Here is a 60,948-nt window from a genome sequence, read left to right as displayed (position 1 = left end):
ATCTTGGATGATGAATCGGCTACAAAGTATACAACACTTGGTCAACACCTCATAAGGAACATTCATGCCATGTTTGGTTTCATTCCATTCAGTGGTTCTCTAAAAGAAGTCATTTGTATGCATTTCCCATAGGGTCCTATGTTAAACTAAGTCCCCCGCTGGCGGCCATCTTGGATGATGGATCAGCTACAAAGTAACAACACTTGGTCAGCACGTCATAAGGAACATTCATGCCATTTTTGGTTTTATTCCATTCAGTGGTTCTCTAAAAGAAGTCATTTGTATGCATTTCCCATAGGGTCCTATGTTAAACTAAGTCCCCCGCTGGCGGCCATCTTGGATGATGTGATTCTCTAGAAGAAGTTCAGTGGTTCTCTAGAAGAAGTTCAAAATGTTAAAAATTAACGACGACGAGGCCGGGTGAGCTAAAAAGGAGATGGGTGATTGCGATGAAACTATTCGCCATAGAATAGAACAAAACAAGGACCTTAACATGTTGACTGCCTTCAACAATAACCAACAATAACAAAAATCTAAACAATAACATAAATAACATAAGTCTTTTAATTATTACAATGTACAAAATATGTATGTACATGTATAAGTAACATGAATAAAATGGCATTAAACTAACAAAATAACTTCCATTAAAAATTCAAAAATTTTCTTTTGCAAAATCAAAAGAAAACTTTTCACATGCTACTTTTATGGTTTTTCCTAATTGAGGAGCTCCACAGAAAAACACTTTGACTTTTCCTTTCTGTTTTGAAGATATCTCCTTGAAAACCTGAAAAGAAAATTTTGAATTTTAATCTACATGTACATAATTATAATGAAAAGGCCGATAATTCTCGAATATGAATTATTGTAAAGTTAAAATGTATGTTCTGATTTAGGGTATAATTTGTAAAATATGAAGTTTGACTAAAATTTTCTTCGTTTTATGGATCCATCATGATAATTTACCTGTTGTGAAATACAGTTATCCAAATTGAAGGATATGTTCGCCCTATCATATATAAAGTCATCATATGTTTAACCCCGCCACATTATTTATGTATGTGCCTGTCCCAAGTCAGGAGCCTGTAATTCAGTGGTTGTCGTTTGTTTATGTGTTACATATTTGTTTTTCGTTCATTTTTTTACATAAATAAGGCCGTTAGTTTTCTCGCTTGAATTGTTTTACATTGTCTTATCGGGGCCTTTTATAGCTGACTATATGCGGTATGGACTTTGCTCATTGTTGAAGTCCGCACGGTGACCTATAATTGTTAATGTTTGTGTTATTTTGGTCTTTTGTGGATAGTTGTCTCATTGGCAATCATATAACATCTTCTTTTTTTTTATATATATATATATCAGAATTGAAATTGTATATTTGCGGCAGACGCGCGAGACACGTCAATATACGCAACATTTAAACGGATTTTACTTGCCACGTTTCCGGTTTTTAGTGTTGTTCTTGTCACTCAATCAGTATTGTTCTTATTTATTGTGTTTTAAATGCTTCTCCCCTCTTTTTGTGTAGTGTTTTTATATATGGTCTAGGCTCAGGGCTATTAAGGGATTTGTAAATTGTAAAGATTTTTGAATGTTGAAAACAGTATACTGACTTTAAAAAGAGGGGTAAAAAATACCAGAGGGACAGTCAAACTAATAGATCGAAAATAAACTGACAAATCCATGGCTAACAAAGAAAAAAAAACAGACAAATAATAGTTCACAAGACACAACATACAAAACTAAAGACTAATTAACACGAACCACACCAAAAACTGGCGTAGATTTCAGGTGCTCTGTAAGATGTGTATGGTATAGATTTCGGGTGCTCTGTAAGATGTGTATGGTATAGATATGTTTATTGATCTTTCGCAACGATAAGCAGTCTTCTTTTTAAAATGTACTCAGTTTACGAGTCTAAGGTAATCCAGTTCTACCTGGAATGACTCAGAATGTCGCTGCTCTACATGTAGATAAGCTTTCATTTTTATTTCACTGTGCTTATTTCACATTTATTAGTCTGCTCTTTTGATTCTATGCTAACACTTTTGATATAACTTGATATGATTGTGTTGTGCTTACTTTTCTGTGTGCATTTTTTTAGTTATCTGGCATGATTAAGCTTGTTATATTAAAATAAACAGGTTTTTTTATGTTTGTATGTTTTCGGTTAAAAGTTCTATATGAGAGCTAATGTTTTGCTGTTTGTAGCCATATATACGGTATCTAAGTGAATATCATACTACGTAGATGACTATAATGCCTACAGGTATCATTTTTATTAACACAAATGGCATTTCGACGCTTATAAAAATTACCTTATTCCAATCTGGACGACCTGGTTGTGTTTTAACTTGTAATCCAGTTATCAAATCTCGTTGCGACTTCTCGTGCATAAGATCCAACGCGATCTGTAAACCAATTCCCTTCATTTCCGTTTTCTTAACTGCTGCTGTCATGTACATGTGCATATCGATAATTTTCTCATCCGGGTTATCTCTGCCGTGTCCAATCGATTGTTCAACTTCTAACGCTGTGAGTAATGATATAAACCATTCGAATGCCTTCTGATCCCGATTAATCCAAATGAAATCCACCTAAATTAAGTAATACAAATTAATTCAAAGCAAAAATAATAAGATAGTGCGTAAACACTAATTTTGATTGATTACAGTGGCGGATCCAGGGGGAGGATTCCAGGGGTTGGAAACCCCCCTTTTTTTGGACGATCAATGCATTTGAATGGGGACATATACATGTAGTAAGACACCCGCTTTTGGCCCTGGGTTGGGAACCCCCTTTCTTAAAATGGCTGGATCCGCCCTTAGATTACGTCTACATATGAAGTACAGTCCAAATAATAAACGAGGGAGAAAAGGGTACAGGTTCTATAGATTCAATTGATATCTATGTCAGTCCTATTTTTTTTTTTATCAAAACTGACCGGATTGGAATTGTTTATCGTGTGTTGGAATTGTCGAGAGTTAACAACTTTAAAATTCAAATTACAATCTAATACTGTGCTAAAAAGTAAAGTCACAAAAATACTGAACTCCAAGGAAAATTCAAAAAGGAAAGTCCTTATTAAAATGGCAAACGAATAGATGGCAACTGTCATACTCTTGACTTTGTACAAGCATTTTCTTATGTGGAAAATGGTAAATTGAACGTTGTTTTATAGCTAGCTAAACTTCTCACTTGTAAGTGAATTCGATAGGTCAAAAAATGTGTTCGTGCTTGACTGCGATATGTTATTCTAACTACTCAGTTAATCCAGCTCTGAGAACAAGAAGGAATATTTAGGGAAGACAAACATGATTTCCATAGCAAAGTTTATACATCGTATTTTTTTAAAATTTGGTCTGAATATGCAATTAGAATATAAAGCTTGTACCGACCAAAATTAAGTTTCATAACGTAAGTGGTAATTCATTTCATTACATTTATACTATTTCTTCTTAACATTAATTACTATACAAAGAACAATAACAAAACACTTCTTTTCATGTCAATTGCTCCTGTAGCAAATTGTGATAACCATTGATGACAGTACAAAGAACAATTACAAAATACTTGTTTAAGTTTCACAGCTTCTGTAAAAAATTCTCCTAACTGTTAATGACTATAATAAAAACAATAACGAAATACCTTTTTAAGAGTCATTATTTCTGAAGTAAATTCTCCTAACCATTCATGACTATACTTAGAACCATAACCAAATACCTTTTTAAGTTGCATTGCTTCTATAGTAAATTCTCCTTACCATTCATGACTATACTAAGAACCATAACCAAATACCTTTTTAAGTTGCATTGCTTCTATAGTAAATTCTCCTTACCATTCATGACTTTACTAAGAACCATAACCAAATACCTTTTTAAGTTGCATTGCTTCTATAGTAAATTCTCCTTACCATTCATGACTATACTAAGAACCATAACCAAATACCTTTTTAAGTTGCATGCATTGCTTCTATAGTAAATTCTCCTTACCATTCATGACTATACTTAGAACCATAACCAAATACCTTTTTAAGTTGCATTGCTTCTATAGTAAATTCTCCTTACCATTCATGACTATACTAAGAACCATAACCAAATACCTTTTTAAGTTGCATTGCTTCTATAGTAAATTCTCCTTACCATTCATGACTTTACTAAGAACCATAACCAAATACCTTTTTAAGTTGCATTGCTTCTATAGTAAATTCTCCTTACCATTCATGACTATACTAAGAACAATAACCAAATACCTTTTTAAAGTTTCATTACTTCAGTAGCAAATTCTCCTAACCATTAATGACTATACTAAGAACAAGGAGCTCATACCTTTTTAAGTTTCATTGCTTCTGTAGTAAATTCTCCTAACCACTCATGACTACTTTAAGGACAAGGAGCTCATACCTTTTTTAGTTTCATTGCTTCTGTAGTAAATTCTCCTAACCATTCATGACTGCAGCTAGGACAATGACGTTTTGATGCTTTAAACTTGTACATGACACTTTGTAAAATTGATGCCATTGGTGTGACGCCTATTCCAGCTCCAATTAAAACAGCATGCTCTGTTGTGAAGATTTCTCTTGTAGCTGTACCGTAAGGACCATCGATGTAACACTTTAAAAAATAGAAAACCATTTTAAAAAAAGAAAATCATGTTGGAAACAGAAAATCATGTTGAAAATAGAAAATAAGGTTGGAAACAGAAAATAATGTTAAGAATATAAAATCGTATTAAAGATAGAAAATTCTGTTGAAAGAAAATGAATTAAAAAAAATTATTCTGAATTTTTTAGTAATTGCTAGCTTTTTTAAAACGAAACAGAATTATTTGTATATTAACATTTATATAAGTAGTTCTGAATTCAAAAATATTAATATCGTATTCGTCCAACAGTTGTAATAAAGATATGCACGAACAAGAATGTGTCCAAAGTACACGGATGCCCCACTCGCACTTTCATTTTCTATGTTCACTGGACCGTGAAATTGGGGTCAAAAGTTTTATTTGGCTTTAAAATTGGAAAGGTCATATCATAAGGAACATGTGTACTAAGTTTCAAGTTGATTGGACTTCAACTTCATCAAAAACTACTTTGACCAAAAACTTTAACCTGAACGAACGGACGCACAGACGAACGGACGCACAGACGAACGGATGCACAGACTAGAAATCATAATGCCCCTCTTCTATCGTAGGGTGGGGCATAAAAATGAATTGACTGCAATGGATTCAAGTTATTAAAGGATTCACCACATTTTTAAAAGATGTTTTGGATGAGGGATTTGGTTTTGTTTATAATTAGAAGTATAATTAGAAGTATCAGCATAACACACATTTATTCTGAAGGTTATTGGTAAAAACAATTTATTCTAGAGGTTATCTACCAATAAAAACTAACTGCCACGAAATAGCACAATATTGTTGAAAGCATAGTTCTCAAATTTGAGCTAAATAGACCAAAGTGAAAAGTAATAAAGAAAAATTTCATAACAGTGTAAGTATTTGGAAATAAAGTCTGCAATACATCCATATACCTTAAATGTAGTTCATACCTGTATTTTGACTATTTTATTACGTAATGCAACTCTTTTTTCTCTTGCTTCTTCTTTCTAGAAAAGAAAGTAATAATCTGGATTTCAGACATTTTATTATGTTATGTACGCCATCTTAATTCTGATACACTATGTCTTAAAAAGAAAATGGTATTCCGAATGAATTGAATGAAGAGTGAGTCGAACGGCTTCATAAATTACAGTTTGTATAATCCTAGTTTGACGACCATGAAAATGGTAGCATGGTGTTCACGTGGTCTTTTTAGGCTAGTGATTGAAATAAAATAAAAGATTATACAAGTAACAGCTTTTAGTTAGGTTATACCAATTCTGTACTTAACATAAATCGGTACTGATGATCACTGATGGTAGATTATTATATTGATGTTTTGGGAATATAACTGATGGTAGATTATTATATTGATGTTTTGGGAATATAACTGATGGTAGATTATTATATTGATGTTTGGGGAATATAACTGATGGTAGATTATTATATTGATGTTTTGGGAATATAACTGATGGTAGAAAGTAAAATCACAAAAATACTGAACTAAGAGGAAAATCAATTTGGAAAGTCCATAATCACATGGCAAAATCAAAAAACAAAACGCATCAAAAACGAATGGACAAGAACTGTCATATTCCTGACTTGGTACAGGCATTTTCAAATGTAGAAAATGGTGGATTAAACCTGGTTCTATAGCGCTAAACCTCTCACTTTAATAACAGTCTCATCAAATTCCGTTACATTTACATGATGCGTTAAATAAACAGTCACAATCAATAAAATAGTCAGAATATGGGAACATCAGTCATCATCGTATAACAATTTAACAGGACACAACAACATCTACTATCTACGAACACATGGATTGATATGAGTGTCTGACGTCAGAAAAATTATATACGTCACATAAATTTGTCGTTCAATGTGCATACAATAGTTATCAAAAGTACCTGGATTATAAACAATTTTAAATTTTACATAGGCAATGAGCGCAGACAGGGTTAAAAAATCAAAAGTATGTAAGAATAAATTACAGAAATCAAACTAGTCAAAAAGTTATACATAGAATTTATGAGAATCCAAAACTTATAAAAGGAACAATTTAACAGGACACAAAAACCTATCCACGAACACATGGATCTACTTGAGTGTCCGACGTCAGAAAAATTATATATGTCACATAAATTTGTCGTTCAATGTGCATACAAACAATTTTAAAATTTACATAGGCAATGTACGCATACAGGGTTAAAAAATCAAAAGTATGTAAGAATAAATTACAGAAATAGACCGAGATTCAAACTAGTCCAAAAATTATACATAGAATATATGAGAATCCAAAACTTTTTAAAGGGAACAATTTAACAGGACACAATAACATCTACTGTCTAAGAAAACATGGATTGATTTGAGTGTCTGACGTTAGAAAAATTATATACGTCACATAAATTTGATGTTCAATGTGCATACAAACAATTTTAAAAAATTTTTCATAGGCAATGTACGCATACAGAGTTAAAAAATCAAAAGTATGTAAGAATAAATTACAGAAATAGACCGAGATTCAAACTAGTTCAAAAGTTATACATAGAATTTATGAGAATCCAAAAATTGTCAATTCCACTACGCCATTGATTGATTTTGACGTTTGTGGTTCAACGTATAAAGTAATTCATAATAGAAATATATCATAATGACATATTATAGACAAATATCATACTGACGGGATCTTTTAAAGTACAGAGTCACGTTATAAGCACAAAAGAAATACAAAGAGTCACATATACAAAACAAATCACCAAAAAATAAAAGCCAATACAAACACATTGACGAGATGTATAAGTACCGAGCCACGTCAAACGGATATCACATAAAACCATTCAACAGTAAAAGTAATCTTAATAATAGAACAAAAACAAATAAAAGAACAATAAAACATGTTGTTAAGATGATACACAACATCAGTACGCAGAATCTATACATCAAGACCATCGTGTATTATTTGAGAAGTTGATACGGAATATTTATCAACAAGGTCTTGGTACCTTCCGATGAACTTTTTTAGAAACAGGACGAGACGTTCCTTGACATACCCCTGGTTCATCAACTTTCTACTCAGACACTGATGACGTTTTACAAAGTCTGAGTAGGAGCTGCAAGCTCTTGAATATCGAATAAGTTGGGAAATATATATCCCATATGCAGGTGAAGTTGGTATATTGCTACTAAGGTGGGGGAAATTTATAATTTCGAAATTAAAATCGTCTCGTTTGTCATAGATTCTGGTACTGAGATGACTGTGTAAGTCAAATTCGAGATATAAGTCTAAAAATGAGGCGGAGGAAGCCGTGTCTGTTGTTTCTTTAATCTCGAGTTCTGGGGGATATATTAATGGAACCCAATCAGAAAAGTTCGGATTGTTTAAGGAAAGAACATCATCAATATATCTGAAAGTGAAATTAAATAATCTGGCTTCTTTGATCCTCTTGTTTTTGACAAGTGTCTGGAGGAACTCCGATTCATATGAAAATAAGAAGAGGTCGGCAAGAAGAGGCGCACAGTTTGTTCCCATAGGAATGCCGACAACTTGTTGGAAAAGTCTACCTCCAAACTCAACAAATATGTTGTCGATAAGAAACTCCAGCATACTGACTACTTGTTCTTCTGTGTAGCATGATTTACCTTTTTGTTTGTCACTATTAACGAAATATGCTTTATGAAATCCCAAAGTAATAAATTTATAGCGTATGCTACCATTTTTATGTTGAAAGGCATTGTGGATAATTTCTTTTAGGCGATTTTTCAATTTTACATGGGGAATGGTGGTATACAGGGTTGAAAAATCAAAAGTTTTGATGGAACTTATTTCAGAAAGAGACCGAGATTTGAAATTGTCTAGAAGTTCTTTAGAATTTTTAAGAATCCACATATGGTTAATACCACTACGCGAGTAAACAGTTTCACAGTATTTCTGAAGACCCTCTTTCACTGCGGACAGAATTTTAGTCAATCTAATAGACAATTCTTTAGTGGAACATGAAGATGAGCCAGCAATATACCGTTGTTTGTACGGAATTTTATTATTATTATATATTATTATATTGATGTTTTCGGAATATAACTGATGGTATATTATTATATTGATGTTTTGGGAATATAACTGATGGTAGATTATTATATTGATGTTTTGGGAATATAACTGTTTTGGGAATATAACTGATGGTAGATTATCATATTGATGTTTTGGGAATATAACTGATGGTAGATTGTTATATTAATGTTTTGGGAATATAACTGATGGTAGATTATTATATTGATGTTTTGGGAATATAACTGATGGTAGATTATTATATTGATGTTTTGGGAATATAACTGATGGTAGATTATTATATTTGGGAATATAACTGATGGTAGATTATTATATTGATGTTTTGGGAATATAACTGATGGTAGATTATTATATTGATGTTTTGGGAATATAACTGTTTTGGGAATATAACTGATGGTAGATTATCATATTGATGTTTTGGGAATATAACTGATGGTAGATTGTTATATTGATGTTTTGGGAATATAACTGATGGTAGATCATTATATTGATGTTTTGGGAATATAACTGATGGTAGATTATTATATTGATGTTTTGGGAATATAAATGATGGTAGATTATTATATTGATGTTTTGGGAATATAACTGATGGTAGATTATTATATTGATGTTTTGGGAATATAACTGATGGTAGATTATTATATAATTGATGTTTTGGGAATATAACTGATGTTAGATTATTATATTGATGTTTTGGGAATATAACTGATGGTAGATTATTATATTGATGTTTTGGGAATATAACTGATGGTAGATTATTATATTGATGTTTTGGGAATATAACTGATGGTAGATTATTATATTGATGTTTTGGGAATATAAATGATGGTAGATTATTATATTGATGTTTTGGGAATATAACTGATGGTAGATTATTATATTGATGTTTGGGGAATATAACTGATGGTAGATTATTATATTGATGTTTTGGGAATATAACTGATGGTAGATTATTATATTGATGTTTTGGGAATATAACTGATGGTAGATTGTTATATTGATGTTTTGGGAATATAACTGATGGTAGATTATTATATTGATGTTTTAAGAATATAACTGATGGTAGATTATTATATTGATGTTTTGGGAATATAACTGATGGTAGACTCTTTAACACAGCCTATTATAACTTGGGTTGGTTTAAAGCTTGAAACTTGCCGTATTCGTTTGTTGAAGATTGCCTGCTGGCCTATATATCTTTTTGAGGTTTTCTGTATAATTAGGTCTTTTTTTCATTAAAGTTCATCTTATTTTCCTTTTATTTATATACATGTACATATATCATCAGGTCATGCATCATAATCATACTGTGCTCTGCTTGATAAAGCAAGTTACTTGTTCAGTGGAACCCAAACCAATGAAAACTTGACACGTTTATACCGTTAGATCTCTTGAGATCCCCTTTGATCCATATAAGTGGGAGGTTTTGCTAGCCATAAAACCACTTTCAACCCACCATTTTTTCTTAAAATGTTCTGTACCAAGTCAGGAATATGGAAGTTGTTAAGTCATGAATATCGTATTTGTGATGAAACACTAGTAGTTGGTTTTTATGTATGTTGCATAAGTCATGTTAGTGTTTGTTTTGTTGCACACCACTGTTTCTGTTGTTCCGTTATTTTCCTTCTATAGTTGATGTGTTTCCATCGTATTTTGTGTGTAAATCAGATTTATTTTTCTTTATCGATGTATGACTTTTGGACAGCGGTATACTGAGGGGGGATAGGAGGGGTCCTGATTCCGAAATCCCGGACTTAAGAAAAAACAAATCCCGAGGTCCCGAATTTAAATAAAGTATATCCCGACGTACCGAAATCCGAAAAAGGATTCCCGGATCACGAAAGGGTCAATCCCGAAATCCCGAGCTTAAAAAGACCCTTTCCCGGAGTCCCGATAAAGGTCCTATCCCCCCTCTATACTAGTATTGACTTTTTTCGTGAAATCACTGAAATCATCGAAATGTCAAGTTCATAAAATATAGATCAAGGAGAAGGCGAAAGATAATGACGTCACATACCGGATCATTTTGAGGTCTCAATGATCTTGATTTGTTTCTTCTGCTTGACAAAGTTCTTCTTCTCATGGCCACAGAGCCTCGTTCTGAATTCAAACAGACAAGATGTGTACAATGAATTACAGCTACATTTATTTTATTTTATATAATAAATAAAGGTCTGGTAGAAAATATTTTTTCTAATGTAATAACTAATTCCAATAATTTATTTAGGTTAAATAGAAGAGATAACTTCCAACTTTTTAAATAACTTTGACACGTATTTCGGTTTAAATCTACGCATGACAGAAGACATTTTTTCCAACGAACTAACATCTACATAGATTTCAGTTAGGGAGCTACCATTTAATTTTTATACCTAAATTGTCGTCCTGACTTTTTTTTGCAAGTGTCTTATCCTGCCTTTTTTTTTACCCAAAACTCCTGTCCTGCATATTTTTATCAAATTTCATCCTAACCCCCCCCCCCCCCCCCCCATAAAAATCAAATGGTAGCTCCGTTAGGATCTAATATTTTTTCTTTTTACTAACTGCCATAAGTGTTTCATTTTAGAACTATGTCAGAGACAAGATAACAGCTTTGGATTTAATTTATCAAAAACAGTCTACTAAACTAAAAAATCAGTTGTTATAAAAGCACTTTTCAAATATTTTTGTTTTCAAATATGATTACTTCTCATAAATATACCAACCGATACGACCACTTTCATTCCAACTCCGAATTATGTAAAAATATATTATTCGTTTGCCTAAATTTAAGGAGACAATTTTAATTAAGGTGCACTTTTTTTCCGAAAAGAACTTGCCACGAAATATATCAAAAGCCGACACATACAATAACAATCAAAACCACCTTGAAGGAGTAAACAATGACTCACAAAACCAGGGAACATTTACATCAACAGTTATAAATAATAATTAAGAAACAAAACGAACTCCATTAAAAACCGGGAGTGAAATCAGGTGCTCCGGAAGGGAAAGCATTTCTTGCACCGTATACGGCACCCGTAAGTTATTTGTGCAAAATAATAGGTGCCTTACACACCAAACGTCCACTTTTGCCAAGTTTATAATGAAATTGTGCAATTAAAAGAGTTATTTGTTCTAGCTATATTGACATAGTTATGTTTCTTACCTAGTGAATTATGTTTAAGAGTAGCCCTCATTCGTCGGTCTATTGGATTAGTAGGTGCAAGGGAAGCAACTGTTTCTTCGTCATAATTTTCCCCAGGATCGTATTGGTCAAAATATTTGTACAAACTCTTTGTCCAGTTTCCCGCAGATCTAATATGTAGCCATATTCTACCTGGAATAAATATATAAGATATTTTGAATTCGATACTATTGAGTTTACTTGTTGTCGTTTGTTGCTGTATGTCAAATCAGTATTTCGTTTATTGATTTTACATATATATGACTGTAAGTTTCTCGTTTGAATTGCTTAACATTTGTCCCTTTTTGGGCTAAATACAGTGTCTATAACCATTGATATGTTAATACTTATGTACATATAAAATAAACGTTGGTTTTCCTGTTTGAAATGTTTTTTTACTAGCCATTTGTGGATCTGCAGAACTTGCTGTTCAGCGTGAGCCAAGGCTTCATTTTAAAGGCCTTACTTTGACCTAATATAATTGTTTACTTTTTACCCATTGTGACTTGGAAGGAGCATTGTATCACTGGCATTCATATCACATTTACGTATTTTACTTGATGTTTTACCATGTATTGAGAGTAGAGAACATTATACACAAATCGCTGATATTTAACCCACCATCAAGCTCTGGTGCACTGCTTACTGTAAACGGATGCCATTCGTGTCTAGATATTACTGGTATCTGAATAAACACATAGTCTCCTGGCTGGTAGGCAAAATTATCAGGACGAGATATTTCTAAGTATGTTACCTGAAATTAATGTGTATTGTTGTCATCCAATCAAAATAAACTTTACAAACAATGTAGCATTATAATTCATATTCAACGCAACATTTTTTTATCTTCGTGTCTTAAAGTCAGAGTTAAGTTTGAGAATAAAATGCTGTCTTCCTTTTAATACTAAATGAACTCATTGTAGATACCAGGATTAAATTTCGTATATACGCCAGGCGTACGTTTCGTCTACAAAAGACTCATCAATGACGCTCGAATCAAAAAAGCTAAAAAGGCCAAATAAAGTATGAATTTGAAGAGCATTGAGGACACTTAAAAGTTACTTACATGTATTAGAATACTGTGGTTGTTTGCTGCTTATATTTTTTTCAGAAATCAGAATTTAAAAATAAAATCGGTTCCATGACCGACTTCATATTTCATGTCTAGTGGGAGATATTCTGGACATAATTGTGCAAATCGTGATACAAGCATGAAATTTGGTATAAAGGTTAACTAAATGATACTTATAAAAAATCCGCTGCTGGCCAGAAAAAATAATCATTTTTTCAAGATGGCCACCACACATTTTGAAAATGGCGTCATAACAAATTAGCCATTAATGGTTAATCCTTTGAAAGGTGTGTTATTTGTAAAATCCATTGTTAGATTTGATAAAAAGAAAATGACAGTTCATAAATAACGACTAGACAATACATTAATGAAACTTAAGGTGACTTCCGGTTTCAAAATGTCGGCTAACGAGTCAAAAATTTCGATTTTTTTTACTTTCAGGCAATTTTACAAGGGATTTTAATCCTTGAAAGATGTGTTATGTATAATTCAATGTAAGATATGATAAAACGTTAAAAACAGCTCCTTAGTACGACAAAACAACACATAACTGAAGAAAAATAGTGGTTTCCGGTTCCAAATTAGATGCAAATACGTAAAAAATATTTTTCATCAACTTAACAATTATAACACATGCATGAAAAACAAGCATGAAATTTGGTATACAGGTGGACTGAACGATAATTAAAAGAAATCAGGTGCTGGCCATCAAAAATTTCCATTTTTTCAAGATGGCCACCGATCATTTTGCAAATGGCGTCATATCCAGTTGTAAATCTCTGAAAGTTGTGTTATAGGTATAATCCAATGTAAGGTTTTATTAAGCGTAAATTACAGTTCCTAAAGTACGGAAAAACAACACACAAATGACAAAAAAGAGTGATTTCCGGTTTCAAAATGGCGGCAAAATTTTTGAAAATGTATTTTTTTATAATTTTCATCATCTTAACAAGTGATATCGCATTCTTTGTAAAGATTTAATGTCTAGTTTTATTAGAAAGACAGGTTCGTTATCTTAAAATTATCGGTCAGTAGCCAATAACAAAACTCGTACTCGGACAGAACGGTAGCATTTACAGTCAGCAACACAACTGGATGTTTCGCCTCGTCATTTCAAAAGTTCCCGACAGGAGGATGCAACTTTAACGGTAGCCGAAGGAGTCCTCGATTTTTTTCTTTCATCCAACCCTAGTGTTCATGAATTGGTACATAAATCAGGCTGAGCCCAAACTTATCATCCTTGATACACTGCTCTTTCGATGTGCTCCGAAGAAAAAAAACTCTTGTAGGCGGAACTACATCACAATGCCGCTGCTTCCTGGGTAAAAATTTACATCGTGCCTCGTTAACAGCAAATAGTGATGTTGTTTTGTCATACATGATGCAAACAAATGGTTCTTTTATGTCCTTGTATGTGTCTTTATACTTCAGCAAAGAAATAAGTACGTCCCTTACATGTTGAAATACTTCCTATGTCATCCAAACTGACCTATTCCCTTAGTGTCACATGCACTGAATGTATGAATAAAACGAAGAGTAGCTACACGAGGACCAAACACATTTGATATATCACGTACAGGAAGCCATCAAAAGTCTTCATTCCTGCCAAAACCTATCCACAGTTTGTTCCACCATAGTTTTGGAGTGCTACAATTCTTAATACTACTACATCTGTGTCGGTGCTACCTTGAATTACCGTCCTACAACAATTTTCATAATCAGGCCGAACATGGACAAACATTCGTATATCTGCTTCTCCATGCTTACAAGGGGTAGCTGGAAAGTATCCTTAATAGTCTCTACAGAAGCATTTCTGTCGGCAAGACACTTGAAAAATTTCGTTTCGTTGTCATCTTCATAGAGAAAACTACTCCAGAACCCAAGTTTTGTCTTCTCACATCTAGCCTTTCAATGATTCATTTAGTAAATCTAAAACAATATCTACTCTTGAATACTTATCGATGCAAGATTTTATTTAAGGCCGTATAACACAATTGCAAAATCATCCAATATTGATTCCCTACAAGGTGGTCTGGAATTAACCATTGCTGCTCTATCAACGATAAATGCGTAAGAATTTGGATCTGCAAATTACAAAATGTTTCAAGTTTATCCATTTGCACCGATTTAATACCACTGTTTAAAATGACATTCGAAGACAAAAACGGAGGAGCAGTTTGTCTTTATGGATTAAGAAATATTCCAAATCAATTTGTCCACTGCGACAAAAAATAAAGACTAGAAAAGATATCTAAGAGCTCTAGCTTTGTTTTTTACAAAAACGTTTACAGTTTTATATAATAAGAGTTGTTCTTTTTAATCTGGTTATAAGAAACCGGTTCTCCTTCGTTTTGTATTTACTTCAAAGGTTCTTCAAATTATTTGCCTTTGATCTTTTTAAAGAAACCCTTGTGTGTTCATTAAGTCGTTCATCTATTATAGAATGCCTCAAACCACTAGATCTTGCAAATTTATCTGATAGTCTACTGACTTCTGGTCTAGCTACCATCAATACGTCTAAATGAGGTCTTCGGTTAAACCTATGACAACACATCGCCCTTTACAATTGCATTATTCTGTTTTTGTCTGATCAATTGTGTTGTAAGAAAAATATTTTTTGGTCTTATGTACAGTAAAATTATCATTTTCAAAATCAATTGCCACCTGAGGGTGACTTAAGAGAAAGGAAGCCATATCTCGGAGAAGGTCGGTCGCGATCGAGAATATTTTACACGATCAAGACCTAAATGAGTACATTATCATGCTTTATATGGACTGTTGGTACAAAATCTGACTTATGAAATAAGCATACTACCAAATTCACAAGAAGTTCTTATTTAATAATTGAACGCCAGGAATTGGACTGTGGTAGAGATGACTATATTTTCTTACGCCAGTCTATCAAATCATTGAACGTCACAGAGTCATGACATGATTATAATTTCTCTGTTTAGCTTTCTTAAGCCGATATATATCTTTCAAGCTAAAACACATAGAGTTATCTGATGCGCGTGTCTAGTCCTAGGTACATTTGAACATACATACAAGAATATGCCGTTCTAGTTGTTGCAATAATGGTTTTAGTGAGGAAACATGAAACATGTGTCCATCTACCTTCACGTAATATATCACCAAGAACTTTAAAACAAGTCATTTCAATGTGAAATCCACCTAACATGACGATAAACTTATCTTCAATGTACAAATCAGGCAATTCCCACTGAATATCCATTACCAAAAAAGGCTGATCTACCGTTACTTTTGATGTTTTTCTCGTTTCAACCAAATTTTCCGTCTTATCCATCAAATACCTGTGCGTTGCAACTGAATTGGATTGTTTTTAAACAGTGGCATCATAGATTTTACACTTACTTGCTTTTTAGAGTAATGAGATGAACTACGATTTATACCAGTTTGCCCTGGTAGTGCATACAAATCACTCATTATGTCTATAAATAGTTTGCGCATGCGCAAAATTGTTAAATCATGTGTGTTATAAACTTGAAAAATGTTATCAAACCAAATCATAATATCATTGAAAATCCCAAATCACTTATTTTATAGTAACTAGTTAAAATATTTTTTAAATGAATTTTGTTACATTTTCGCGCATGCGCAAACCCGGTTTGTGTCAAATACTCATGTCTAGTGAATTATTCACATGTAAAGAAGGTAGCTACCAAACCTGACAGCTGTTTTTCACTTATAGAAGGTAAACGAAAAGTTTTCCAGAAAAAAATAGTATTTTCAAACTGAAAAAACAGCTATTTTGGAAAACGGCGGTGGCCATCTTGAAAAAATGATTTTTTTTAATGGCCAGCAGTTGTTTCTTTAAAAGTATATAATAATGATGCTTTGTGGTAATTTTCATGCTTGTATCATCATTTGCACAATTCCCTCGATTTTGCCTGCTAATATCTTCCACTAGTCTGACTCAAAGTATGTTTAGCTTAATATCAATACGGTTGATCTTTAATCAAAGGACCTGTATTAATGCTATTATAATCTTTGACTTCTATTAGAATGTTAATGCAATGTGCTCTACCTTTTCTGTGTATTATCATCGATTTAAAAGCATTACAATAAGTAAGAAAGTCGCGCGTTTTGTCTACATACAGCACAATCAAAGTTTGCCAAAAGACCAATAAGTGAAAAAGTATATTGTAACAAAACGCATTTAACTAGCAGGTCGAACAACGGGTGTTCCTAAACTCTAAAGACTGTCATTTACGATTTTCTAATAAAGGGATCACCAGTTTTAACAGATGGATCTTAGTCAATACATGTTAAGTATATATACGAAGCTAAATCTTTGAAAAAGGAAGAAAAACGTATCCCAAAGTAGAACAGAGCTACATAGAGTTGGTTCGATTAAAGCAATTGTTTTGTTGTATGCTTTGCCCTAATTGCATATAACTCAATTAATAATAAATATGTTTGTAATAACATGATATGTGTACAACTTCCATGATAACTTTCTACTTGGACGGTTGTTGGCACCTCATGTTTCTGTTTCTGGAGATATTTGTTTTTGTTCTTGTGTTTAATTATTTTTATCAAATACATGATATATCCTATAAGTAATATTTGCTATACATACCGACGAGGACAACAAAGAAACTTCCTCTATAAATGTTTTCCCATATCTTGCTTGTTTGACGAACTTTGACCTTGATATTTTCTCTCCAATGAATATGAATCCAGGGGCAATAAACCATTTCCAGAAGTTTGGTCCATGGAATATTAATAAAATCCAGAAAGGTATATAGCAAATGTGTGTCCAATAGAAAACCTAAAATGAAAATAAAACATTAGGTATAAGATAAGATAAGTTAAAATAAGATAAGATCAGACTAGTTTTGTTTTCCAAATTAGGTCCCCAGTGTGGCATATACACAGAACATATATATTTGATACAACAATACAGTATGTTACATGACATTTATATGATAAACTTTAACTATTGAAATAAAGTCTTTCAGGCTATTATATGTTATATATACACAAGAGACAGTGCCGATTATGAAACAACAAACAGATAGAAGATGAATTCCACTTCCTATCAGAAAGTGATTACTATACAGAACTGAGAAGGGAATTGTATTCAAACATACCGGCATTTTTTTAAATTATTTTTTAATCTTATTCCACCTAAATGTGAACAGGTAATTCAATTGATTTTCTATTTTTTTAGACAATCTGCAAAATAAGCCTTCAAAGCTTTTACAAAACGGAGACAATTCCTTTACAATAACCCGTAATTTTACTACTTTATTGATCTTCTGTTAGTGCTAATTTCATTGAAGTGACATTTAGGTCCAAGTGACGGATATTCTGATACTTATTGTTTTACAATTATACATTAATTGTAATACAACTATTCGAAGTCTCTGAAACAAACAACACACTTACTTATATACAACTCTTTACCAGTATTTAATCAGTAGAATAAAAAAGAGTCGAGAAAGTTCAAGATTTGTTTATAATAAGATGTTTATTTGTGGATCGAATCAGTCAATCAAATGATTTACCTTTGTTTTGCTTTCAATGTTGAAATTCTCTTCCTTTAAATAACTTTACACATACAATTCATGTGTTACCCATCTCAAGCTAAGAGGTTAAATTAAAGTTCACATGAATACGGATTCAATGAGGACGAATTATTCCATTGCAAGTGAACAATTCATAATCAATGTTTTTTTGCTTATTTTGACAAAATTGAACCTTATTGGCTACTAAAAAGGAATTTGTAATTCACTAATTGTATTTCATTTCTGATTGAGTTAAAAAAATATATTATCTTTTTTATATATCTTGTAGCTAGTGCCCCTTTAAATAAGCTAAATAACTTCATCGACGTTCAAATTTCATAAATTTATTAAGAAGATACAAATCATGGTAATAAAACAAATGAAACAGAACCTGGTCGAATGTGCTGTTAAGGTCTTAACCCGTGATTGTGACTTGGGAAGATAGTTTTATCATTGGTACGCAAACCGCATCTTCTTATATACTAGAATACATCTACAATGTATCTAAGAACAACTTCGAAATTGTGTATGTACTATTAACACAAATGTGTCCCCAGTACACGGATGCCCCATCCGCACTATCATTTCTATATTCAGTGGATCGTGACAATGGAAGAAAATCTCTATTTTGTCATACAATTAGAAAGATCATATCATAGGAAACATATGTACTAAGTTTCAAGTTGATTGGACTTCAACTGCATCAAAAACTGCCTCGACAGAAACTTTAACCTGAAAACTTTAACTTGAAACGGAACAGACGGGCGAACGGACACACGGACGCACAGACCAGAAAACAAAATGCCCATAAATGCATGCAAGGGGCATAAAAACAATATATATTTTTTTTTTATTATAGCTGACATATTGTGCCAATTCAGTTTTATGTTATAGCAATCGGCAATCCTCGGGTAAATTCGCTACTCCCGGAATCGGCAGAGTTTTGACGAATGATTTTATAGGTTACCTCAAAATGTCCAGATCTTCTAACAAACTCCATGGAACATATAATCATTATTATCAGGATGATATCTAGAGCCCAACCAGTGAAATACGCACTACCAATAATTGTACCAAGCTCTGCCGCATCTGTAACCAAGATGTCTGCCACCGTGAACTCACTCTCATCTGCCACAACAACTAGGAAGAGAGAAAGAAAAAAATAATTGTTCTGTGATCATGTCTGTTATGTTTGTTTTTGTTACTTGTTTCATATAGATTTTTTTAGTTTTTGTTTTGTTTTATTTAAATTTCGTAAATTGTTCATTATAGATTTAAAAGAATAATGGTTTTCTCGCTTAAGTTGTTTCACCTGTTTATATGATATCATTAAGAAATGGTTTCGAAGTCTCATCTTGAAATTCCTTTTATCAAAAACAAAAGCCTTTTGAATTTAATTTCGTTCTAAGTTCTTTTATTTATGAATGATACAAGCTTAATCGTCGCTTTTTTCAAATTCATTCAAGTCCCTACCATCAAATCCTGAATCATTTTTTATCAAGAAAATTCACGTTGACTTCGTTCACAACAATGATTGCTGTTTTCGGTTGTTTTGATATCTTACTTAAGGATGCCCGCGAAATCGCGGTACAATTAGGCAAGTGTTGAAACAAAGAGTTTATAAATATAGCGGGCAGTACTTCGACTGAGCATGCACAAAAACATAGACATGTAGAAGACACGAAATGGTAACCATGATAACGGTCTCCGAATCGGGTTATTTTCTAAACATTTGACGTTTTCTGTGTAAAAAATAATCTTTCAAAGACAAATTTAGAAAGTACAAAACACTACATTTGTACGGAATATCACAAATATTTCCGAATTTTAATGGTTTCAGAGGAGGTGCGGCTCAATAAAATCGGTCTCTTCATTTAGTAGTAAAAATACAATATAATTAGACGGTCATATCTTAACCTTTATTTTGTTATTTATACATACCTGCGTTTCCAATATGAGCTCCCGTATGTATTATTGCTAGGATAAAAATTATAATGCCCACTCTCTTATGGAACAAAATATTATGATCCAATGGTAGAAAATTATTCCAAAATGTTAGTCTGAGGTACGTAAGGGATTTCCTCATCATGAGTATAAGAATTAACATACAGTTAAAGTTCAACGGAAGTCCACAAACCCGAGCGGTAATGAGAAATCCGTTCTCTTCACTATAGAGATATCCAGCATAACCCATGAGAACGATGTTCACTACTGCGTACCATACATAGAATAAAACTTTTCGGAGGTTATTCGCAAAATAATTCTTTGAACAAAGTTTGGAGCAACATGATGGCGTCGATTTTGTTTTCTTTTTACTGTTGTCTTGTGGTTTTAGCCATTGCGCAGCGCTGAAAAATAAAATAATGAATGGATATTACAACAAACTTCAAATATGCATCAATAATTAAAAATTATGTTCAACAAATATCAATGAGAAAAATTAACATGGACCTACAAAAGGGAACAAAAATAGACATTTACATATTTTCTTCAATTCTGTATTCTTGTCATTTTAATTTTCTATGCATTATAAATTTTGTCCATTGTTATCTAATATGTTTGATTTTGAAGCAACCCATTATTCTTTATTTTTTATTTCTTTTGTCTGTTTTTTCTCAATTTAATATATTTGTTGTCTTTTATTCTGCACGTTTTGCCCTTTATTCTCTTTTTTGTAAACTCAATCCAGACCATCATAAATTAACTATATCTCAAAGACATGACATCAATGCAACATATTTAATCTTTTTTTTAACTTTAGACATTTGAATAATCAAGAATTTGTATAACGTTTCAATAACTTTTATATTTTTCTTGTCAAAAATCTCTCTTTCACAACTTGATATAGTACAGAGGCGGATTTAAGGGGGCCCAGGGGGCCCCCCCCCCCCTTTTTTTTGGAAAAATATTCGTTGCTTATGTATGGAATCACTAAGGCGTGACTGGATTGGCCCCCCTTAGGTAGTCAGTGGGTCCCGACTTATGAAAATTCCTAGATCCGCCAGTGTAGTACCGCCGAATTTATTTTTCGTACTGATTCAAACTTTTACCAGTAGGGACAAATTGCAAATCCTAAAATCACTATGAGTTCCTCATCTACAAAAATATTGTCATCGTGAATACGTGAGCTAATTGACTTTTTCTACAACTGCTACTATATGTCCATGTCATGCAAAACAGTGTGGTGAAGCGACCACAATAACAACATGTACCAGTGAAAATTCTTTTACAATGTAGTTAGCTGTTTCTAAATCCAATGTAATATGCGTGCGAATACCTTATCGTTCTGTTTGGTAAAAAAAATGTCCTCAACCAATGACGTGACGTTATTTCCATTTTTTAAATTATCCAAAGTCCTTTAAATTCTGAAACGGCAAATAAGCCATATCAGAATCTAATGAATCCTGGCTAATATTATCAAAAGCGAACAACAAAATGTCGTGATTGGTTAAAAATGCCATACATAATGAAAATTCAACCAATGACGTGTCGTTATTTTGCATTCTGAAACGGCGAATTGTGTGTGTATATAGCACTTACCTTATAGTTAAATTTTCAATAACACCGGGGTGTTTTTCAAGTTCGTTTTTAAATTCATCAAATGATATATATCCAATATTTTTTGTATCTGCAGATTCAAATAAAACAGCAGTTAGATTTTCTAGGTCATCTTCACTAAGCTTTACCGAACTTTCTTCCATACAGCATCTCAACACCGTCAACAGCTCTTCAATGTCCAACTTGCCATTACCTAATACATATATGGAATATAATCATCAGAATCAGTGATTACCTTATATGAAATTTAATCATTAAAATCAGTGATCATACAATATTGCATATAATCATTAGAGTCAATGAAAACCTGATATTGCATATAATCATCAGAATCAGTGATTACCTAAATGAAATATAATCATCAGAATCAGTGATTACCTAATATGGAATATAATCATCAAAATCAGTGATTAACTAAATGGAATATAATCATCAGAATCAGTGATTACCTAAATGGAATATAATCATCAAAATCAGTGATTACCTAATATGAAACATAATCATCGGAATCAGTGATTACCTAATATGGAATATAATCATCAGAATCAGTGATTAACTAAATGGAATATAATCATCAGAATCAGTGATTACCTAAATGGAATATAATCATCAGAATCAGGGATTACCTAATATGGAACACAATCATCAGAATCAGTGATTACCTAATATGGAATATAATCATCAGAATCAGTGATTAATTAATTGGAATATTATCATCAGTATCAGGGATTACCTAATATGATCTTATTTGGTAGGTTACATTTGAGGAAAGAAGTAAAACACAATTTAAACTACGTCTTATATTCATTAATATAGTGTAAGTGGTTGTCTTAACCACAGGCACTTGTTTCTGTCAATGATGGGTTTACTATGTTTTTTTGTACTGGTATGGATAGTAAACCCATCATTGACAGAAACAAGTGCCTGTGGTCTTAACGTACAAAGTGTAAAGACATTTTTAATTTCTATTTAAATAACGTGTAAACATTTAAGTGTAGATAAAAAATTTCACACCAAATCAAAAGGCATCTACGGGTCAAACTACTAGTATACATGTACTATATTAACAGCAAATAAATGTCTACACGATCTAATTTGACCCAAATATTAAAAAGAAATAGCAAAATTCTATTTCGACTTGTTATACCACAATTTATCCTGAAGGTCTGTTTCATTAAGATATAAGTAGGACATACTTATTTGTACATGCCCGTGAACATCTGACGGGGTTTAAAAATTAGAACATAACTATTATTGTATCTTGGGTTTTTTTTCGCACTACGTGTTCTTTCTCACATTTACAAAGAGATTTTCCTTTGTTCCAATTTCACGACTTTAAACTTTAAACTCCTAGTGGGAACAAATTAATCTTCATTCGGCATATTGTATGACTGGTATTTTTATTTATTTTCATGTCAAAAGATTTTTAAAGCAATAATCTGTTTTGACGAGAAACATGAAACCAAACAAACTCGACATAAAAATGACACTGATCACGTGGTTGCATTGACGATCACTTGAACTGAGGGATCTTTAAATCTTGTATCGTGATCATAGGTTATCAAACGGTTACATGATAAAGTCATCATGGTCTGATGCACGTTTTAAAATTAAGACATCTCTGTGTGAACTTGGACAATTATCAAAGATGTAGATAGTCAAATGACCCGTTGCGTGACATAAAAGCAAACTTAAGTGAAATTGTACACTTAAAACTGAAGAATGTCATGTAAATGTCACAACTGATATTAAAAATAAAATAAAAAATTGGGTTTTTTTTAATGACTAATGGAAAAAGAGTACTAGTAAGTGGTTGAATGCGATAAAAATGTATTATTTTTAGAGTGTTAAAAAAATTATTTGAATTTTTGTACTTTTTTTTCTTGCTTAAAAACTATAAGATAATTACGAGAGTAATGATCAAGCACCCACAAGCAAAGTTGTCCTCAAACGAAATTTGTTACTCATTTGGCTATGAAGCTCTTATCGTTTCCACGTATTTATACATCTCCCACATTTAAGGTAGTACCTACCACTACAGGGATATAACTCTGTAAAGTCAGCTAAACGTTTTAATTACGTTGTGTTGTAAAAGGAATTTTAAGCTTCTCAATGATCAATATTGGTGTTTGTCAAACTGCTATATAACCAGTGTAATTTTTCTGACAAAACGGTTGGTTCAAATTTTTCAAATTTTTATATTTTTGTTAAAGGGTCAAAGTAAGTACTTTTATGAAATTTTATGAAAATTAAACGAGCCAAATTAATTTTAGTGCAAGTGTTGGGTACCCCCTTAAATATGTTGGTGTATTGGATCCGAATTAAGGTTGATCCACAAAAAGTAATGCGGGCACACCGAATTCAGAAAATATTATTTCTATTTTAAAATTTTAATTATTAATCTTTTATGGCTGATCAAAACTACTGTCTATTCTTTTGAAATATCTTTTGGTTATAACACTCTTTAAGTTTCTACGTATCTTTAGAACCCCGGCATTAGCGTACTATATCGGTATAAGCGTTCCTGATTAAGGTTAATCTAGATAAGCGATTCGGACGCACGAAATTCAGAAAGTATTTATATTCTTTAATGGCTGGTCATAGTTACCTAATTTTCATCTACAATTTGTTAATAACTACTAATTTACAGTAGAGAATCGAGAGATAAGCGCATGCATTCATCAATAACGTTTAACATCGACTTAATTCTAACATAAAAAAAAAATACCATGACTAACACGACGGTAGCCACGTATGAAGCAGGAATTCCCGAAAACAAGTATGGCTTTTATCAATAAAGTTTCACCTCGACTTTGTTCTAACAAAACACGTACCATGCATGGCTTAAAACGACGGTAGCCACGTGTGGAGCAGGATCTTCGTGCCCTTACGCGCCAGAAGAAACTATCCGAAGGTTTTGTCAGTGTTCGTGTTATATAATTAGCCGAACAAACTCAATTTTAAAGATGTATTTTGTTGACTGTGCAGTTGTTTGTGTTGTTGTCATTTTTCATTTTTTGTCTTTAAGTTAGACTCTTCAACTTATGAGTTATGACCGCTGTATTGTATCCTGAAATTATCTTAATTTTGGAAAGACATTATTCTCACTAATCGATACATGTATTTATAAGTCTATGTTTCTCCTAATAATCACAACGAAGGGAACTCCAGAAAAGTGTTTAAGAGGCAAAGGTGCTTGAGGCATGGGCCCCTTCTATTATTATCCGTCAATTTTACCATTACTGTAATTCTTGCGTGCTATCCAGTTCTCGTATTTTCTATATGGACCATTTATAAGGCACCGGTGTTTGGACGCACTTAATGTTTAGAGTGACTTTGTCACTTCCATTATTACTTTTCATTGAATAAATCACTTTAAGATGTTTCTACTTAATAATTTCAATAGAATTGATATTGAAACAAGGAATGTGTGAAAGAGACAACAACCCGACCAGAGAGTAAATGACAGCAAGGCCACCATGGGTCTTCAATGCAGCGAGTAAGACCCTCAAGTGTAGTCAAGCTTCAGTTGGACTCTAAACGATAGTGTATACTGGTTCAGCGAAATGAATGCCATACTTAACTTCAATCATAACATTTGAATATATATAATTCATTTATTGTTTACAGTACTATTTTTCATAACGACCCAGCTCCCTCGGAAGAAGATCAGACCATTTTATAAATATTAGTTAATACCATAAAATCAGTACAAAAGAAAACCTAATCTACTTATGGTATCTATAATACATATGATGAAATCAGATCTAGTACAAGTCAAATGAAAACTCATCTCTTGGATAACATATCTTTCTACCCAAGTTATTATGCTTTTACGTTATGTGAGGGTCTTTAGGTGGGGTCTTTCATTTCTTTTTTTGTTAGTCTACTTTTTTATGTCCATTCTTCTAAATACTTTATTTTCTTTTCGCCCATTTTTTTTTATACTTTTTATCCCTTCTGAAACCCCCATCTGGACCCTCCTATTTCAGTTCACCATGACCATTAGTAAAGCCCCGAGACGAACGAAATCGACACTTCGATCTGAACAGATAGCATCTTCATATACATAGTTACATGACATTGATTTTTCACTAATATATCTTGTTAATTATTTTAAAAGACGTCAGTATGCACTGAAAAAATCTAAACTTAAGGACTTCATTTATAACATTACTTTGATATTCAATTTGGGTTTCATGATTACAATTTTTTTTTTAATAAAATTGAGGATACATTTGGGAAAAAAAATCGAACATTAAGGACATTATTTTATTACAAAAATTTTTATTTTGTTTTTTATTCAATGCCGACTTTGATTTTGTTAAATCATTATACTAAGTATACATTTGGGAAAAACGAACCTAAAGGACATTATTTTATTATATAATTTTAAATTTGAGTTTCAGACTTATTTTATATTTGTCTAACAAAAGTATTCGTTTTGAACAAACAAGAACTTGAATGACACACTTTGTTTCGGTTTCAATATTTATGACGTTTTTTCCCTCATTTCCGTAATCACAAATTGCAATCTTAAATTTGCTAAATGACATTTAATTTTATAAATTAGAAAAATTGTGGGTGTGGCATAAACGTTTGACCTCAAGGTCAACTTCATTTGTTTGCATCCAATGGATTGAGACATAACTCTTTTCATTATCCGGAAACGAATTATTTCATCAGCTGATATTTGTAACAATTTAAAATTATTTTAAAATATTTTGATAACCAAAGGAATTTTTGGAAATTTAGTTTTATTATGTTAACAGTCAGAATATTTCAGTTTCATAAAACTTTTTGTTTAAATAAAATTAAAGCAGGTACCGGAAGTTAAGTTGTATTCTTTTCACATGTTCCGTATATCAATGACAAAAGTTACTAAACATTAAAAAAAGCCGATAATTATTAAATTTTCACCATGGATTCAAATTTTGTTATTCACTTCCCTTTTGAAACAATAATGAAATATATTCAAACAGTTTATTAAAAAAAGATATTCCCACCAAAAATTAATCATCGATGCTTTAAATTATTACTCTTATTTATAAAATAAGTTTTCCAAACTGTTTTCGCAATAATCGGCATAATATATAAAATTGAGAAGATGCATGTTTGTTCTAATTGTTTGGTCACCAATTTCTTGTGCGTTATTATAATCAATTCAATGTTTTATTAAAGTCTCATCTCTCAACAAGTACAATCAATCTTTATACATTGTAAAATAACACTAAATAAAATGAGAGCCATTATATACAGAATTATTAGCGACTATTAAAATGCAAAGATATAATACATAATATGAAATAAAATACTATGTACAATATATAAAATTTCTACGTCTTTTTAAAATTAAATGACAGGTTTTGGCACACACACGAATCATATTTACATCTGCGAATAAAACACTAACTTCTGATTATCATCTAAAGTATTAAAATTATCATTAAAAGTTTCAGCAACATGATATTAATGGTTTCTAAAATCGTCATAAAGAGGACATCTTAATAAAACATGCGCTTCATCTTCAATAAAAACGTCACATATATGGCACACTCTATTTTCTAAAACAATATTTTCATATCTCCCTGTTTCAATTCTTAGGGGAGCAACACCACATCTAAATTTTGCGAAAGCACTTCTGTGACTGAAGGGTAAAGCTATTTTGCAGTATTCCTCCGGTTTAAAATTTTCCTTAAACAGTCTGCCACCTCTGCCCGATATAGATTTATCAGAATGCAAAACAGCTTGCCAATTATCGACATGTTTGCCGTGTAATTTTGACATAAACAATTTTATAACATAGTTAGTGTCCATATTTTCAGGACACGATAAATGACTTTTTAGTTCACAGAAGGTTTTCTTTACTAAAAAATTCCAGTTTTTTAATTATATGCTTTTTCTTTTAAATCCGTTGAGCAGTTCAAGTAACAGTGGTACATTTGTAGTACTTGATGCCATCCTCTTTTTTATGAATAGCAAACGCCTTACTTTTATTTATGGACATTTTCAAAAACATTTAGAGAAACAAATTACACTAGAGCTGCAAACCAGTTTTTCGACAAAAAAAATGCAGTTTTGAAGTTTGATGAAAAGATGATATAAAAATTAGAATATGTTGTATGACTTCCATTGGGTCAACTCTTCTGCAAGTAGCAATTAACAACCATATATTACCATACAGTCTTCAACAATAAGAAAACCCCAAAGTACATATATACGTAAACTTAGTAATAAAACAATTTTAATTAAAAAAAGAAAATGTACAAGAAAAGACGCTATAAACTAATTCAAATCGCCCGGAAGTTCCAGTAGAGTGCAGTACCTGAGTTGAGATAAGCTGCGTTCACAAAGTGTGAACAGGAGAAAAGATAAATGAATAAATGAACGAGCAGATACATAGATCACATGAGGCGGGAATAAAAACTATGACGTAATGATAAAAGAGGGTACGAAAAGAGTATCCAAAATATAGAATAACGGTCCAAAATAATGATATAATCCGGATGATAGACAAAAAATGCAAAGGAGATAAATGGAGTGCTAGAATATGAATGATAAATAACAATATGGCAAAAAAGGGGGGATAGTTGTCTAAATAATTAAAAAATGAAAACACCTTTCAGACCCTCGTCACGGCTTAGGAGGCAATACAATGTATAATAATTACCGTCAACATCGTACAAATCAAACAGGAACTTAAGTCTTTGTGACGGTGTTCCCTTTGTTACTTTCATGAGAGGTGTTGTAAGGTTCAAAATATCTGTAGTCCCACTGTTGTTGGAATCGCATAGAGCAAAAAATCGTTCTGCGAAGAAACACTACAAATTAGAAAGAAAATGAATATATTTTAAATTGACACCTTGATAAACTTTCAACTTACAGTCAAACACTTATACATCTTTAATGAACACAGTTACAAACTTTGAATTGACACACTGATAAACTTTTAATTGACACACTGATAAACTTTTAATGAACACATTGATAAAGTTCAATTGACACACTGAATAAAATTTGGAGATATCCAAATTGAATGTATGCCTTTATTCACACTCTGACATTAAATTGAGATGAGAACTGAATAACTCATATACCTAAAGGCATGTGCAAGATCAAATACGATATGGTGTTTGAAGTGGACACCAATTTAAAGTCATGTTGTTGTATATCAATGCCTTTTCAAAAGGGAAAAACACATTTGTGTACTCGTAGTTTGTTATACGTGTAGAAAAGTAGTAAACACAATTGTATCTAAAGATATAGACTTCCGACTTGTGGCAGAGTATATTTAATTTGATGGTTACCTGTTTTAATCCAATAGCATTTTTAAACTGCTGCAGAGTGATCTCGCTTTTGTTTCCAGCAATTTTCTTTAATTGCGATTCCATCCATGTCAACCATTTTGTTTCTTCTTCTCTGTAAATTATATGATTAAAACATTGATTTATTTGGCTGTTTATATTACTTGATATAGAAATAGTTACCTTTTTATTTGAAAAAACTTAGGGAGCAGCTTCGTAAATTTCCATCCTGCCTTTTGTTTTTAGAAAGTGTCTCATCCAGTCATTTGTTTTTACTCAAAACTCCTCTCCCGTCTCTTTTTCAAATTTCATTCTAGCCCCTCTCTCTCAAAAATCAAATGGTAGCATCCAATTTTTTCAAAGTAGTTGCCTCTGCCTAATTTCTTCTTACGATTTGTGTGTTCCAGGAAGAAATTAGGCAGATGCAACTACTTAGAGTGCACTAGTGAATTGTATATAAAACTCTATAACAAAAGTATTTTTTCAAAATCTATAATAGATTGATATCCTATTTTTACCAGATATACATACACGAACTCTTAACTTATAAAGGCAAATACCTGATATAGATATAAACTATTGACGTATACCTAAACTTCAGTGTCATATGCGATCAAAATAATTGACAGAAATAAACAAACGATGTGTACTGTATATGTCGTAAAATTACAAGTTGAAAGCTCTCTCCGATTCCTTGCCAGCCCATCTCTACCACTCGTCATTGAAGAACATAATGAACATGCAATAAGAACATAATTTATAAAAACAAAGCTAAAAAGAGGGACGAAAGATACCAAAGGGACAGTCAAACTAAAAAATCGTAACTAAACTGACAACACCCATGGCTAAAAAAGAAAAATACAAACAGACAAATAATAGTACAAAAAAATAAGGGATAGTAAATAATTATTAGGTGAAAGAGTATAAAAAATATATGTATAACAAGAATGTGTCTAAAGTACACAGATGCCCCATCCGCGCTATCATTTTTCTATGTTCAGTGAACCGTGAAAATGGGGTAAAAACCCTATTTGGAATTAAAACTACACGTAGATCAAATAATAGGGAAAATGTGTACTAGGTTTCAAGTTGATTTGACTCCAACTTCACCACAACAACCTGGACCAAACACGTTTACATAAAATTGTCACCTGAACTTCAACCTGAAGCGGGACAGACGGGCGAACGAACGAACGGGCGAACTAACGGACGAACGGACACACAGACCAGAAAACATAATGCCCATTAATAGGGCATACAAAAGTGAGGCAATACAATGCTGAAAAGTTTGATAGAAAAAACTTACAAAAAAATATTCCTTAAACGTATGGTAAACTATTCATACTTACACGCTGTCGAAATACTCTTCTTTCCATGGATTGTCCTTGCTGAAAATGCAGAAAAGTAAGAGTTTAGGGTGTACCTAATTTAAAAGTGTACCTTGCTTTTCTTTTGATTCTATGATATTTCATTAAAATGGACTACTTGTTTTCATATTAGTAACGATTTCCAAATCTTTAAAATCTCTTATAGATTTTTACAGCATTCTTGGTGTTTTCATTTTCAAAGTGTACTCCAACAAATTTTGATTGGTTTTTAAAGATAAGTCACTTTAGATTCAGAAATGGTGAATTGTCTCTGTCATGTCTGTTGTACAAACAAGTTCTGGTTTTTGTAACTTCCTAAGCACTGGTACAGGTAAAACTCTGGGGATGAATGAGTAGACATCGGTAGTCTTATGCATGACTCAAGCGTTGAGAGTTATTGTTTCGATCAGATCTAGAGTTCGGGTCCGGGTCAAATCAAAGCCTCTGATTTGTATTGTTGTTGTTTTGTCTTTGTGAATTTTCAGATTTTGATTTCATCTGTTTGTTTTGGAAGGTTGAAAACGGAAAGTCCCTAATCAAATGGCAAAATCAAATGATAAAACACATCAAAAGAATGAACAACAACTGTTATAAATGGTGGAATGAACAGGTTTGTTTAGGTCTAAACCTCATACTTGCATGACAGTCGCATCAAAATCTCTTATATTTACAACGATATGTGAACAAAACAGACATAATTGGTAAAATAGTCACAATATGGATACAGCAGTCATCATTGTGTCACAATTTCAAAACGTCACATTGGAAGAAATATAGATATAAAATAGATTACCCCACTACTCATTTTGAATATCAATAATCCCTTAAAACATTATTTTTTTTCTTCACGGAAGTCATCTTCGGAATTTCATGTTAATTGCTGTAATAGATGATGATTTATCACTGATGTGAGAAAGTGTTTTCTCCAAAATTGAGAAATTATCGGTATATAAAAAAAAGTAAAAACAAGAGAGTCCAAGGTTTGCATTTGTCTTTAAGTTTTCTTAAGAATTACGCCATTGTCATTATCATAAACTTTTATCATAAAACTACAATTGAAAGAATATGAAATATATATGTTCCCACTCAAAACATTCAGCGACGGGTTCCACACATGGAACATGTACTGCTTCTCCGTTCTAGAGCACCAGAGTTCGCACACTTTTTCGATTTGCTCAACCTTAAGTTATCGTGTATTATATCGTTCATATCGTGGTCTATTGTTTGTTTTTATTTTTTGTTTTTATTTTGACAATTAAAACGTTTTTTTTTTTTTTTTCTACCTCTTATCGTTTCTTTTTTCCTATTGAAAAATTGTTGTCCTCTAACACTCCCCCTGTTTATGATCCCTGTAGTCCTTTTCTGCTTTCTAGTTAAATACTATACCATACCTGTTCCCATCCTTGATTGCATGATTGTTGCCATTATTATTCGGTCCATTATTCGGTCCATTTTTTGGACTAATTATAGTGTCACTGCCGTCATTTAGTGTTATTTGTACTTCATTATCTTCCACTTTGTGATATTGTTTTAATTCTGATCCACTTTGATACATTGCATTGTCATAAGCAAGGGCACTAGATTCTTCTGTCGTTTGTTGGCCATTTCCTGTCACAGTCGAATTATAAGGGTCGTCTATTCTGTATTTCGCACTCATTACAGATTCCCTAAAAAACATAAAAATTGAGAATGAAAATTGGAAATATGTCAAAGAGACAACAACCCGACCAAAGAGCAGATAACAGCGGAAGGCCACTAATGGGTCTTAAACGCATATATAAGATAAGAACAGGTTTTAAATTTCTTGCGTCAGGTACCAAATTAAATTAAAAACTTTACTTACGTTATCTCATTTCCACTTACTCCAATCTATCTCAATATCGTAAATAATATACTAAAACATATGTTAAACTTCCTGAATGCCCAGCATAAACTTAAGGGTAATGGATTTATTACGGCTAAATAAACAAAAATGCAATTATATGTGCAATATAAGTATAAAAATAACTAACATAAGTATATGACATGATTTAAAGAAAAAAATCCCTTCTTAAACTACCCCTGGTACTGGAAAAACCTAATAACAATTGACACCCCAGTCACACTAAATTCAAATATACCGTCACTGTTAAATAATTTCTAAATGTATATGAAAAGTCAAAAACTATGCCAAAATCTCAATGCTCTGAAGGGGTCCTTGTTGCTGCAAGACAGTATTACTTCAATGTATATCCAACTTGTCCATATTTACCAGTTTCATTCCAAATCATCACATCCAAGTCGAGCCACTTAGAAAACTTACATATATTTGTGTATGAATTGTTAATTTGGTTAACTACTGAAAATGTTTGAAATATTTGCCACTGGATGTCAATGATGCGTCGCATCGAACGGGTTGTATGACTAAAAGGATGCCTAAAAATCTGATCCGTCCATCCATTTTATCCGTCAGTAATGGAGCTACAATGTATACCACTTGATTTTTATTGAAGGGGGATAGGATAGATGGTTGTTATCTATGTCCACGCTATTTGATCTTTTCATTTGTTTATTAGTTTATTGTGAATTATTTTTACATTAATTGTTATCTTGCCTTTTTTTTGGCAAAATGTCTCATCCTGCCTTTTTTTTCTCTCAAAACTCCTTAATTTAAGCAATCAAGTAAAAAAAAATATATTTAAATATAGCTTGTATTGATTAATTGGTATTAAATACCAATTTCAGCACTAGTGTGCTATTCCGAGGCGGTGAAGTTTTGGGGTGTTTTCTTTTGGCGGAGGAAGTCGGAGAACATGGTGAGAACCACCGACCTGCTGCGTGTTTGATTCGTGCTCAAAACCTCACTGTTGACAGACTGGTGATACAGTAGTTTGACTACTTAGACGACTTGGCCACCGAGGCACCAGTGCTTGTAAGACAAAATTATATATATAGTTTCACAAAATTTTAAAACGAGACCTATGCATCGACAGAATATTTAGATGATACTTAAAAGTGTACACGCCTTTAATATATAAACGTAATCAATCATAGTCGAGACGTGTGTTACTCAACGGTACTTATTTAGTTCTATTTCTGGCTGTGTAAACCAATTTGAAATTTTTTTTTTTTTAAATTACACATATACATTGCTCTTTGTACATGAACAACTTTACGCTTGAACTACTCATTTAGTAGCTTTGAAATATGTTGTACCAAAACATTAAGTATATGTACAATAATTTCAAGTAAATATAACTAATGTCACTACATATTGTTAGATATTTTCTAGTTGTTAAAAAATGCTATAGTAAAAATATAGCTTTCTTGATGAGATTATCAATGACATGGTTAATATACTTTTAAAACCATTTAATGCAATTTAAAGTATCAAAGCATATTTTAAATGATTTAAACAACATACAATAATGTATATGGCTTAATACTTACAAAATGTACTTAACGCTTCATTAATCCTTACAATAAACGTTTATGCTAAACGTTAACAAGGTATGAAGTATAAATTTTGATTTTGAAACTTTACATCTGTCTAGTTGGCATGTGATATTAATGGGAAACCCCCTAAAAATGGATCCAAATGATGCAAGTTTTATAATAAAAATAAGAATATATCAAAACTCTTTTGTAATATGCAAAAGTAAAATTTTGTGAGATGATTATAAAATCGTAGTAAGCGATTAGTAAACATTACACTGCGTTTAAAATAACCATTAAAAATCAACATGTGTGTTTTACTGTTTATTCATTCATGATGTCCAAATGTAAAATTGAAGAAGATATACACGGAAAGGATCTTCATGTCTCATTCTTGAATGTCTACGGACACTTTTTCTTATTTCATTCTTTTTCGCCATTTTTCTTTTTCCGGTAAAACTAATCTAAAAACCGCATTGAAATTTCTTTTGTCCATAATAGGTTTGAATGACGATATATAGAGTTTGACTTCACGTGTAACTCGTGTGAATAAACACAAACAATAGACATTTTCTTATTATTAAGAATGAGTTTACAAATGAACTTTCAACGGTATATTCATTCTACTTGTAATAGCTAACGTTCACATCTGTACATCATGTGATCACGATTTACATCTATTATAGTTTATAGTTTTAATTGCATAATTCTAAACCAATTTTAAACTTGGCACGATTGCATTTAGTAAAACTTATGAAAACAGTATGTAGCGTCAATGTAATTGAAACAATTATCAAACAGTATAAGATACATGTAAATAGATAATATTGTCAAAATTTACAGACATAAATGAGTCATGCGGCATGCCAAGTCCTAAGACAACATCGCCCCAACTAGATAGATCTATTCATTGATAAATTATCAGAGTAATATTATCACCTATGTCACCTAATAAACTTTTAATTATTCAAATTAACCTTAAGAGGTGTCTCAATGTCAGTAGTTGTTTTGCGAAAATTGACGTCCAGTGGCAAATATTATGTCATTTTAAAAGCGATCGTTGTCAATAAATCACTCCTTTTCATTTAATTTATCTGTAGCAAACTAATTATATATAATTCTTTCGTATATTTGTCTCGCGGACTTATGTTGATAGTTATTTCATTGACAAATATATAATATCTACTTTTTGTTATATGACATCTTTCTGACGATATGGTAATATCTTTAGTGTCAAATGAGTTATCCGTGTGTAGTGAAGTTTTATTATGTTTTAAAGGGGAAGCGGGATGTAACAAGTGAAACCGTTAGATAAAACAATACCAACATGCCTTATTTAAAATATCATTTTTGGTAAATTTGGGTAATCATTGTTATTTAATCACATTATAGCTGTATGTTCCATTATAACATGTTATTCTAATTGGCAAACAGCAATATCGCGTCATTCTGAAATGAACCTTCATTTCAAAATAAATTGTAACATTTATGATGACAACAGCTTCAAAAATAGCTAAAGTGAAAGCTTAGATGTATGTAGTAATTTAAAAATACGTGAGATAGTTTAACGCTATGCAACAGTGATCAAATATAGCGTATATGTTAGCAACTTTGGTCATGGTATACACATTTATTGATTGATAATTGGTGTTTTAACGCCACATTTAAGCGCCAATTTTGGGCTATTTCGTTGCGGTCAGTTTTTATTTGTGAAGGAAGCCGGAGTGCCCGGAGAAAAACACCGACCTTTGATAGGAAAACTGACAATCTTAGTCGATTAAGATTAGGGTCAAGTGCATCTGCATGAGCGAGGGTTGAACTAAAAAAAAATACTCAATGTTAACTGGCTAGTGATTTTAAAAGTAGTAGACCTGCATAGACTAAAGTAGTAGAACTACATAGACTACGAGGCCCCTGGTATCAACATAATTATCATTCTAAAATATACTTTCAAACTGTTATGTTAAAAAAAAAACAATCAAACGACAAGACGTGTAACTTAAATTAATTCCCTCCAATTTGCGGAAATCAAATATGAGAGACATGCACCAAGGATTCTAGCTCTTATATTTCACTTAACTGCATTCTATATTTACATTTTAAGTTGCTTCATTGTTCAAGATAATCACAAAATATCAAACAAGTTATAAAAAAAGCGTACAAGAAATTTGTATATGTCTATAGTGTATACGAAGGGGATATCAAATCTTAATAATACTTACATAGCAGATAACTTACAATAGTTTGAGTATGTATCCAATAAATAATTTCAAATAGTAGAACGTTAATATCCATCAAATGTTAATATCGTTTACCGGAATGAATTTATGAAAATTAAGAGAAATTTCACAGTGATTCAGGTATTTTAATATAAACAGATATAGATACTGTGAAGTTTAAATTTTCTAGCTATCTTGAAGATTATGTCTTTGTTTAATTTAGAAATATGAATAATAACTTGAATCGTATTCATAATTGAATAAAATACTTAACACCCCTTTAAACTCTTCTCTAAAGGAGGGTTTACACGGGGGTGTTCATTTGTCTACATCCCACATATTTTGGGTGATTTTTTTCCATTTAACACATTTTTCCGTCTTATTCCAACACCTGTCTTTTTGTTTCCAGAAATCTAACATCCCTAGTTTTGCTCACGTACCCTCTATATCCCGTATCCCCCCTTTTATATATCCCATATTCCAAAAGCGTGTGGCTTACTTTTACCACGTACAGTGTACACTAAAACGAGTCTCATTATATGTTTATTTTGAAGATTTAATTTTAAACTTTGGATATTCAATGAAATGAATCGTACAAAACACCATTTGAAGACCAAATTAGCATAATCGTTACATAATCAAATATTTTTTTAAAGGAAATTATAACACGGAAAATAAAACAGGCTCAAAATGAATTGAAGTAGTTGGGGAAAGAAATTAAAGGAATATTGGACATTTATATAACTATATAGTTTTTCGTGATCCCCAATTGAATGAATGTTTTCTTAAAGTCATTAGTATGACCACAAGCAGATTTTTGTATCAAGTTCGCCGTAAGAAAATTTTACATACATAACCTACATTTTAAAACCATTACATTTTGTAAGAGCAAAAGTAAATACCAGTTGTTTTGTACAAACACGTGCGATGTATTTTTGAATTAGAGCAAAACTAAAAAGTTTGCCTTTAGAAAAGTTTGCATACATTAAATATGTTTTAATCTACTAAAGAGCAAAAGTAAATCTCACGTATTTTTTTGTATACACACGTAAAATATTTGTTTTTTAAATTAACATTTCAGAGATTTTATCCACCATGCATTTTTGATACCGAAAGAGATTTTATCTGTCATGTTATTATCTGATACCAAATTGTTCAAATCTTGATAATGTTTTCTCCTCGAGGTTAACAGTTTTTTTTTAATTAGAATGACACAAAAAATGTGATACTTAGTGTGTCTTGTTGAAAGAGAATAAAAACATACCCACAAACAAACATTAGGATTCCTAACATGATACGTGTTTGATTATCATTGCATATGTATATTGGCATCCCTCTATCATGTACAATGCGTTTAAAAATACCATATAAGGGTTCTTATGTTATGCAATATTAACCTATTAACTGACATTTTTTCATTGTAACGGTTAATTGAATTTCTATCAGTTTTGTTTTGAATGTTATTTTGCACCTTCCATGTACTTTTAGTCAAACTTTTCATTTCGGCAATACATTTTCAAATATTTACCTGAATAAGCGTTATGATATGCGCACGTATTGCACATCTAATATTGAAAACTGTATATTTTATAATCACATGAATTTTATCAATAAATGTGTGCTATGGGTTGGTGGAACTTTTAAAGGATAGCACGAGTTCGAACATACCAATCGAGTTTTTAAACAATACAATAATTTTCATAATTATCATAGCGCTGATCATACCGCAGGGGCCCAGTTGTCAATTTCAAATTTGAGCAAGAAAACTCTTCAAATTTTTTTTTCTTGAAACTTATTGGACTTTGATGGGGAAAGAGCCGATAAGAGTCGAGTAAAGGCATGTTGCAGTTTTGTTTACAAAACAAATGCACATGGAAAACAACTGTCAGAAAAGAACATCTGAACAAGCCGCATTTAAAACTGAAGGAAAAGACAAACTTTTTTTGTTGCGGAAATTGACCGACTTGAAAGACGTGCAACATCCATCTGTCTCAAAGAAACATGTAAGGTTTTAATTTGCCTCCTCAAAAAAGTAATAGACAGAAAATAAAGTGCACTATTCTGTGAAAAAATTTCAGTAACTAACCCATTAAGCTATTACTCTCTTTTTAAGCTTAGAAAAGAGGGGCGAAATATACCATAGGGACTTTGAAACTCATAGATCGAAAACAAACTGACAATTATCACCTTTGATCAGTTACAATATAGATAATTTTCTTGTGGCGAAGGTTTTAATGGTAAAGTGCTATTATGACAAAAGGGCAGTGAATAATTTAAAACTTTTACAATATAATAACAAATGTCGTAATTATAGGCATTGTAATACTAGCATTAGGTCTTATTTTTTTCAAATTGTATACAATTTTCACACCAATATTATAAACAGTTTGAAATATATAACGCCTTTAAAATTAATTATTTTATATTGTTATTCCTACACGTAATTGTAGTGCCTTTGACCCTGTTATGGGTGTAAATTGTACTTAATAAAGTATTTAATATTGCTAAAATGAATGTTATCTTATAAAAAAAAAATTGACCTAAATGTTTAAAGGTCGTTTGTATTAAAATATTTTTTATTGTTGACTCCAATCTGTTTAAAGGTCCGTACAATATATACGTGATGGGATTAGGACTTGTCCAACTCAAACCAGAGATTAGAAATAACCAGTTAAAATTACTAGACTTTTAATTGTGAATATAGTGTAGAATGAGATATGGAAAAAGTTAAATAACAAAAATACCATTTTCAAATGGCAAAATCAAAAACTCAAACACATCAAACGAATGGAATTGATATTTTGAATTGATAAGTGTTACACGCCTTCGTACAGGCATTTCCTTCTGTAGAAAATCTGGTTGTATAGATATGCTTATAAAATATAAATCCTCTCAAATGTATGACAGTTGCATAAAATTCCATTGTATTGACAACAATGTGTAAGCAAGACAAACAGGCATGATTGGTTAGAATGTAAAACATGGAGGTACAGCAGTCAACATTGTGGGAAAACATCCTGTTTCAGGTGACTGCATGAACGACCTTGGTGTGTCCATGTTGTACCTAATTGACTACGTCAAACAGTACATTCATATAAGCCACCCAATACTATTATTTGATTATAGTAATTTGTTATTTTCTAGCGAGTCAAATATCAAAATAACGAGATGGGGTGTATTTGTAAATACGACAGCTTTTCTATCGAGACAGAAGGACGAGGATTGTGACACCTATAGGGCACTTAAGCCCCCAACAATGAACAAATTAAAAGTTGTTTAAGACAAAACCGATTACTGAATGATGAAATATGTTTTTGTCACAAAATAACGTTATAGTAGAAGGATTTTTAGATGTTTTAAAAAAAGTCAACAAATTAAAGCCTCGGTCACACCTTACCGGATAGCTCGAACGGACGCCTAACGGATAACTTTTTTTCAATCCGTTCATGTCCGTTAGACGTCCGTCCATATCCGTTGCATGTCCGTTAAGCGTACGTTTTATCCGTCGACGTCCGTTCTGTCCGGTGGAAAATTTTGAGCATGTTCAAAACTTTGAACGGACGTCCAACGAAGAAAATGTCCGTTCAACGTCCGTTAGGCGTCCATTTTGAATCCGTTACGTGTCCGTTATACATCCGTTGGAGGTCTGGAAGATAAATTCACCAACGGACTTCTACCGGACGTTTAACAGATAAAACGGATGTTGAACGAATGAGAAACGGACGTCTACCAGACTTATAACGGATAAAACGGATGATGAACGGATCTGAAACGGATAAATGCCAATTGAAAATTTCGCGTCAGAAATGCCAATTATTGGTATGTCAGATTTCTTAAGGTTCATGAATTCTTATTATTCATAATCGACCTTAGAGTAAGGGCGATTCTTCACAATCAAGCAGCTCTTATTTAGGTCAGACACTGACCTTTTGCGGTATTTTGAAGAATAAACCAAAAACCAGTTACACCTAAACATTTTGAATATTTATGCGATGTTCATGTATTATTGTTGTCGCTTTTAATTTTTTCGTATATCTTGTTTATCCGTTTTATCCGGTAAGCTTCCGTTAGATGTCCGTTTTATGCGGTACTCGTCCGTTGGATGTTCGTTCGACATCCGTTCAGTCCGGTACGTTTCCGTTTCTCGTACGCTGCATATCCGGTGTGTGTCCGTTAGGCATCCGTTACACGTCCGTTTTATGCGGTCAGTACATCAACGGACTCCCAACGGATAACAATTTTGTAAACGGAAAACTTTTATTTTCATCCGTTAGGCGTCCGTTCGTGCTATCCGGTAAGGTGTGACCGAGGCTTTAGGGAACGACCTTTTAACTTCAGGGGAATATGGTTTGCCAAAATATTCTGTTCAAGCGTACGAAAAAATATTTTTTTTTATAATCCAGGTTTTCCCCATACCGTATAGTGTTAATTTAATATTAAACAAAATAATTAGATAGATAGCATTGAAAAACTAAATATAATTTTTTGCCAAAAAAATCTTGACTCAATCAAAAACAATTCCTCCTTTTTCTTTGTAGTTGTATAGTTGCTCCCTTATTTGTGATCAATCCTGTTTAAAATATGAGTAACATTGTAAATCGAATACAAAGCGCTGTTCGTATTGAATGTTGAGAAGATACATTTACAGTAACTGTTCTGTAAACAAAATTTCTTGGGGTGAGGTCATCGACCGCAAATTTCATGGTCTATGGTGAACTTGACCGATTTCCTATCGAAATTAGTATCAAGATGAAAATGATTTGTTTCTGGTATAAGCTTGTAACAAATGTTGATAAACTGTCTGGAAAACTCTACAAGCTTATGTTTAATTTATGTGAAAATGGAAATAATATTTTTAAGTGGATTAATTATGTTAAATCTATATTTGATGAAACTGGTAACAGTGAAATGTGGCAGATACAAGGAAACGTTAATTTGATTTTTTTTTAATTTAACGTTAAACAAATACTCCATGACCAGTTCATACAAAAATGGTTTTCGGATATCGATAACTCATCAAGGGGGAAGTTTTATTCAAAATTTAAGACTGACTTTTGTATCGAACCATATTTAATTAGACTTAGAAAATTTAGTAGACTTTATATTTGCAAACTTCGTACTTGCAATATCAAATTTCCGATTGAAACAGGGAGATGGAATAGAATTCCAGAAATTGAAAGAAAATGTAAGCTTTGTAAAACTGGTCTTGGAGATGAGTATCATTAAATATCACTTTGTAACAATGCTGATGTTATTAAAATAAGAAATGCATATATTCCTAATTACTACAGAATCAACTCAAATATCAATAAACTTTATGGAATGCTGAAATATTGCAATTTACATGTATTAACTAACCTTTCTATTTTCATAAAAAAGGTTGAAAAACTCCTACTTGCTCTGTAAATCAGCACATATGAATATATTTATATATGTTACACTTTTTGTTACTATCCATTATTATTTGATTGTGTTCATGTGATCACGAGGGTTATTTAAGCTTACATATTGCACGGACTTTTTGTGGTATGGTCAATAGATTTAGTATACATTTAGCTTTGTAAAAATGTTTCATTGTATGTATTCTACTCATTTCACTTCTATGTTAGTTGTAAATGTATGTGTATTTGTCGCTCCTGTTACGCAGGAAATCTGCGTCTGAGTGTATTTTGAATAAACAGTTTAAACAGTTTATTATATTTATTAATTATCGTTCTGGATATGGTGGGTGAAAATACGATTCTGAGACATCCCCCCTCTTACTCATATGTAGTCAATACACATCTAAGGTTGTCTATCATGTATATATTTGTTCTTCTATCTATTTCAAGACTATTTCTATATTCAAGTATGTTAATCTGTAGTTATATTTCTAGATCATTTATATAACCGGTTTTTAAATAATTCGTAGACAAATTTGTCAATAGAAAACGTGTTGCCATTTAATATTTCTCTATTTATAAAACATAACTTACGAAAAAACCTGGGTGTCTTTAAAATTCTTTATACGAAGAGAATAATTTTGTATAATCAGATTTTCAATATTGAAGTAATATTTATTCTTAAAAATGTGCAAACTTACCGAAAAAATATATAAATAGGAATATATATATCCAAGGGAAGTAATAAGAGTAATCCAATTATTACAATCAAGAAAGATGCATTGAAACTTTTTAAACACTCGTCATAAATATTTACACTATAAATATAAACCTGAAGACACGGCATATAAATTAACCTCTATGTGAAATGGTGCGTGCAATAATACAAACGCACACCAGAAAACATTTAAAACGATTTAAAATCCATTCATTCGATCCCAAGGCCCAAGTTCAATATACCATGACTCTAAATTAAAAGTATCCTGACTTTAGATTTGGCGATGTACGTACATGTATGAAGGTCTGGGTGAGGTTTACACTCTGAGGGTTTACACTATAGAGAGTAATGGACCAAAGGTGTAGAAAGAAGGGGAAACAATTAAAGATTAGAGAGTAATTGAGCGTTAAAATATAAAGAATAGAGAATAAGGGGCAAATTAATAAAGAATAGAGAAAATGGCTTAACAAATTGAAAAATATACAATTGAAGAATCTAGACCCTCACGTGTAACATAATAAAATACAAGGTTCAAGGATTGGTGGGTTTGTGTTTAACTTCCAGTTGCAATAAAAATTGTTTTATATATCATATCTGGACGTGTTGATATGATGTTAAAATATGAACCCTGATTTGTACTAGAATGAGAGCTGTGCTGAAATATGACATGCTATTAAAATTAAAAAGAGTCTAGTCACTTGGATGGAGAGTTGTCTCATTAGCACTCAGACCACATCTTCCTATATCTAGTCAATCTACCAGGACACATTATTCTGGCTCCGAGTTGACTAACCTATGCTCTTACTCTTTAAGTCATGTTCTTAGCGGAAAAGCAGAAAATACCATTGTTTCTGTTTTGACGCGGCTGGGAATAGCACCGATCCATGAACTCCTGCACTAAAGGCGAGCAGGCTAAAATGTATGACTGCCACATCTTTAAAATGTGAATTCGACTTCAATATATTTGTGATTATCAATGTAGATGAAAATTGACTTTAAAATAGCAATATTAAAACTTAACAAAATATTAAAAATGTAACTTTCAAAATACTTACTAACCAATTAATGGTGCAATTTATTCCTACGACACATTTATCATACAATGTACATGCACATTAAACAACTTATCATGGCATTGTTGAAAATCAAATTACCATAGTATTTTAAATTAAATGGTTGCTTTGTTTTGAAAGAAAAAAATAAGTCTGTTCAAGGCTTTCCTGTAATATTATCGACAAATGATTCATTAAATTGTGTATTTACACTCACCCTCGCCCTTTCCCCAAAGAAAAAAACGGATAGGAGATACATGTAAGACTGAATGAATAATTATAATTTCACAAGAAAACATGCGAATATTGTTCTATGATATACCCAATTTATAAGTATATACATGTATTATAGAATTAAATCAAAAAGTATCGCCATTTTAGAGTTGATGAGTCATTATGATACTCTAGTTTTATATGTAAGTTTTGTGGTCCGTCTTATTTTCTATTTTAGTTTTGTTTATCATTTTCCGACATATTGCTTTAAATTGAGCCTTTTGATCATTTCTCAATGTGTGTCTTTGTCTACCAAAGCTACAATACATGTTGAATTGCTAAGTTGTCAATGAATATGTTTGTAGCTTTAAAAGTTCTTTGAATAAAAATAAGTTGAAGTAGCTTTATAGCCAATGAGACAAAAGAGAGGCAAACGATACCAAAGTGACAAATTATAAATCCCCTTTTCATTTCGGGGGCCTTTTCTGGCTGACTATGCAGTTTGGGCTTTGCTCATGGTTGAAGCCTATACGATTATCTATAGTTGTTAAATTCTGTGTCATTTAGTCTCTTATGAAGAGTTGTCTAATTGGGAATGATACCACATCTTTTTATTTATTTTCAAATTCATTAGTCGTTACAAATTGGCAAAACCATGACAAGAAAGAAAAAAAAACTCCACCTAAACAGAGCATAGAAAATCAAAGACTAATAATTACAACACGAGACCCATCAAAAACCAGGGGTGACCTCAGAGGGTTCTGTTGATACGTCAATATCGTAATATATATGGTGGCTCAGGATGCTGAGACATTTGCAAATACCGGTTTTGATTTTCGAGACAGCATTTGAAATTCATTTTCCAGCAAAGCGCGCAAGCGAGGACGGTAGAAAAAAGAACGGTCATTATCCCGATGAAATATTCCGAAAATTCTTATTATAAAATTCAATAAAAAGTCTGTAAGTTCTCATAAAATATTCTATAAATCAAGCCTATATAATTTCACTTTTCTCATCACCTCAGTTCATAAACAGCTTTTCTAAATCAAATAGTTTTTTAAATTTTAAAATGCCTGAATAAGGAAAAGAAGTAAAAAAAAAATGGTTCAAAAGAAAGCAAATATAGGGCACCTCCACCCCCTCCTTTCTCCAACTACCACCACCAAACAAAATACAAACGAAAATACATATAAAAATATACTAGTCAACAAAAGAAACGATACAAGACTTTTTTTCAAATTAAAGATAAAGGTTTCCGTTCATTGGACCAATATTGAAGGTAGTAATACTTATTCATTATGGAAATATAAATCCGTTTAAAAAAATTTTTTTTTTGCTTTCGTGACGTTTTTTCGCGATTTTTTATTTTTACAAAATTTACATAAAACGACAATTTTAAAAACAGAAGTTCCAACTAATGATGCCAACCTCTTATTTAAAGGTAAAGCCAATGTTTGCCATCAATTTGTTTTTAAAAATCATACCGTTTCTTCGTTTATTTGTTAAGCAAAGTTCGGCTTCACGAGAAATCGTTAAAATGTATACATTATCAATTGATTTACCATAGACAGTATGTGTAAAGTGATATTCAAAAGCGGTAACAATCTTAAAACTAATCCGATAGGTTCCAAATTTATTGTGTGTTGTTTTCATATCTAAAGCATTGATTTGAGACGAAAATAAAATAAAAAAATTTGCATTTTTTGAGATTTCAAAAAACACTTTTTTTCCCAAAAAATTGAGAAAAAACACAATATTTCAACCCATTAGTAACAACATGAACATAACTTGATTAGCATTTTGAATGTTTTTTAACAAATTTGAAATTTTATTTAGTACTTAGAAAATTATGTGTCGATTTTTTATTCAACTTTCCGCAAAACTAATTTGGACCCTTTGATCGTTTACACGGAATTTAGATACTTTCCGAAAAGTTTTGATTTTCATTATCACATGTGCATACATTGCAAATAAAAGCTTTTTAAAATAGTGTATCTCATTTTGTTTTATATTTAATACTTTTTGATCAATTTTATTTCAAAGTCGTGTATCGTTTCTTTTGTTGACTAGTATAGCATACCGTATCCAACTGCAAGTATATGTTTGTACAAACAATTTCTTTATAAATCGGTTGCTGTACGTCTTCTAAGATTATATGGCAAGTTTTTCACAGTAGTGTTTCACAATGTTGTTGTTGGGTTGCTGGTAACTGGCTTGCAAGGTCGTTGGTGATTTTGAATGGCTGGTCAAACGGAAACTAATTGTAATATTAAATGAATAACTAACCTTTAGTCGCGATGAATATTATATTTTGTAAGCGAAACGATTCTTTGGTATATGATTTATGTCCTCGGGGAATTTATAAATTCGCATGGAACGTTTCAGACGTACTGTCCGAATCCAAAACTTGTATATATTTCATGAAGTATGGATTGCCTCCCCTGACTCAATGCAATAACGAATGATCAGAAATAAATTATATACGATCAGACTATTTAATCCATCATTATGGGAAATATTTGTAAGGGTTTTGCCTTTTGTCCAAACCCTTTGTTTAAATATATCTTAGATGTTGGGACAATACTTTGAATATAATTGAAATGTCTCCATCTAATTGAAAATTATATAATATTTTCAACCAATGTTTATTAAAAGACTAATTTGTAACAATACTCTAATTAAAATGACATTTAACCACCGGTAGCTAAAAGTGACAGCTTTTGCCAAATAATTAATATAATAGGTAATTATAATTGATCAGATAATCCGGGATAACATGTTTTATATGTTTGATCTTTACATTTCTTCACACCTTCAGCATACACTACATGAAAATAAAAATGTTGAAGAAAGAGTGTCTTTTAAGTTTAATATTAAAATAGAAGATGAAAAACATGTCATATTATCATGCCCTTTATCTATTTTGTGTTTACATAGTATATTTCTGATATTGATAATTCATTACTGCAGTAAGTCAGGAAGGGCAATTTTCCCTTTTTGGAATGTTTTGTATAATTATATACTAAACATTCCTTTTTTATAATAGATAAGACGATTGGTTTTCCAGTTTGTATGTTTTTTTAATTAGTAATTTGTGGGACTCTTTATTGCTTGCTGTTCGATGTGAGCCAAGACTCCGTGTTGAAGACCGTACATTGACCTATAATGGTTTAGTTATATAAATTGTGTTTTGGATGAGATTGTCTCATTGGCACTCGATACCTCATCTTCTTATATCTATGTACGTTTATATAGAGAGAAAAACATTACCTTAAAAGTCACATGTTACTTATCATGTGAAAATCGTTCGTTGATAACAATATGTAAATATTTAAAACCATTTTTCAAAAAATCCAAATTATTGATAAATTGTGTTCGAAGAGAAGTGTATATTTTGCCTGGTTACATATGCAAACACGGTCTTTGGAAAAACCAAGAGCAAACCGAACAGATTTTCTTAGCAAAACAAATAAAGTAAATACACAAAACAAACGACAATAAATAATCTGTAAATATTTTCTAAACTTTAAATTATCAATTTGATGTCTATACCAAAACATTGCAGTATCAATGAAGAATATAACAACAACAACAGTTATAACTGTACGTGCTTTTTTGCGGTTTATAAGGGGTTTGTGAGAAAGCCGTGGTGTAGTGGTTAGTGCATCGGGCTACTAACACAAAGGAACTCAATTTTCGGCTCTCCCTTGATACCATTTGCGAGTATGGTCTTAAGGAAACGATAATAGTCCGTCGGAAGGGGACGATAAATGGCTGACCCGTGTTAAGAGAGAGCCATATATCTTGCACGTTAAAGACACTCTTGTATATTTCGAAAAAGAGTAGGCTAATGCCGCTACAAGGTAGCACTCGCACCCGCAAAGTGGAAAGAGATTAATATAAGTTGCAAAACTTGTTTCCAAATCCACTCTTAATAAATATGTTTAAACTAAACTAAGGGGTTTGTGATGCTCAGTATTCTAGGTTGTGTTTTATAGTGGCTCTTGTATTTGTCTTTTGGTTGTTTGTCTTCTCTCATCATCTCTGTCCTGCCTTTTTATTTTTCAGTCTATCCGGTCCTGCCTTTTTTTCCTTAGCTTATCCTAACTTTTTTACAACAATTGTCATCCTGCCTTTTTTTTTTGGCCAAGTTACTCATCCTGCCTTTTTTTTTAACTCAAAATCCTGTCCTGCCTTTTTTTTCAAATTCCCCCCCCCCCCCATAAAAATCAAATGGTAGCTCCCTAAGTTTGTTTTCGACTGGCGAGTTTGAATATTCTTTCAGTATCTTTCATGTCTCTTCTTTTTATCAACAAGTCTATTAAGACAAAGAGTATTTTTGGTGGGGTTCTTGTTGCTTAGTCTTTAGTTTTCTATGTTGTGTCTTCAGTACTATTATCTGTCTGTTTGTCTTTTTTTATTTTTAGCCATGGCGTTGTCAGTTTATTTTCTATCTATGAGTTTGACTCTCCCTCTGGTATCTTTCGTCCCTCTTTTCTAAGATAAGAAGAACACAATTTCATCAACTTGTTAGCTTAATAAATGGTATTACAGTAGACAGCTGAAAGCTAAATACCATTTCCAAAGCAAGTGCCTTTGTGTGGGAAACATGTTGGCTGATTTTAAAGGGAATCAATGAAGTATGACTGGATCGGACCTCTTCATAGACAGTCAGTAGGCCACGTCTTTTCTTGATCCCGCACTGTCCCGATTATATTCATTTATTAAATAATATGGAAAATATTGGACCTGCTTCAAAATTGCGTACAACGGGAGGCAAATCTCGGAGTTTATGTGCTTTATATTGACACTTCGTTCATCTTAGCTTATTGATACCAAGTTTGGTGTTATTGCATTATTATAATAAAGCACCTCTCGCGAAAAAAGTTGTCACTTTGGGTGTATATGTATTTAATGTGTTATTATTAAATCGATGGGAGTTTGATAATTCAGTTGTTGCTGTTTGCGTGATTTCGGAGTGAAACAATTAATAAATTCCTATACACAATGTTTTGCAAGTTTATAAGATTATATTCACAAAAACTTAAAAACGGTCGGATATTAATCTTGACTGCGACCAATTGGAGTTTGACTGTCGCATGTCAAGTCTAAAAACAGCAGGTATTTTCGGATTAAAGTCGGGTTTTATAAGTACTCACAATCTCGCGCTTTTGTTTTTCGAAGAATATATATGTGCAAATAAGGTCTGTGTCTTGATTCATTAAGAGAGACAAAAGATACTAATAGGATATTCAAACATTTCTATGTAGTTTTTTGCGAACCATTACTGTTGTGTTTATTCTATGGTCGTTTCATTTTTGTTTGTCATGGCGTTGTTAGTTTATTTTCGACTTATGAGTTTGGATGACCCTAAGGTATCTTTCCTCTCTCTTTAAGTTTATTTAGAAATACTCTATTGCGAAAAAACCCGATTTTGGGATGAATCAAAAGTAAAAGTTTAATAGGTAATTGGATAATCTTATAATCATGGATTACTATTAATAGAGTAAAAGAACTATTTGAAATTCAATTGAAAACACATTGACAAATCCGTCCGGTCAGAAAAGGGACGTTAAATTCAAAGTAGGAAGATTGCTGGAATAACCTCTTCCCTTTTACCAACTCTGTTAGTGGTCAGACTCTGTAGGTTGCATGTTACAAGGCAAACTTTGTGTCCCTATCTAATACACCCTAATTTTCCAGTGGAGATTTAAATTTCCTCGACCTCTATTGCAGGACTTAACTGTTTATTGATAATATGTGTTTTCTTCCTGATCATAAAGCAACTACTTGTCACTGGAAGTGTATCATGTAACCAACAATATATCAATGATAAATTCAACCCTCACTCAAAACAGAGATGATTAGAAAGGTTGTTGGATATAATTAGGCCTGGCCTCTTTTCTGCCTGCATTCATTATTCGCCGTCGTCCGTCTTTTCACAAATTATTTATTCCGAAACCATTGGATAAAATTAAGCCTTATTTAGTCACAGTCAGTCACAGGAGTAAAATACAATGTTGTCCATTATTTGAAAGTCGTTGATTGAGAAAAACTGCTTTTTTTTTGGTCCTGTTGTTTTATCTTCTTAATAGAAAGAAAAACAGTTTAAATAACAAAAAGAATCAACAAGTCAAACTGGTTAAGTGCTATTCATATGTTAGTAGGGAAAACATACATGTATTAACAAAACGGTTTTTACGAAAAAAAAATCATCAAGGGTTAAGTTAATGCCAGTCAGACTTTATAAAAATAAGGAGACGTGGCAGGATTGTCAATGCAACAACTATCAACTAGACTTCAAATGAATTAGATATAAGCAATTATTATAATAGGCAACCACATGGCCTTCTACAATGATACAAAACTGTACCGTATAGTCGATCATAAAAGGCCCCGACATGAAATGTATGAAACTATTCCATTAAGAAAACTGATGGCCTAGTTTGTTACAAAAGTTTGTTACAAAACAATTTACCAAAAACATTTATGGCAGACTTGAACCAACGACAACCTTTGAAATGCAAGCTCTGGACTTGGGACAGGCATTTACGCGAATATGCGTTATTTCCATTTAATCAGGATCAAACCTTAGATGCATGATTTTTTTATTCGTAGTTACCGACTTTGAACTAGCTGTTAGTAACCACAATAACTTTCATACCTGTACTGAGTTTCTTTTTGTTGTTAGGATGCACAAGTACCTGGCAACGTATACATTTGATGAGTTGAGCCCTTTTCAACTAATTTTTATAGTTTGTTGTTCTTATGTTGCACTGAACCACAACTGTCCCAGGTCAAGTTAGTATGTTTATCCTCCTCCTCCTCCTCCTCCTCCTCCTCCTCGTCGTCGTCGTATGTTTATTATAAACAGCTCAATCATTATTCACACATCAATTCACACTATTGTGTCATTTAATTTTGATGGATTAGTAATACGTTGTGATTCTGGTTGGATTGGTTTATCCTACATTTATACTGGATCAGGATTTGTATGAAAGACTCTACTTCTACCCCTGCCACCACGCTCGAGAGTTCTGGTCAGTTTTCGTGGCATATCTATTGTTTTCAAAAGTTTTACGTTTTAAGATCATTAGAAGGAATTAAACAGTATTTATATGACGATATGTTATTAATGAAAGCGTAGTTAGATCGCGGCATGCACGTGGTAAGATCGTAGGATTCGCGTGCTAAGAGCTTGCTACAATCGCAGTATAAAAGCAAGGTATGAACATGTTGCAACCATTTAAACGTAGTATGATTGTAGTGAGAACGTAGTAGACGTAGAAGTGAGGTCGCAGACTAAGCGTGGTTAGAATGTGGTATTATCGTATCGGGATATTTGAAGAAGCGTAATGAGGACGTATAAAAATCGTGATAACAAGGGAAATGAACATGTTCATGCCGCTCATACCGCGACCTCTACAAGATCTGAAATTATTTAAGATCGCGGTGACCATGGTCCGATCTAGGTCTAGTGTGACTAGGGCATAACATTTCCCCACCTTTATCCATTATATCATGTATATCAATTTTATTATGAAATGATCTGCGCCTAACTGATATAAACGTTCACAGACAAAACTTCAATTTAAATATATTGTAACGTGTAAACAGGCGTTTAAATCCTAAACGTGCGTTCCAGTCCATTCCTGGATCCAAGTTGTCCACAAACAATACGGCAATACTAAAAACTTCAACTATCTACGTTATGCACAGTGAACCAAAACATATACACGGGCTCTTTACCGATACAAGGTAAGTATTAACTCTTATCTAGGGCTCAAATAAATCCCCTATATCACAGCAGTTATTTCGTCCAAATCTAATCCTTTAAACAAATTTTAGGCTAAACTTATGTTTATTCAAGCAGCACGTAGAATTTTTAATTTAAAAGTAAAGATTCAATAAATTACCAATAATAAATTTAAATTTGGTGTTTTGGGCCTTTGTATGATGTTTATGTTTAGGAGGGGGTGCAGTTAGGACACACATTCTTTAAAAACATACAAACCTTTTTTTTTAATTTGAGTTTTGTATGTATCCATGACTCTCTTTTTGAAATTGAAAGTTAAGTTAATTTAAATTATTATAAGTTAAGTTAAGTTACATTTAATATAGGAAATTACTTTTTCACCTCCGGCTTTTAAGTTATTTGGATGTTGCGGGCATCAACTTTTGGAAGGCATATAGCACGTATTTCCTCCAACTATACCATAATGGCAACTTTTTTGTTTCTATCGGACTTAGGCTATTACATGGACACCAAAACTATATCCTATAAGCCAGTTAAAAGTCTCCACACGACCTTTTTCGCAAGAATTATGTATTTTTTCATTTTTTCCCCCGAAAGTTACGTGACTTTTGGGCAGATAGCACGTGACTTCAAAAGACAAAATTTCTGACATATTATTTTTTTTGAAATATTCAATCAATTATCTCTCAAATGGATCCAAAAACGACCTTTGTGTGAGCTTCAGTGCGAATGCTATATGCGATTGAATTTTGATAGTGTCTTTCCATAAGTTTACGTCCAATTTGGCGGAACGTGAAAGGGTTAATGAGACCATTTAAGGGTTCAAAATTTGATAGAAGCGTGCTTTGGGTTTTTTATTATTAGGTTTGGCCGTTTTCGGTATTCTGGTGCTCTGGAACTCCTTAACCCAAATCTATGCCCTATATTCACTATAAACGTGTTGTTGCACAGTTCATAGGCTTGTTAAGGATATATAGGATGTAATTGTAATTAGGCCATTCAAGGGTTCAAAACTTTATAGAAACGTTCTTGGTGGTGTATTTATATGGTAGTGCTATTGTAACCGGAGGCCAGGGGGTCGGTGACGACACCTCCCGTGACGTGTAGTTGCATGTATTGTGTCCCTATTCGACCATCGGGACACCTGATATCAGATTATGGCTGAACAACAGACAATAGATCAAATGAAACTATGTTTATTCACAATAATTGCGGACAAACGAGTAAAAAAACTGTCTTACATGAAGTACAAAAATAGAGCAATTTCAAATGTAAAATGAAAAATAAAGTGTTCCCAGAGTTAGTCTTTAGTAAAGTAAATTGGCTTCGCGTTGTGTTTTAAGTAGTAAAATAGCACCAAGAAGAGATGAACTGCACCGAAGTGGTGTCTAACTCTAAACTCAAGTGGACTGTTACAGTCCGGCGAGTATTTTGAGGCCTGTACAAGACCGACTCCGACTGAAAAACAATTAAAATCCTTATATTGTCATTAAACTGGATAACTTTAACAGAAAAGGTACTGAAGACAAATTGAATAAATCAATGTTCACAAAACATTTCAGAAACAGCAAAAGTTAAATACTAAAACAGTTTAATTAACAATTCTTACTTTTTATCTCACTATGGAGTTTAAATCAAATTTAACTCAAAATAAACATTTAATCAAGAAATAATCCAAAATTAAGAGGAATTAACTAGCTATATATATAGGCACATCTGTTACACTATTATAAGGTTTATATTTTAGAAACCTCAGTATTATATACTAAATTTTTATGAGTCCCTTACCAACGACGTTGAAGGGGACTTTAGGTTTGCACTCTACCGTTATATTTATTTGATATTTAGTATCTACACTTGCAACATTACAATTTATACATCAATTTCAAATTTTCTGTTTGAGAATAATGAATTTTAACTGGTAGGGGACTATGTATTGCCATGCAATACTCTCAGAATGCCGAATACTAGTACTACCCATGCTGGTCTTTGTCCACACTTTTTACGTTGGTGTATCGCTTCTTAGCCATTTTTTATAGATTAATTAATTTGAAAGTGTGTGCTGGTGGTTTGTTCCACATGATTGTGTAAGCGTCTAGTGTGGTTAGAGCCATAGGCTCTCCATCGCTGGCTAGCCTGCATTGCAGGTGAAAAGAAAACAGAGTGTGTAAGTCTTTCTACCAGTTCATAGCCTCTACACTATTCAAGACTTCTACAATGCCTCCTCGCGACTGCACATGGTAACTAGGATCTAGCATTCTATGCATTATTGTAGAGGATCTCGTAGCACCAAGAGCCCCAGAGATGCAGTGTTTAGGCCCATCGGCATATGGACACGCCCTTGCACTCATCAACCTTGTCCCAACCATGGGTAAATAGTACAACTGCCTTGTGGTTCGATCTTTTTGGAGCAGACCCAGAAAGAAAAGCTGGGAAGATGGAACTCATCAGCCATGGCAGTCAATCGTCTATGGGAAAGAATACCCAGACAGCAAAAATCCATCCTCCAGACAGAGTAAAAAGAAGCTGATTACGGGAACAACACCAATAGAAACACTGAATTGCGTGAACGAGGACATACGTCATACAGATGACCCAATGAACAACGGATTGATCTCAACGGAACAGGTGAGACCATATTGTACTCAGGCCGAATAGACAACAAACACTATGAGGGAGTTGCTTTAGTACTAAGCAAGGAAGCAAAAAGAGCTCTTCTAGAATGGCAAACAGTGGATGAAAGGCTTATTATGGCAAGGTTTTACTCAAAATACCCAAAACTGTTAGTGATTCAATGCTATGCACCTACCAACGAAGCTAGTATTGAGGACAAGAATAAATTTTACGACAAATTACAATCCCTTGTCAGTAAAGTACCAGCACATGATTTATGTCTTGTAATTGGTGATCTAAATGCAAAGATTGGGGTAGATAACTCATGTAAGGAAAGAATAATGGGCAGATATGGATGTGGAGAATGCAATGAAAATGGTGGACTTTTAGTAGATTTGTGTGGTTTGAACGATCTAGTTATTGGAGGTTCCTTATTTCCACACAAGGACATTCACAAGCTTACATGGAACTCACCAAATGGCAGGGACCAAAACCAGATAGACCACATAATTGTAAATGGAAGATGGAGAAAGTCTCTGATGGATGTCTGTGTCAAAAGGGGAGCCGATTGTGGAAGTGACCACCATGGCCACCTTCTACTTGGGAAAGTTAAACTTAAACTGAGAAAGGTAGTCAGACCACAGCATAACAGAAAAGCATATAACATCCACCGCCTTAAAGACAATCTGATAAGACAAAAATTTAACATCAGCATAAGAAACCAATACCTAATACTGTGGATTCATTATTATTCGTGGAATACCAATTTTCGTGGCTTTCGTGGGTACTGGTGAACCACGAAATAAAATGTTCAACGAATAACAAATTTCCTATAGGCTTGTATGTAGACTTGGGCAAAACCACGAAATTAAATATCCATGAACTTGCAAGTTTTCCATAATCCACGAAAATTGGTACCCACGAAAATAAATGAATCCACAGTACTACAAACTATCAGTGAAAACCACGACAACATTGGTCCTGATCTAAATGAACATTAGAACAAAGTAAAAACTATGTCTAACGATACAGCTGAAAATGTACTTGGAATTAGAGACAGTACATGGAAGAGGTGGATTTCAGATACAACCTGGAATGTTATTGAAAAGAGAAGATCTACAAAAAGTAAGTGCAATTAGGCAAGATCAGAAAGGTTGAAAGAAAAGCTACAAAAAGAATACTCAGAACTTAATAAAGAAGTTAAGAAATAAGCTAGAGAAGACAAATTACAATACTTTGAAGGATTGGCAAATGAAGCAGAAGAGGCATGCAAACATGGAGAACTAAGTACTGTATATAAGATCACTAAACAGCTATGTGGGAAAAGCAACAACAACGACACACCAGTTTTAAGCAAGAATGGATAAGTAATAACATCAGAATCACATAAACTTGAAAGATGGGCAGAGCACTTTCGGGAAGTTCTAAACAGAGAACCACCAGACAAACCAGCTCAATTTGATAACACCGAAGACAAAATTGAAATAGATATATCAGAAGAAAATTAAACTTTGTGAAATAAAGAAAGTATTATGCCATTTCAAAAATAGTAAATCAGCTAGAGTAGACAACATCAGTGCCGAACTCCTTAAGGCAGATGTGGAAACAACAGCATCAATACTGCAAACACTATTTAGCAGAATATAGGAGGAATAAACTATACCTGAAGACTGGGAAGAACGACTACTAGTTAAACTTGCCAAGAAAGGTGACATGAAAAATTGCAACAACTGGAGAGGTATATCTCTACTATCTGTACCTGAAAAAGTTTCCCTTAGAGTTATTGCCAAGCGATGGTAGATGCCTAAGATCACTCCCTGCAGAAAGAACAAGCAGGTTTTAGAGCCATTAAAGGGTACAGTGACCACATATTCACACTTAGAAACATCATTGAGCAGTGCATAGAATGGCAACACAACATCGTCATAAACTTTGTGGACTTTGAAAAGGCTGTTGATAGCTTGGACAGAGACAGCATGTGGGAAATAATGAGATCGTATGGCATACCTGAGAAAATAAGTAACATGATCAAATTATTTTACAGATGCTGTATCATACACAATGGAACCCAATCCATCTGGTTCAATGTACAATCTGGAGTTAGACAAGGATGCGTCATCCCTTCCCTTTCTTTTCCTCATTGTCATCGACTGGTGCATGATAAGAACGCTTGGCAACAGAGTAACTGGAATAAGATGGTCGATGAACACAATCTTAGAAGATCTAGATTTTGCAGACGACATACATGTATGCCTTTTATCAACAACTAAAACAAACATGCAGCACAAAACATCAAGAATACATGAGACTGCACGATCTGTAGGTTTAAAGATAAATGCACAAAGACAAAGATAATAAGCCTGAATGACAAAACTAGTAAACAACCAATAACACTTAAAGGAGACAACATAGAAGTAGTGGAAAATTTTACTTATCTAGTAGGTACTAATATCAACCAGGACAACGGCACTAGCAAAGATATAATGGCAAGGATCAACAAAGCCAGAACTTCTCTCTGCAGATTACGAACAGTATGGAAAACAACATCAATATCCAGGTCCACAAAAATCAAAACATATAATAGCAATGTAACATCAGTCTTGCTATATGGTGCAGAGTCATGGAGGGTTGTAAAATCTGACTTCAACAAACTGTCATATTTCCACAATACTTGTCTTCGGAAAATTTGCAAGATCTTCTGGCCAAAAACCATCAGTAATAAAGAACTTTACACCCTAACCTTACAACGAGACTTCAGAGTAGTTTTTTAAAAAAGGCGATGGAAATGGAAAGTCTATGTTCTACGAAAAGACAAACATGACATAACAAGGATACCTCTGCGTTGGACACCAGCAGCGGGGAAAAGAAAGAGAGGGAGACCGAAAGAAACATGGCGACGTGCAATAGATAGCGAAAAAGGAGCCATGGGAATGACATGGAGAGAAGCCGAAAGCAAGGCACAAGACAGACAACAGTGAAGGGCGTTGGTAGTGGCCTCATGTGCAAGTACGCACGAAGCGGATTAAGTAAGTAAGTAGGTAATTTGAAAGTGAGATATGTAACAAAGTCTCGTAAGTGAGACAATTGTACATGTACCGTATAGCTTCTAGATATTTTTGAAAATCCAGAAATTAAAATTGATACTATAAGTCTAAAGAGCATCCGATAAGGAACAAAATAAGCCAAAAAATATTGATAGGTCATGGAGCTCCTTTTTGAGATGTTTCAGTTTTAAAAAAATAGCGGGAAAGGCTGGCTTGGACTTTTACCTTACATTTGCATTGGTATTAATTGGATCTCAAAATTGGCTATTGAAGTTTTTTATTAAAATAAAAATCGGTGTTATCATGGTTATTGGGCAAAATATTTAACCCTATAGCTTTGGAAAAATCCAAGGAGTCTAAAAATCTGACCCATATTTCCAAAACCTCACCTTAGTACTTCCTTAAATACAACAACAAGCCATTACTTCATTGATTCACAATGAATTTTGATATAGAATTTCATAAAAAAAAATGGTCATTTGATTTCTATATAAAATCTAGCAAAATTATGACCTATATTTTTAGCTCATCCCATTTATCGTATACCCATAGGCATTTAAATGAGTTTAAGTTATAAACGCCATGCGTGATAACGTCCGAGAGGTCCTTTGTTCTTATAAAGATGTTTGGACATAATGAAGTGTTCACACAAGGTCATAGGTTTTTCTTACCTCGTAATACCCATTTGACATTAAGATGTATATATTTTGGCATAGTGTAATAGAAATACTACATAAAGAATTTTTAACATAACGTAAAGAAAATTTCGCATCATGTAATAAACGTTCAGATTAGTTAATGAAACAACCACATCACGTAATGAAGTTTTCACATCATGTAAAAAGGAAACCACATCATGTAATGAAGTTTTCACATCATGTAAAGAGGAAACCAAAATCATGTAATGAAGTTTTCACATCATGTAATTACATCATGTAAAGAAGATTTTACATCATGTAAAGAAGATTTTACATCATGTAAAGAAGATTTTACATCATGTAAAGAAGATTTTACATCATGTAAAGAAGACTTCACATCATGTAATGAAGAATTCACATCATGTAAAGTAGAATTCACATCATGTAAAGTAGAATTCACATCATGTAATGAAGAATTCACATCATGTAAAGTAGAATTCTCATCATGTAAAAAAAAATTCCCATCATGTAAAGAAGAATTTACATCATATAAAGAAGACTTCACACCATGTAAGCAACATTTCCATCATGTCATACCGTATAGCGGGTTATTTTCGCGGGGTGTAAATTTTCGCTTATTTTCGCGGATAGAACAAAATCGCCAAAATAAATTCCGCCAATTTAAAAGTGTACATGCAAAGGTAATGTTAAAAATGTTGAATCCGCCAAAATAATAACCGCCAAAATTTTTCGTATACCTCATTCAATGAAAATCGCGAAATTTTACACCCGCGAAAATAACCCGCTATACGGTAGTAGTTTCTTCTTGTAAGGCATTGATGGCGTTCCATACTTATATATACAAGTTCGTACAATACCGGTATAACAGCTTGTCCTCCTAATGGGACGTTTTGTCAGTATAAGACAATGAGGCTGTTAAAGCTTGTCCTCCGAATGGGAAATTCTGTCAATACAAGACAGAGCGGTCTGGAACAATTTCGTGTGGGACAGTCTGTCACTACCAGATAGTGCGAGCTAGTACAGCTTATCGTCCGAGTGGGACAGTCTGCCTTGTCAATCCGATCAGCATGTACGTTCACTTGTACCCAGTACAAAGTATCTCCTGAATATTAAAGCTCTCCTAGCGTCTTAATATTACTATCGTACGCTCTGTTGACTGATTACGGCTCATCGGTAGACTTGAGTGCCGTTTCTCACTCTCTTATATTCCAGGGGGGAATCTACGTCATCACGCAGGATGTCGGCGATTGAAATTGGACCACCATCTTGTCGCTTCAAGGTAAGAACTTTACTTATTTTGCAAACACTTCGATACCAGTTTTAGGAATTAGGTAAAACATGCAGGATATCGGCAAAATTTTTCATAACAACATCTTAATTATCAAGAACCGCCTACTTTATCAACAAATGAACCTGTCCGAATTATTTATTGTACTCGGGAAAATACTCGTTACTCACAGATATCCGTCATTATGGTCGAACAACGTCTTTTTTTCTAAATTGAAAAAGGATGTTGGCAACACATCGAATTTCGAAGGATGTCAGGGACACACTAATACATTAACAATGTAATTGTCCTTTTATTTTATCAACCATTATAAAGATACGATAAAAAAAAAACCACAGGATTAGTGTTCCTTGCTTGCTTCCATTTCATGAACTCAATTTCAGGATTCAATTTTTGTAAATATTCGAAAGGAAAAAAAGACAATCTGATAAGACAAAAATTTAACATCAGCATAAGAAACCAATACCTAATACTGTGGATTCATTATTATTCGTGGAATACCAATTTTCGTGGCTTTCGTGGGTACTGGTGAACCACGAAATAAAATGTTCAACGAATAACAAATTTCCTATAGGCTTGTATGTAGACTTGGGCAAAACCACGAAATTAAATATCCATGAACTTGCAAGTTTTCCATAATCCACGAAAATTGGTACCCACGAAAATAAATGAATCCACAGTACTACAAACTATCAGTGAAAACCACGACAACATTGGTCCTGATCTAAATGAACATTAGAACAAAGTAAAAACTATGTCTAACGATACAGCTGAAAATGTACTTGGAATTAGAGACAGTACATGGAAGAGGTGGATTTCAGATACAACCTGGAATGTTATTGAAAAGAGAAGATCTACAAAAAGTAAGTGCAATTAGGCAAGATCAGAAAGGTTGAAAGAAAAGCTACAAAAAGAATACTCAGAACTTAATAAAGAAGTTAAGAAATAAGCTAGAGAAGACAAATTACAAAACTTTGAAGGATTGGCAAATGAAGCAGAAGAGGCATGCAAACATGGAGAACTAAGTACTGTATATAAGATCACTAAACAGCTATGTGGGAAAAGCAACAACAACGACACACCAGTTTTAAGCAAGAATGGATAAGTAATAACATCAGAATCACATAAACTTGAAAGATGGGCAGAGCACTTTCGGGAAGTTCTAAACAGAGAACCACCAGACAAACCAGCTCAATTTGATAACACCGAAGACAAAATTGAAATAGATATATCAGAAGAAAATTAAACTTTGTGAAATAAAGAAAGTATTATGCCATTTCAAAAATAGTAAATCAGCTAGAGTAGACAACATCAGTGCCGAACTCCTTAAGGCAGATGTGGAAACAACAGCATCAATACTGCAAACACTATTTAGCAGAATATAGGAGGAATAAACTATACCTGAAGACTGGGAAGAACGACTACTAGTTAAACTTGCCAAGAAAGGTGACATGAAAAATTGCAACAACTGGAGAGGTATATCTCTACTATCTGTACCTGAAAAAGTTTCCCTTAGAGTTATTGCCAAGCGATTGTAGATGCCTAAGATCACTCCCTGCAGAAAGAACAAGCAGGTTTTAGAGCCATTAAAGGGTACAGTGACCACATATTCACACTTAGAAACATCATTGAGCAGTGCATAGAATGGCAACACAACATCGTCATAAACTTTGTGGACTTTGAAAAGGCTGTTGATAGCTTGGACAGAGACAGCATGTGGGAAATAATGAGATCGTATGGCATACCTGAGAAAATAAGTAACATGATCAAATTATTTTACAGATGCTGTATCATACACAATGGAACCCAATCCATCTGGTTCAATGTACAATCTGGAGTTAGACAAGGATGCGTCATCCCTTCCCTTTCTTTTCCTCATTGTCATCGACTGGTGCATGATAAGAACGCTTGGCAACAAAGTA

General features: G+C 32.8%; 1 protein-coding gene across 4 annotated transcripts; it reads right to left on the bottom strand.

The window, feature by feature from the left end:
• Positions 1-598: 598 nt before the first annotated feature.
• Positions 599-46,141, bottom strand: LOC134718791 (NADPH oxidase 5-like). Of its 4 annotated transcripts, none has more exons than XM_063581517.1 (16): positions 45,953-46,141; positions 32,061-32,336; positions 30,652-30,690; positions 29,306-29,417; positions 28,669-28,819; positions 21,981-22,191; positions 20,382-20,788; positions 19,408-19,580; positions 17,510-17,701; positions 12,459-12,591; positions 11,820-11,990; positions 10,689-10,771; positions 5,553-5,609; positions 4,404-4,613; positions 2,319-2,597; positions 599-787 (listed from the first exon to the last, which is right to left on the bottom strand). In XM_063581517.1, exons 2-16 carry the CDS (start codon positions 32,324-32,326, stop codon positions 656-658), a joined length of 2,616 nt encoding a protein of 871 aa, XP_063437587.1. In that variant the 5' UTR covers positions 32,327-32,336; positions 45,953-46,141; the 3' UTR covers positions 599-655. The 4 variants fall into 4 exon arrangements, with proteins under 4 accessions (XP_063437587.1, XP_063437588.1, XP_063437584.1 ...); XM_063581518.1 differs by lacking the exon at positions 45,953-46,141 and adding an exon at positions 45,747-45,921; XM_063581514.1 differs by lacking the exon at positions 45,953-46,141 and adding an exon at positions 42,385-42,545.
• Between the last annotated feature and the right edge of the window lie 14,807 nt (positions 46,142-60,948).

This window comes from Mytilus trossulus, chromosome 5 (assembly GCF_036588685.1).
Source record: "Mytilus trossulus isolate FHL-02 chromosome 5, PNRI_Mtr1.1.1.hap1, whole genome shotgun sequence".
Classification (NCBI taxonomy): Eukaryota; Metazoa; Mollusca; class Bivalvia; order Mytilida; family Mytilidae; genus Mytilus; species Mytilus trossulus.
The sequence above is the reverse complement of the archived record's forward strand: the minus strand, read 5'-3'. Positions and strand labels throughout refer to the sequence as shown.

What these genes read in the sequence shown, in the direction of transcription:
- LOC134718791 (XM_063581514.1), bottom strand. Translation starts at nt 42,530, where the DNA reads ATGCCGTGTCTTCAGGTTTATATTTATAGTGTAAATATTTATGACGAG. An exon ending in AGCTCATATTGGAAACGCAG is followed by an intron (nt 19,581 to 20,381) that starts GTATGTATAAAT and finishes CTCTCTTCCTAG; the next exon opens with TTGTTGTGGCAGATGAGAGT. An exon ending in ATAAAATAGTCAAAATACAG is followed by an intron (nt 4,614 to 5,552) that starts GTATGAACTACA and finishes TATTTTTTAAAG; the next exon opens with TGTTACATCGATGGTCCTTA.